The sequence below is a fragment of the Patagioenas fasciata genome, chromosome 19 (assembly GCF_037038585.1).
Source record: "Patagioenas fasciata isolate bPatFas1 chromosome 19, bPatFas1.hap1, whole genome shotgun sequence".
Classification (NCBI taxonomy): domain Eukaryota; kingdom Metazoa; phylum Chordata; class Aves; order Columbiformes; family Columbidae; genus Patagioenas; species Patagioenas fasciata.
This window is the reverse complement of record NC_092538.1, coordinates 11,104,370-11,174,254: the sequence shown is the minus strand read 5'-3', so window position 1 is coordinate 11,174,254 and position 69,885 is coordinate 11,104,370. Positions and strand designations below refer to the sequence as shown.

Below are 69,885 nucleotides of genomic sequence, written 5' to 3'. Positions count from 1 at the left end.
CTCGCTTTTGCAGGGTTGTAATAAACCGGGGAGATCCCTCTTGCTGCTTTATTGCCGTGCTTAACACCCGCAAAGATGCTGCTGTGCCTGCCTTCCCCTGACCTCCTTATTTGGGGGCAGATCGTGCAAATGGCATAAACAAAAAAAGAATCTCCCTCTGGCATCCATCGGCATTCCTTCCTCACGGTGAAATATATTTTTGGGGTTGTTTTCGGGAGAATAGGGATTTTCTGGGGGAGGTAGCTAAACGCACGTAACATGGACCACGAGGCTGACGGCAGCTGCGGGTTGTGCTCTCTCGCCCACTCAGACCATCCTGAACTCCATGCACAAGTACCAGCCCAGGTTCCACATAGTCCGGGCCAACGACATCCTCAAGCTGCCCTACAGCACCTTCCGCACCTACGTGTTCCCCGAGACCGACTTCATCGCCGTCACTGCCTACCAGAACGACAAGGTACGGCCGGGCAGCCCCTGCCCATTCTCTGTCCCATCCCTTACCTCTTATTAGGATGTATTTGTGTACGTGCATGTCTGTTAGGATGTTTTTGGGGAGAGTGGCCAAAGGGAATAACAGTAGAAAGGTTAAACCCCAAGCCCTCAGAGCAGGAGGTGCCCTTCATACTATTATTATTGCTATTGCTAATACTAAATCTATTGCTATTATTAATATTTCTATTATTGCTATTAATAATTTCCTCCTGGACTTCGCTGCATCTCTTCTGGGCCGCGGGAGCCTTTGCCGCAGGCCCAGCTCACAGGGAAAAGCTCTGCGGCCTGGGCAACCTCATGGAGAAGGTGCCCTGGGCTCAGGAGGAGCCAAAAAAATAGAGCCAGATAAGCTAATTTTAGTTGCTTTCGTGATTTAGCAAGTGTTACCCTGTGAGCAGCAGAGCCAGGAGAGCCTGGTGGGGAGCGGAGAGCCTCTGCCAGCCCCCTCCAAGGGTTGTGTGTGTGTGTGTTTTAACCCAAAAGTTGACCCCCACCTCCACCCCTGGCTGCTGATGCTAATTGACAGCTCTGTCTGAGGGTCCTGGTGGGCTTGTTTCCCTCGTAAAGTTTATGGCGAAGAGTCACAATCGATTAAAGAGCACTTTGTCTGCTCGCCCGCCGCAAGCGGCGCGGGGCAGCCACCGGCCGGTGGGCCCCGTCGGGTCGGGCGGCAGCAGGCGGAGGATGCGGCGGGGCCGGGGCGGCCGGGCGGGGGTTGCAGCGAAGCCGGGTAGCCCTGGCTTTTTCCAGCGCCCCTCTCGGGGCCGTGTTTCAGAGCCATGCATTATTGAGCGCCCTAATGTCGTCGGCCCCAGAAGCCCGTGGCGGGGAGGGATAAGAATAGCTTTTAACCAGCGCCGCGCGGCTCAGTCGCCATCTTCTCTCCGGGGGGCCGTGAAAAATAACTTCCTATCATTAAGACTCTATTAATAATTTAAGCCCAAACCTCAGCATCATTTTTAATAAAGCATGCGGTGTGTTAAAGCGGGGCCGCACTGCGTTTCGCAGCCTGGGCGGCGCACCCTGTGCTCCGCGACGGCGGCGAGTTGGGGGGAGCGGGCAAGGGCTTCACGCCTCCTTTCTTCTCCGTCTCCCCACAACAGATCACCCAGCTGAAAATCGATAACAACCCATTCGCCAAGGGCTTTCGGGACACGGGCAATGGCCGGCGGGAGAAAAGGTAAGGGGTGTCCGTGTGTCCCCCCCTGCTCCGCGCCCGCGGAGGGCCGGGCCGTGCCCGACGCTGCCTCTCTCCCCGTAGGAAGCAGCTGTCGCTGCCGTCCCTGCGGATGTACGAGGAGCCCTGCAAGCCCGACCGCGACGGCGGCGAGTCGGACGCCTCCTCCTGCGAGCCCTCGGCGGTGCGCGACGCCCTCCACTCCCCCGTGGGCCCCCTCCCCAGCCCCCTGCGCCTCAAGGGCAGCGGCAGAGGTAAGAGGGCGACCCCCGGCTCGACTCCCATCCTCCTCTGTCTTTTCTGGGGTCCGGGGAATAAATGGGAGGAGGCTGGAAAGAGACGCGATTCCCAAATTTGCCTAAACGTCGGGTTTCTGCTCACTCGGGGCCGGTGGGTGCCGGGTTCTGTGGGGAAGAGAGGTCAAACCAGCAGAGAAAAAAGATGGGGATGGGCACGAAGGAGCCCAAGGGTTGAAAGGGCAAGAACAGAGCAAACGCGAATGGCATTCGCGGGTTTGCAACGTTTTCCTGTTTATACGTTAGTGTAAACAAGATGAAATGGCAAAGCAGCCCGTGTGCTAGACGTGTTTGCCCGTTTCCCTGCTGGTGCCTGCCCTGCCTTTCATGGCCAGCTCAGAGTCCCCTGGAAAAAAAACATTAATACATCTGAAAGGGGAAAAAATGTTGTAACTCCAGGGCTTCAAGCTGGTAAATGAACATAAACTAGCAGTTCCCACGCTGCAGTTTTTAGATGCTGGGTTTTGTCTTGCCGCACTATCAATCTGCTGCTCTTTAAACTTTCCACCAGCCCGATTCCCTGCAAACCTTCATCAAAATTGCAACCCCCTCCTCCCCGAGCTGGTGGGAGGGTTTATTACACCCCTCTCCTCTTTCAAAGGCTTCCCCGAATATTCGCCCCAGCCTGCAGAGCTTCACCTAACCCGCACCAAAATGTTGTTTTCGTTTAGCGGGAGCCGGGCGGGCAGGGGCTCTGCTGCCCTCGCCTTCGCCATCCCCTTCCCTCTCACCCCCTTCCTCCTCTGAAAGCTCAGTGGGTGTTTTAAATCGAAGCCCGTTTTAGGAAAGTCTGTACCATATCTCTTGCCTTAAGACTGCCTCTTTAACCTGCGTCAACCTGCATATTTGAAATAAATCCACTGTGTGCTGTTGATCAGCTCCATGTAATTAAATATATACAGGACCATTTCCTCCAGCGCTGTCCACCCAGCCGTGCTCTCTTCATCCCCCGCTCCACAGCCCGCTTTGAGTTTGCAGCTAACGAGAGCGATGCCGTAATACGTTTTGGTTCTCCATCAAACATGTTTTTCCTGTTTGGCAAAGCAACAAGCCTGCTGTTGTTAATCCCCTTTCCCCAGAGCAACCATGGTGTGAGGGCCCATTGCTGACCCCAAAATGAGTCTCTCCCATTAAGAACGATCAGGACTTTGCCACCACAATCTCTCCCCGACGCCAGGGCCCTCACAAGCGATGCGCTACTCACCTCCCCTGGGTGTTTCTGCTCTGACCCTGTGCCCCTCCATCCCCTTGTAGAGGAAAAGCCGGGGGCCGACAGTGATGCGGAAGTGGAGAAGGCGCCCGAGGAGCGGCCGACAGCAGCGATCAGCCCCGGTGGGGAGGACACGACGCCCCGTGGCAGCCCCCGCTGCCCAGAGGAGCGGAGCAAGGAGAGGCGCAGCCCGGAGAAGGTCAAGGATGGCGTGTCCCCCCGGGAGGGTCCTGGTGAGGGTCTGTTCGGCACGCGGGGCCTGGAGAAGGACAAGATGGAAGGACGGAGGAAAGAGCCAGACCCGGGCAAGAAGGATGCAGAAGGTGGTGGGTTAGGCAAGGAGGCCTTCGCCCCACTGATGGTGCACACGGACAGCCCCCCACACCTGAGCGCTGGTCACCTGCAGAGCCTGACACTCTCTGGCCTCCATGGGCAGCAGTTCTTCAGCCCCCTGGGCGCTGGGCAGCCCCTCTTCATCCACCCGGGACAGTTTGCCATGGCCCCCGGCGCCTTCTCCGCCATGGGAATGGGACACTTGCTGGCCTCGGTGGCTGGCGGGGGCAGCCTGGAGAACGGAGCCCTCTCATCTGCCCCAGGTGCAGCAGGGACAGCCACCCCCTTCCCTTTCCACCTCTCCCAGCACATGCTGGCCTCTCAGGTAAGCCCCCGTGCCCACTCTGTGTCCCTGTCCCCCTCCCACTATCCATCCAGGCCCTGGGCTCTCCTCTCCATGTCATTCCTCAAAGCTCCCAAATTGAGCAGAGCACTTCAGGGGCACAGGGCAGACTAGGACGGCATCACCCCCAGTGCGGGGACACAAAGGTGGACCAGTGCCAGTCAGGAGATGTTGATGCCCCCAGCCTCCTCCATTCCCCCTGCAGCCCATGGCACCAAGGGGCTGATGTTCCCCCAGGCCCCTGACATGCTCCCTGGTGTGGCACAGGCAGGACATGGGGGACATATTGACCTCGGGACTGATTTGAGAAGGAATCTTCCTCTTTTTTATATTTTTTGCAACTGTATGGTTCCCCATAGGCAGGGGCAGAGTCAGGAGCCATGGCCCTGCCTGACCTGACCGTCCCCATCTCCCTGTCAGCCCCAAAGCAGCTTCTGCACTCATGTTGCTTTTGCCAGACCCTATGATGAAACGCATAAAGATGTCTTTGAACTACCCTAATTTATCGAACATACTTAACAATGTGTTTTAATGTGGTTAAAGGTCTGTGATGCTGCACAGATGGGGACATGCAGTGTGCGAGGAGGTGCAGGGGCAGGGATAGGGCAGGCTGAGGAGGGGGTTTTGGGCCCAGGTCGGTTTGGGTTGGATGGGGCTCCCCAGCTGTATGCCCTCCCTCAGCCTGTCCTACAGGAATATCCCTACGCTGCGTTTTTATTATACCAGGGTGTCTGCTTTTCTCAAGGGAACACTGGCTTGGGGACAGGCAGGAGGGAGGATGCAGTGGCACACTGGCACATCTCTCACCCCTCTCTTTTTCTCTCCGCAGGGAATCCCGATGCCCACCTTCGGCGGACTCTTCCCCTACCCCTACACCTACATGGCGGCGGCTGCGGCGGCCGCCTCGGCCATGCCGGCTACCAGCGCGGCAGCTGCTGGGCCGCTCTCCCGCAACCCCTTCTTGGGCAGCAGCCGCCCTCGCCTGCGCTTCAGCCCCTACCAGCTCCCGGTCACCATCCCTCCCAGCACCAACCTGCTGACCACCGGCCTGCCCTCCAGCCTCAACCCCGGCTCCGAGGGCTCCAAGGCCGGCAGCAGCCGGGAATCCAGCCCCCTCCCCGAGGTGCCCCTGCACAAGGGGGGCAGCCAGCGCCCCACCGCCTCCCCCAAGGGCTCCCTTAAGGAGTCCCTCAATGAACTGCAAAACATCCAGAGACTGGTGAGCGGGCTGGAGAGCCAGCGGGAGCTGTCACCCGGCAGGGAGTCCCCCAAGTGACCGGTGGGGTGGGCAGCGAGCCCTCCTGGTGGGGTGGAGAAGCACTGGTATTTTGTACAGCACAGTATAAATATTTATTGCGGAGAGAGGGCTGGGGGCAGATGGAGTCTGGAGCAGAGGGATGGAGCCCCACCGAGCAAGTGCATCCACCACCCCACAGCCAGGAGCGAGAGGTGGGAGCACAAGGCTCAACCGCCCCCGGGCTGTGGGGCTGGGAGCGGCTTCCCCCCAATCCAGCACAGCCGCGGAGCCCCCCGGCCCCTCCGCTCCCCTGCTCCGGGCACCGGGCGGCTCTGGGGGGGTCAACAAGCTGGCGCTGAGGCACCGATGGATGGGGCGGCCCCGGCCCCAGTACCGGGGAGGCGAACGGGGTTGAAACCTCAACTGTGCAAGGGGCGAGGGAGGAAAAAATGATTAAAAGAAAAAAGAAATAAGAAAGGAAACACGGCAAATAAATCGCCTCGGCAACCGCCGCCGCGCAGAGCTGGTACGGCGGGGGGAGCCCTGCGGGTACCCGGCAGATATTTATGAAATAAATGGTAATTTGTGTAAATAAGCTATAAGGATCCCAGAATATGCAAATTGGTATTAATTTATTCAGAGTTGTACATTGGTGTGTACATAATATTTAGAGTTTAACTCATCGCATTTAAGTTTTGTTTTGTTTTTATTTTTTTTTTCATTTTACATGAGCATATATATTGTAAATGAAAACTATTTAGCTCTTTGTGATTGAAGGAGATATCGGTTTCTTTAACTGTGTTTTAAAATATTGTTCATCCCGCCTGTTCTCTAGGACAATCATGTACCACCAGTAAAACAAATTTGTGGAGTAATTGAAACTAAGATTTCAATTCTCTAATGGACTTTTGCAAGGAAAAAAAAAGCAAACATGAATCCAAAACGTAACTAAAATATCGCTACAGTGCGGGGTATAGAGAATGCAGGAATAAACCTCAGGTTTTTATTTTTCACTCCAGAACATTAAAAAAAAAAAGTATAATAAATTTAAATATCACAGGACTGTGCTCTATATTTGTTTTAAAATAAAAAGATACATGATTTGCAATGTGCTGGTTACTCGGATATCTGTCTGTCCAGTTTTGATGAATTCTCACATCTTTCAATAAAAAAACTACTCGGAGAAGTCCTGCCGGCTCCCGCTTGTTTCATTCCCGCCGCCTTCCCGGAGCCGCTCGCCCCGACGGGGCCGCCGCTCCTTCGCAGGTGCGCAGCGTTGAGCGGGCAGCCCGGCCCACGCCGGAGCTCGTTTCCAGCAGCGGCGGAAGGGGCCGCGCATCCTCGGCAGCTTCCCGGCCACAGTGCGGGCTACCGGGCACCGCGTTAGATGGGGAAAGATGAAAATCCCCCGAGGTGCGCGCCCGCCCTCCCCGGTGCAGCGCTCCGCGGGGGCTCCGCGGACGGGGAACATCCAGCGGCTCAGCCCGGTGCGGGTTTTCTGCGCTCAGGGCCTTTGCCCGCCCCACAAGCCGCCCCGCCGCAGGGGGGACCCGGCAGGTGCGCAGGGTGGAGCGCAGAGGCGTTAGCGGGTGCGTTAGCGGGTGCGCACGGGGATGTCCCGGGTGTATCGGGGGAGGATGCGGCGCCGGGACCCCCGCGCGGGTGCGGATCTACCCCTATCGTCCTCGGAGTGCAGCGGGACTGCCCGGGGGTGCGCACTGGTGCCGCCCCGGGAGGGCAAGGCCCAGGCATGCCGGTACCGTCCCGCCGTGCTGCGGGGATGCGCACCGGGACCGGCGGCAACGGGAAGCGCTCAGGTACACCGGTACCGGCGGGGATCGGGGTGCTCTAGTCACGTCGGCACCGGCGGGGAAGGGATGACCCGGGCACGGCGGTACCGTCGGGGATGTGACTGCCCCGTGGCGGGCGCTGTGGGTCCCCACATCTGCCCCCACGTTCGGAGCCGCTCGGGGCGTTGCGGGGCGCGGCCGAGAAGGACGCAAACAGCCCTTTTCCTCACCAATTACCGTTCTCCCGTTCCGGGGAAGATTTATGAACCCAATCGCGGGTGGGGGCGGGGGCGCGTCCCCCGCGGGCGCGGAGGCGCAGCGCCGGGCGCAGGGCGCCCTCTGCTGGAACCGCCGTGCACCTGCCGCCGCTCAGCCCCGACGGGGAGGGTCGTGCGCGGCCGCGGCTCCTCCCCGGGCTCCCCCGGATCCCCACCTCAGCACTCCGGGGGTGGCTGCAGGCAGGGAACGGGCTGTGGAACCCCCACCCCGTCGTGGTAGCACCTGAGGGGAGATGCTAGGGCTGTGCTCCTCGACGGCGGGAGCAGAGCTACTATGGCTCCCCCAGAGGAGCAGAGCCATTTCTGTCAGTGCAGGATGGGGGGCTGTCAGGCTGGGAACTGCTTAAACAGAAGGAGGGAAGTGTGGTTACTGAAATTAAGCTTGTAGGATCATTTCTGAATAAACATCACTCAGATGAGTAACAATTTAACAGGCTCTACTTTCAGCAAGGGGGCACAGCATGTGCCAGTGTGAGGGCTCACCAACCCTTGCCACCACCTTCCTGGCCATGCTGGGTTTAGACTAAGCTGGCTAGAGCAAGCACAGCGGGGAGAAGGTGCCTGTGCTGCTGAACAGAGCCAGCACTGGCAGAGCCTCATGCCAGGTTCCTGCTGTCCTGGCACATTGCAGACAGCCACGCTGTCCAGCCTGGTCCAAGGGACAATGAAGGTTTAAATGTTGCTTCCTCCTCAAGGGCCAAATACTGGGGCTGACAGGGCATCCCAACCTGCCTATTGAGCACAAAGCTTCTCTTCACTAGAGATGGGAAAGTGCTCCCTGCAGAGTGTGGGTTCATGATGGTGACCTCGAGGGACGGTTCTGGAAGGCAGGGAGCAGGGCCTGGCTACCCCCGGGCATGGGGCGTGGGCAGTGGGGCGTTTCAGCAGGAGCTGAGCTGCTCCAGGCCTGCCGTGGCCAAACCCAGGCTCTGAGAAACCCTATTCAAACAGTGTGACGAGCAGCTACTGATTAGTCATGCACTGCGCTGGGATTATTTTCCTCGGCTATGAAAAGGCACTGGGAGGCCCTGCGAGGGCACACCCAGCACAGCACCCCAAATGGCTCTGCTGCTCTGCACCCTGAAATGCACCCGACAAAACCTGGCTTGACCATGCCGTGTGCTGTGGTCACTGTCAAGTCCCCAAAATAAAGCACTGGGTGCTCCGGTGATCCCTGTCTGGCAGAAGGTGGTGGTGTTTAACCAACAGGTAACAGTGGTGCTGCCTCACCAACATGCTGAGAACACCAAATAATGAGGATTTCACCAGTGTTAGTGGCAGCTTTTGAGTTTCTTTGGCTAAATGCACAAGGTGCTTGGCTAGGCACTAAAAATAGCATTCCTACCGTCAGGGTTTTGTGGGCCCTGTGGACAAACCCCAGCTAACTTAGCCACCAAGCCACTGTGCAGCACAACAGCGCTGCTGGAACAGCTCCACGGGCGGGTGTTTGTAAACAGGAACACCGGCCAGCGCATCTCACAGGCCCATGCAGGGAAACACTGCCACTGCTCTCATCCCTGCACAGGACCAGCTGTGGTTTCGCAGGCCAAGCCGGGCCCTCGCCAGGGCTGCAGGGTTGTGCTGCTGGCGCTGTGCCTGTGCGTATCCCTGAGCATGTTGCGTCAGGTCACTGGTGCATGGCAGAAAGTGACAGCGAGATGGTGACACCTTGTTGGGTGTGCTCAGGCCCTGATTGTTAGTCAGGGTGGGAAAATATGGCTTTTTGCCTCTGTGGTGTGGGGTTTACAGGAGCCAACCACTGCACACCTCAAAGGAAATGCAGGCAGGGTGGCGTGTCAGGAGCGATGCCATGAAGCAGGACACAATGTGGTGCGAGGCTCCTGCCCTGTGCCAGGAGCTCCCTCAGATGTGGGGGGCTCTCAGGGCCCATCAGTGCCACAGGCAGGTTCAGATCCCTCATTGGAACATTTCAACGTACATTTGAGCCCCTCCGCCAGCCTCTACTTTGCGAACACGGGGCGCGGCCGTCGGAGAAGGTATGCCCCGGCCCGGCGGCAGCGGGGCGGGCAGCTCTTTGTGCCGGGCTGGCGCCTGCCTGCCGCCGCGCTGCCTCCCCGGCCGGGACAAAGCGGAGCAGGCCGAGCCCCCGGCTGCGGCTCCCAATTAGGGCCCCGCCGGCGCTGCCCCCCGCGGCGCGCAGGGGCGGGGAGGGGGGAGGCGAGCGCGGTCACGGCCTTGGAGCCCCAATTACCCGCGGGGCCGCCGCTCTGTCTGCCGCCCCCGATCGCGGATCAATAGACAAAGGGCAGCACCGGGGGCCTCCGCGGAGCGCTGCCTCCCCCGGCCGGGTATCTCTTAGCGCTGCGCACCCGCGGACCCGGCCGCGCAGGACACCTGTGTACCCCGCCGCACCTGTGCGCTCGGGGCGGGATGCGCAGCCGGGGTAGCGACTCCGCACCTGCGGCCGGACGTGATTTATAGGGCTGCTCGGTGCGCGTTCTTATTTTGTGCTGCTGCCGCTAGTTCGAGCAAGGTCGGTGGGTCGCTGGGGGGCTGCTGTAGTTCCCCTCTTCCATCCCGCCCCCTGGGGATAGGGGCCTGAACCCCGATGGGGCGTCCTCGGAGCCCTGGTGTGGAGGACAGCTTGTCTCTTCAGCAGCGTGCTCGGGTGAGGCCCCCCCCCCTCCCGCCTGCTCCACGGCTTTTCCGTCCCGGAATCTCTGTCCTCGTTCTTTCTATGGGCGCTGGCGTCCCAAAGGCCTCTTTGCCTCCCTCAGTCGGTTCTGGCCCGTTAACTCCCCGGGGGTACAGTCCTTGCTCCGGGCCGGGCACGGTCTGGGGCTGCGGGAAGGATGAAGCAGCTGTTTAGGTTGTTCCCAGAGCTGCTTTGATCTGCGCGTGTGTTTGTGGGGGTTACAAATATTATCAGGGAAAAAGTAACTGTTTATTTTGATGCAAAGCTGGTTCTTAGCCGCAGGCACCGTTTGCTTCGTCTTTGCTCTAAGGCAGGGTGGGAAAGGGGAAAGGGGAGGCTCTTGGTTTATTCCGGTTGTTTATAGCCGCGGGTGATGGCGAGGGAGAACCGGGCCCGTCGCCCCGCGACGCCTGCCCGGGCCTCTTCCCAGACCTTTCCCGGAGCCGCATCGGGAAGGGAGGAGGCGCGGCCGCGCCCCGGTGGGTGTCTGCTCGGGACATCCGACGAGACGGAAGCACCCGGGGGGGCTTCCAACTGCCCTCTTCGCTACTCTCCTTTTCAGCTTTGCGCTGGGGTCGGGGGGGGGGGGGGGGAAACAAAACAAAACACAAAACCAAGAAGGTGTGTTTTCTTCCTCGGGATGTGCCCCAGGCTCCAAAACGTTCCGCCAGGCCCGGGCGGCCGCCCCGTCCAGGCTGTGCCCGTTGCTGCCCCAAGCTCGGCCGCCAGGTGGCGCAGTCTCCCCGCGGGGGCGGCCCGATGCGGGGAAACGGTGACGGGGCCTCTCGGGGGGTTCCCGGGGGGCGGCCCCGGGAGGTGGAGGCCGGACCGGGGCTCCTCGGGGGATCCCCTAGCGGGTGGCTGTGCAGCGACCCGTACTGGTGGCATCCGCTGGTGATCCCCGGGGTTTGGCGGGGGGTCTGCAGTAGTGGCCACCCCAAGTATCCCCGTCGTGTCCATCCTCTCTGGTCCGTCTGTTTCTTGCTGTCACAGCCTGTCCTTGCTACCTGCACCACCGTGGTTCCCCTTGCTAAGGGCTGTTGTGTGTGTATACGTTCGCTTTTTCTATACACGTGTCCTGTGTGCATGCACAAATACGTATGAGCAGCCATCCTGCAGATCGATGAGGGCTTTGTGCTACTCCCCAGCTTTGTGTGTTCTGCCAAAAATGTGCATGTGACACCTATAGACCCCCTCAAAAAGCTGCGAGTACTTGCTCTGAGGCATCTAAGCATGAACAAGCAGTCAGAAGTGGTGATGGTCTGTCTTCTGCATGCTGGGGTTTATTTTGCCTAAAGAATTAATGGGTGAAATCATGTGAGAAAGGCTGCTGCTTTCCCTCGTCAAGTTGGCATTGCTGTAATTGGTGACATAAGCACAGGTACATCTGTCCTTTGCCTCCCATTGATTTCTGTAAATGGTCCTTGCCTTCAGCCTTGGGCCTGGCTTGCTCGGTAATTCTTTGGAAATAAAATCTAATTAAAATGAGACAGCGCTGTCGAGGGACTACCTAATTGTCTTTGCAAAATGACCTTGTGGAGATCTTGGCTTGGTTCCCAGCAGAAAGGTGTTGTCAGTGCAAAATCCTGTGCAGCTGGGGAGAATTGTTTAAAGACTTTTGGGAAATAATTCCCCAGGCTGGGAAATAATGACCTGGTGGAGACACTGCGATGCCGTTGTCCCTGTGCTGCTCCAGCTTGAGAGCTGTCCTCCCTGCCCAGGCTATGTTTGGGCTCAGGGACACCCTCAAAATGGCTTTAAAAGAGATAAACAGGGGTTCAGGCAATGTAAATCCCAGCAGGTATTCCCAGTGGTACCCTCTGTTCCTCCACATGCTAAACACATGCGCTTTCTCCCCATGGCAACAAGAGGGGAAGGTGGTTTGGCTGCTAAAGCCTCAAAAGTGTCTGAAATCCAAGAGTGATGGATGCGGCCATGCAGCCAGCCCCGAGCTCCCCCATCCCAAACGCGCTTTGGGGGGATGCTGGGCAGCGAGGCCTTGGCTCTTGGGGGGATGCTGGGTGGTGCTGCAAGGGGAGCGTGTCAGCAGCTCCCACGGACCCTGCAGAGCCCCTCATCTGCATTCTGGGGTGGGACTTCTGGTCTCTCAGACAGAGACGGAGAGCCAGCCTCCACGAGAGGGAGCGTTTGCAGGGATTTTTATCCCAGCTGGACTGTGGTGTGTATTGTGGTGGGTTTTTTTATTTTTTTTCTTTTCCCAATTGTTTTCAAGCAGAGGTGCATCCCTCCTGGTCGGTGACAGCCTCAGCTGACAGATCAGGCAGCTGGAGCCCTTCACCTGCACTAAAAGCCCATTTTCCTGGGGTGGGGGGAGAACTGGGCAGAAATCTCAGCTTTCCTGAGAGAGCTGTCACGCTGTTACACTGCTACTTGCTGTGCTTTGGTGACAGGAGGGGAAATCCCGATCTTCCCTGTGACCTGGGGTAGTTTGCTGGGACACCATTTCAGGACTGGGGGGTGGGTCCCACTGTCCCACGTCTCCTTGCTGTTCCTCTCTGTACAGACACTTGGAGACCCCACTTTGAGGCCCATGATGCCTGCAAAAAGGGAAAGGGCTATTTGTGATTTCCTAAGTGACTGCCACAAATCCAAGACCAAAACTCCCACTTCAGGGGGCACAGGATCAGGCCTGGGTGCCTTGGTGGCCACGTGTGCTGTGGATGGTTTGAAAAAAGATGCACAAACAGCCTGAGCCGTCCAAGGGGACCTGGGTCCTGTCTCCCCCTGCCCTCCCTACATGTCCCTGGAGCCTGTGAGCACTCAGACTACCCTATCTGCAAACTGCAGAGCAGATTATCAACGAGCGTGTCTGCGATTAGAGCCCCATATTTATGTCTGCTTCCCCCAGAGCTGGGGAGGCCAGAGCTGAATTTGGTGCAGACTCCTTGGCACCACGGAGCTGATTACTGGGGTAACCTTTTCCTTTGCTGGGAGCATCATGAGGAGGGCTCAGAAGATTTTCAATTAAGGAAACTTAAAAAAAAAAAAAGAGAAAAGGCAACACACAACAACAACAACTTCCTCTATCAAGGTGGTGAGAGGAAAGTCAGGCTCATCTCTGAGATGTCGCTGGTTTGTGCAAACTGTGACCCATGGGATGAAAAGTAAGTTACTACAGAGGTTTGACCCTGTGTGCTTCTTCAGCTGCCCTTTGGGGAGGTAAATTCTTGATTGAGAACCCAATGAGAAGGCCGGAGATGGTGGGTTTGCAGCTGTGGGATGTGGAAAAGCCCCAAAGCTGCTCCTGCTTTGCTGTCCCAGCTGCGTGTGCCCCACAGAGTGTGTGTGGGTGCAACAGTTGCTTTTGCTGGGTCGCGGAGCCTGGTGCTATGCAGAAATGGCATCCTCATTAAACTGCAGTGGGATATTTGTTTTGTTCTGAGGGCTCTGGTTAGGAGCAATAGGAAAGATTTTGCTCGGTGTCCTGTGTTCTCCTAGCAAACCTCTGACTTTGGATGGTGTGCAGCCCAGCAACAGCGTTGCCGGGCCAGTCTGCTGCTGTGGCCGGCAGGAGCAGATAGCTGTGTCCAACCAGAATGGCTTAACAGGCTTAGCACGGCATTGTTCTTATAAACAATCACATGAATTAGTACAAATCTCATTAGATCCGTGCTTCTCCCAGCCTCCTGCGTTCCTAATGCCAGGAGCAGCCCCTTGCAGGAGTCTGGTGTTGTCTCCTAGTGAAGAAACTCCAACGAGCTCCGAGCTGCTGCTGTGGGTGCTCAGCCCTCACGGCTGCGTCCCTGCAGAGCCCTGGCATTTCAGGTTTGCTTTTTCTCAGAACCATTTCCATTAAGCTTAATGGGGAGGGAGAGAAGAAATCTAATAGCTAAAAAGCCACTCAAGGTACTCGGCTATTTTAAACCTGATTTAAAGCTTTGGCCACTGTTAGCGCAGTGATTCATCTGATGTCGCCCAGGGGTGCTCCTCGCGTCTCCCCGCGTTGAGCGGTGGGTGCGCAGTGATGTGCTCCGCACCGGCCCCGTGTGCTCGTCCCCGGCAGCTCTGCTCTCTGTCGGCTCTTGCTCTCAGCTGGCCAGTGGCCTGTTGCTGTGAGAGGTGGGGCTGTCTGGACAGGGTTTTATAGCGTGTTCAGTTAAGAGTTTAGCAGCAGAGGTGGTCAGTGCCCAGAAAATGTGGGAACCGCAGGTTTAGCCTGGAGCACTCTGAGGCAGGGAATGGTTTTCCTCCTGTCGTTGCCATTCTGTGCACGCCTGCCGAATGCCGCTGGCTCCCAGGCAGCAACAGGCCTCCGTGTCTCCCATTTCTCTGCCCAAATCACTCCAAGAAGTGATACAGGAGGCTCCCTTGTTCCAGAACCACAGCTGCTCCTGCGGCAAAGCACCTCGCCTGGTGCTTCAGAGCCTGGTGTGGGCTCCTGGGGGTCAGGGCAGGAAACTCCATGGGAATTTAATGACAAAAATGTTTTTTACATCTCTGCTGCTTCACCTCTTGGCAGAGGAGGGATGGGAGCAGTGAAGGACTGGGGCAGGCAGCAGAGCTTGAGAAAGCTGCTCCCTGGGGACCCAGGCTCCGGCAGAGCAGCCCAGGATAAGCGAGCATGAGAAAAGCAGGCTTAGCCCTCCAGTCACCCGTTAGATGTGTTTCCGGCTGCTTTTCATCTCACTCCGAGTTTAAAAGCCATCTTATTCCGGCACTGCCGCAGCTGCCAGCCCCGGCACGGCTTCAAAGCGGGGCTGCCTTGGGACGGCCCGGAGGGAGAGGTGCGGACAGGACGGGGGGGTTGTGACCCAGCAGCACCTGCCAGCCCCACGGGAGCCACATCCCCTTGAACTGGGAGGCTCTGGCCTCCAGCAACCCCCCTGTGCTCCAGGATCTGCGCCCACAATCAGTCTATGGCTTTCCAGTAAAGGGTGATGGCGCAGGGCTGCCCATGGGGACACACTTAAGGCATGTCACTTGTCCCACTGTCCTTAGCCCCAGAGACTGGCCGCAAATACCGCCAGGGTTGCTCTTTCTCCAGACCCTTTTTGACCCATTAACGCAAAGCTCAGCCTTGCAGCAGGGACTTGAATCACCTCTAAGACAGGGACCAGTGACCTCTTGGAGTTTTGCATCCCCTTTTTACATTCGCTTACCTAAATTTCATCATCTTCTCCCCTGTAGTGTTCTGTAGTATGCCTGGGGGCACTTGCCGTCACGTACCCAATTCTGGGAGGATACCAGGGATCCCACAGCACTACAGAGCGTCCTTGTGGTGCTGGACATTTAGACCATCTGGAAACGAGAGGATGGTGAGTAAGTCAGTGCCTAGCAGAGCTGTGAAGATGTTGGCCATCAGGGTGATTATTTTGCATGTCACAGCTTGGGTGATGCTGGTGGATCCTCACTGTTACAGAGGGACTAGTGCCCAAAGCTGGGGCTTTCCTACATTCCCAGGAAAGGCTGGGGATGGGGTCTGCTCCATCATGGGTCCTTTTTGACTCTTCCTCGAGCAAGAAATACCAGATATGCAACACACTCTGGTACACTGTCTGGCTCACTGGAATAAGCTCCCCAAAAGCCAAATACCCTTCTGGGCACTGGGGGGTGTCTTCACTGCCCTGAAAGGAGCAGCATGGACAGCGCTGGGGTGGCGGATGGGAGTGGAGGGGCTGAGTCGGAAAACCAGGCTGCCTAAGGATGGATGCACTATTTTCCCCCACCCCCAAGTGAAAAGGTAGAGGAAGAGCAGCAAACCTCCCCGGGTGGAAATGTGCTGCCCAGACTTCTCTTCTTGGCCTTTATTTGTTTGTCAAGCACCCAGATGTGATTCTCCAGTTTTTCCAAGAGCTCTTGCTTCAGCAAATCTGTCGGGAGAGGTGCACTTACTGCTCGGTGACAAAACGCGTTCTTGAGATGGAAAAAGCTCTTTTCAAGGAAAACATGACATTTCAGTGGAAAAGTAACTTTGCATGCTGTTTCTAATTTTAAAGCTCTGCCTTGGAATGCTCCCATGGACTTTGAAATCAGAGCTGGCTCTTATACTTTCCAGGTTTTATCCACCTTTCCCATATAATTTCAAATTGCTCCCTTTATTAACAAGACAATATTAATTCTGCCTTGGTGGATTTTGCATAGATCAATTCCAAAGTGCAGTTTCCCTTATCCCATTCCTTTTTTTCTGATGTGTAGTTGTGCAGCTATTTTTTTCCCTCTCCAGCTCTAGGCTATAAATACCTTTAGGCCAAACTCTGGGAACTGATCTAAGCCCTGTACCTGGCTGATACCTCCTGAATGAATGGATGGATGAATGTGCTTCCCGGTATCGCTCCACACTAAGATTAACTCTTTACAGCCACGTGCTTCAAGTTAATGCATCTGCTCACTTGTAAAGCATTTCATCTCCATCAAACATGCTAGCATTAATTTCCCTCTGTTAATCTGACCTGTGTCATGAGGGAGAAACGCTGACGGGTTTTTCACCCTGTATTTTGCACAGTCCCGGTTTGGCCTCACTGTGCTGAACTCTTTTAAAGCAGGGCAGCAAACCTGGGCGAGAGCCAAGTGCTGCAGCTGCCCGGAGCCAGCAGAGGGGAGGCGAGAGCAGAGATTCTGCTTTTCCTCACTTTGCAATGAATTTCAAAAAAGAGGAAAAATGGCTAACGGCGTGTTATTATTTCCCAAAATAAGAGCGGTCTGATCAAGCTGATAACAGCAGTGGTGTCCGTGGCAATCAATCTAACAGCGATCTGGCGGTGTCAGATGAAGCAGCGGGCAGGCAGAGGCTGGAGGGCTCTCCCCATCCCTCATCCTCCTGATTTGGGGGTCAGCTGCAGGGTTTGAGCTCTGCCGAGAGCTGCGTTTCTCCTACAACACTCTGTGTCATCCCAACTGTGGTACCTGAACCCCACGCCCACAGCCACATCCTCCCCATCCCCGAACCACCAGCCCAGGCACCTTCTTGGCAGAGCTTCTGCTGGGGCTCTGGGAGACCAGGGGAATATTTACATGGGAACATGGTACCATGGTGCTGCTGGAGCTGTCCTTCGAGGTGAAGGACAAACAGGTTCGTTTGAACAAGGTCATCCCTTTCACAACTCTGAGTTTGACTGTAAAATGAATTTATTTCAACAAACCCTTTTTTGATAAATGAAAGCAGCACCACTCTGTGTATAATTTCTATAAACAATCTTCCCTAATGTTTACCTAACCTGGCCATGCAGAAACTCTCACACATTAAATATTAGATGAAAAGGAGCTATGAAAGCTTTATTTTTTAAGCAAGAAACCCTGCATGCCATGGGAAAATGCCTTGGAACTGGGGCTCTCCAGGCTCCAGCTGGAGGTGAAGGTGCTGCCATGGCTTTGTGTTGGGGTTTTTTATTTCCAGGGCTTTAGCAGAGCTGTAGCGTGGGGTTTGCTGGGTGCATAAGTCCTGGGTGCCAGCACATCCCTGTGTAGCTGGAGGTTGGGGGTGCAATGGTTTATCTCCTCCTGTGTCACATTTGTGCCTATGAAACAGTTTCCCATAGTCTGATCTGATGAGTGGGATGAGCCTGCAACGAGCTGATGCGTTTCTTCAGGGCTTTGTGGATACTGAGATTGTGGGATCTGTCTAAAGTGTGTGTTAAAACTCAGCTTATAGTCCAAATAAACTCTCAGAAATTCCAGTATCTCTAAGACGTGCTTGGAAGTGTTTTATACTTTTTGCTTTTCGTGTTTCCCTGATGCTTTTCAGCATTATTTTTAATGACACGGTGTTACCGGAGATCACTTTAGGTGGATAATGCAGTATTTATGGAGAAACCAACAGCTAAATCTGGTTATCATTGACGTTGCTTATAAAATACACATAACAATCAAGATACTGACCATGGCAGTAAATTGAAAATATATTGAAAACATAAAGCATTTTTTTCAGTTTATTAGTAATATAAAAAATATTTGGGATTGTTTCCCGCCCTTGTTAAGAAGAAAGGTATAGAAGCTGTTGTAAGGAAATCTGTAGTAGTGTTGGTCCAAATGCTGGTGTGGTGCGGAGGGTGAGCAGCGTGCTGGGTTCTGTGGGTTTCAGATAGCAAACAGTCTGTTCTGGACACGCTATGAGCACCTGGAGCGTGTTCTCCTCTGCCAAAGGGCTCATGGAGGGAGCCCAGCCTGGAGCAGATGCTGACTCAGCATTAACACCAACTGATGGGGCTCCGAGAGGTGCTGGGAGCAGGTTTGGGAGCTACTGGAAGGCTGGTGGCTTTGCAGCGGTGGCATTAAAATATGTGACGTCCCCCCACACTGGCTGCAGTTCCCTGTGCTGGGTCAGGTCACCCCCCCTGCCCACATAGCACAATTTGGGCACATTGTTGAAGAGTTTACCTGGCAACCACTGGGTAAGTGTAAAAATATTAATAAGGCTGCTGCAGGTCACCCTGAAATGGGAATTTACGGTGGTAGTCAGAGCTAATGTTTTGGATCAATGCAACATCCCTTCTCAGAATGAAAAAATAAATTAAACAGACTGTCATACGGAGGGTATGTAACCAAATCAATAATATTTATTGCATTTAATCAAAAATAGATTCAGGTAAATGCATTCCATATGATAGCCATGCACTTCGTGTGATGCACACCTCGCCGAGGGTGCTGGTGAGGCTCAGTGAGCTGCACACCGCTTGCTGGAGTGAGGGCTCAAGCCCCCTGTCATTACACATTAATAAGATTAGGGGTATTCATTTGTGTATGATGCTCCGAGCAACAGATAGGGTGTGTATGTACCCAGGGAAATTATCACAGGGCCTTTATTGTGGATAAATAATATGTATTTAGGAACCAAAAATCATTCCTGCTTCCTCTGTGCTGCCCAGTTTGCTGGCTGCATCTAGAGGGCAAGATGAGATGCTGCTATACACCATGTTGACCTCACATCGATCAGCCACTCAATGCATGTTGATACCTCCCAATGCGGCCTTGTGGGTGGGTGTGATGGGGACAACTGGATCCCCCGTCCGGGCCAGAGGTGTCTGTACCTTCAGGAAGGCTCTTGCCACCATCCTGGAGGAGCAGGTCCCTGGGAATGGGGGGGTGCTTACACCTCCCCTGTTCCCCTGTGCTCATCGGGTGCTGTTTTCTCATCCTGAAAGGAGGATTTGATCACCAAAACCTTCCTTCTACTCCTGGAAGTTAAATATTAGAATTCTTCCTAGCTGCATACATAATTCACTACACTAATCTTCCCTTAAAACATACTCTTTCCACAAAGCCCCTCTGTATTGATCCAACAAAGACAATTATATATTATGGGGGTGGGGGGGAAAACAGCTGAAATATTTGAGATTGGCTCTTTGGTGGGATTTATTACGTGTCTGAACTATAGTGTCTGCCTATTTTTTATTCTAAGCCTCTATGACAGGGGTCATGTCTTCCTCCATATACTGTACAGCGCTGTGCACTCTGATGGGGCTATATTAAATACTCAGGATGATTGATCACACTGTATAAATAACACACTCCTGTTGTGTTTGCAGGCATGCACGTGGGTACATCAGTGGTACTTCTATTCTGCGCAGCCCCAGCGCCAGCGACAGGTACTGCTGCCCCATGCACAAGGCAGTTGTACTGTCCTGAGGATCATGCTCTGACCCTGAATTTGGTCCTTCTGGAGAGCCCCAAGGTCCTTTCCAACCTAGATTTCTTCTGGTTTGCTGTTTTTCCCAACTCAGTATGTTGCAACAACCTTCCTGAGCGGGATGCTGTCCCAGGGTGTCTCCTAAAGGTGATGCAGTGCAGAAGCCCAGAGGTTTTTGGGTACCCTGCATCTGCGTGGGAACCCATCACACTCTTGCCTTGGCCTTGGGGTGCAGGGTTGATGCCCTTTAGGAGAGGGATCATGTACTATCTCCATCCATACCCCAAAATAAGGAGGCAAAGCAGACAAACTGAGAGTGTCTGAGAGCCTGACTGTGTAGGCAATGAGAAAATAATGAATTACCAGGATCGACTGTTTGTAAATGCACGTGAGATTAATGAGCAAAGGCTTCTCCATAACACAGAAGGCATGAAATCAATCCCGTGCTCTGAGAATAATGAGGGAATCAATAGGATTACGAGGTTAAGGCCGGAGTAAACCTGAATGACAGCTGCAAAATAAATTTTATTTGGAGGACGTGGCTGGGGTTAAATGAAACATAATAAATAATGTAAAGCATTTAAGGGGTGGGGAAATGGTCCAGAGATGTAAGGAAGAACAGAAGGCCCCACAGTCGCTAAATCTGTCCAGTTTATATCCACAGTGTGTTTTTGCAGGCGTGTGATGTATGTGACATATACCATGCCTATGGCTGGGCTAGTGGCACTGCGAGGTGTTCTCCTCTCCCCTCCAGGACAGGGACAGGAGTGGCGTGCATTTGGGGGGGGCATCGCATATGAGCTGCAGGCTCATGCATCCCTTTCTCCCTGTGTTTCTCTTTTGGTATCCGATTAAAAAGGCCAACATTGCCGCTATCCCACTGTAGCAGTTGCACTGATTTTTCTGACATAATTAACTCCCGGTTCAGCTCCTCCCTGCTAGGAGCATTCAGGGAATGAGATCCGGAGTTCCTGGGATGTGCCAGATGCTTTATAGGCAGACCCCAGCCCAGAGAGATGTCATCTGCTTTTGCCCCCCAGGAAGCACATTTCCCACTCCAGGAGGATCAGCTCTGAGTGGGAATGGGATAGCAGAGATTTTGCTCCTGAATCTCCATGTAAAAACCCCTTTCACTTCCTTTGGGGTTGGTCCCAGGGGATGCCATGGGACACTGTCCCAGATGCTCTTCCATCAGGTTACCCCGCGCCGCTTGTCCTCGTGGAGCGGACCGTGCGTGTGCGGCTCAGCCCTGCTAATAACAGCTGCGTGTGTTTTTCCAGTCATTAAGCGTATGACTAATAGAGCTGTCCTGGCTGCATAATGCACGCTGACAACAAGGAGCCTCAGGGGAGGGGAACAGAAATAGAGGGATATGAAGAAAATGGCTTAAGTTTATCCTCCAGTCAGTAGATGTGCTTTCCCTGTGGGTGTTACATTCCCTCCTGTGTTGGGGCAGGAGGCTGGAGAGCCGAGAGTTGCCTTCTGCCACGCTTCCTGCTGTAGCTGCCTGGGGCCCTGGGTGTCCGTCTGTCTGTCTGTCCCAGGCCACTCGATGCAGCACCATGGTGCTCTGTGCTGTGACCTGCCCCTGTGCAGGGGATGCTGTGGGTTCATCCTCGTGCGTGATACCCGCGTGTGTTCTGACCCCACCACGTGTTCACCTCAGCTCTGGTGTCACCAGCACAGGCTGATGGTGGCAATGCTGGCTCTTGGTAGTTTATCCCACTGCCATGTGCTGAGTGTGCGCGATGAAGGGTTTGCAACCTCCTGTGTGCACAGGCAGGTCCCTGCTGCCTGAGCGTCACTGCCTGTCCCCGCACACGTGCAGCACCTCCCCACCGAGGTCCTGCAGAGCCACCTGCCTCCCACATGAGACGTCTCTGCAACAGGATGCGGAAAAATGCCTTTAAGTTTCCTTTTAATAGCTCCTGTAAATCTTATTTTATGCTAAAGCTAAAGACGCATTTATTATTGTCATAAAGGAGGAAGAACTGGTGAGTCCCTGGCTGGCCCCAGACCAGGTGACCTGGGCAGAGCAGAGGCAACAGGTCAAGGGCCAGGGTTATTCCTCACCTTTTGGCACATTCGGGGACACATTGATAAAAACCTTGGGCTGCTTATGGGGTGCAGTCCCCCATGGCCAGGAAGGATGAGAGGAGCCCTGAGTCCAGCACACGGAGCTGTGGGCCAGGGCTCGGGGAACAGACTGGGGATGAACACGTCCGAGTGCCTGAGCACTGGTTTTCCTCCAGCACCTCCTCTGCCATAGGAAACCATGCAGGATGTATTTTTTTTTTATGTTTTTATTTTATATTTTTAAACCATTGCACAGGCAATCTCTATCCCAAATCCCAGCCCAGAGGTCAGTGGAGAATTGGCCCTGCACCTGCAACCTGAAACCAGCTCTGCCTGGCTGGCGAGCCTCACACTGCGCTGCTAATTGGGAGGTGCGGGGGGGTTGTTTTTCTTTTCTGTTTTATTTTGAGATGCTGTTTTGAAGAGCATGGCCAAGAATGGGAATTTCATACAATAAACAGAAAAGCTGTTTTGAAGTTATTTATTGGTTCTGTTTTCCAGCACGTGGACTAGTATTGATTTATTTTGCAGCGTCTCCAGAGGCTTCTTCAAGGTTAAAATGTAGACATCGCATGTTAGGCTGGACGAAATACTGGCAGGAAAATGCATTTGGCTCTTTTAATTGGAAAAACATACTCCTTTTTTCACCCTGAGGCCAAGACTCTACCACAGCAGCACAGCGCAGCACAGGGAGGGCAGGCAATGTGTACAAGCGGGAGATGCTCTGGTTCACACTTGCTCAGGGGGTTTGGTGGGAGCACAGAGGCCCCCACAACTGCAACCAGCTCTGAGATCCCACTGGACCCCAAGAGCAATTCCCCGGGGGACAATGGGGGCCAGCGGCCGTCCTGGGTGGGGAGGCTGGGTGTGAACATCCTGCTGAGCAAACCTGCCTGGGGTTTAGGAGCCGCCATGGCCAAGCTTGGTCCCAGCTCCATTTTTGCCTCTCTGAACTCATCCCTGTTGGCATCAGGGCCTGATCAACCTCCCGCAGCCCAGCAGAGATGGCTTAGTGCTGGTCCCAACTGGTTCATGACAAGGTCTCATCCAAAGTGGAGATGCTCTGCATCAAGAGCAGGAGACACCCATAGGTACCCACCTCAGACCCCATTACCCTCTGTTTTCAGTCAATGCAGTTGCAACCATTATTCCACTGGAGAAGACGATGGGAAGAGAATTCTTCATCCCTAAATAGCACTTGGCAGCCACTCACACCCTCAAAGTGCTTTCCAGCCCCTGCGCTGCTTCAGTACCACTTGTGCCCCTTTCTTTGGGGCCTCGAAGGAGGCAGTGTCAGAGACAGGGTGGCTGCTGCTGCCACAGGTCCCCCTTCTCCATCACTCCTGAGCTGGCGGTGAGCACATGCGGTTGGGGCGGACGCGGGGAGCTCTGCTGGGAAGGTACAGGCTGAGGTTTAGAAATCATGATGTGTGAATTGAAATGGGAAGCAACGGATCTCAGGAATCACCGCAACTGCTACAAGGTGTTCCTGAAGCTGTCAGCAAGCCATCTGCCCGCTCACCCTAGGTAAACACCGCGCCGCGGCCGCCGTGGCCAGCCCTCCCTGGGAAGCCGTGGAGCAGAGGGGTCCCATGGGGTGATCCCTCTGGGACGGTAGCGTGGTCCCAGGTGGAGATGGGAGGAAAAGGGCTTTGGAGTGCGTGTGCATGGAGGGAGCTGTGCCGCCTCGCTCGTGTAGGGGCTCTGGAGCGAAGCCCTGGCTGCAGCGCTCGCTCCTCGTAACTCATCCCAGGGACACCCGTTGTGGGGAGGCAGCAGGCGACCACGCAAAAGCCGCTGGCCCCGGTGCACAATTTATAGCTATTGGGGAAAAATAGCAGCTGGTTTGGGAGTAGATCAGCGTGCAGGAGGAGCGTGCCCAGGGTCAGGCTGCCACCCGGTTTCTCTCACTCAGAGCTCGTTATTCAAGTGTTGACTGTGCGTGTTGCTCCCCTGCACACGCCACAGCCACCCCGGCTGCGCGGTGGGTGCGGTGGGGATGGCGAGGAGCATGCGTGCAGCAGGGCATGGCTCAGGGCACTGGGTGGAAAGCCTGCCATGCTCCAGTCCCGCTGCACATCACACTCCCAGGACGACTTGGGCAGTGGGGATGTCACTCCCTGCCATAGGGACATCTGGGTCCATGATTCCCTTGGACATCAGGCACCAGTGCTCGGGGACCACGTGGAGCAGCAAAATGGCCACAGGCTGGCCCCATCTGCGGCCCCGACAGGGTGAGGCAGGCAGGCAGCCTTGAAACGGCTGATTAAAAAAATCTGGGTGACCTGGGATGACACTGGTGGCTGGTGAATCAGGATGGCCCAGAAACGCATCCGATGGGTCAGGACTGCAGCATCTTCACCAGCCCCAAGGGTGGGAGTGGGATGAAGGGCCCGTGGCTGAGACAAACCCAGTGCAGGAGGACCTAGGGGGCTGCTTGTGTATCCCTGCAGGTTTGGGATACAGCCCCAGACAGTGTCCCCCACGCCTGCTACTTGTCTGAACCATTAGTCACACTGTGCCTCAGTTTCCCCTCTGCGCAGGGGACAGTGGCGCCCCTGTCCCTGTGTGCCTAGGGTGGTGCGCTGAGCTTTGGTAAATTCTGGTGTTGAGTGAGCTGAAGAAAGGCAAAATTGGGAAAGAATGAGTCTTTTTAGCAAAACCGGGCAGGCGGGTGCCAAGGTCCACCTGTGCCTGGTGCACGTGGGCAGGGAGGAGTGCAGAGGGTTGTGATTTCAGGGCTGAGCCCCCTTACTAAAGACATCAGTGTCTGCGTTAGCCTGGGGCTCCCCGTGGTGCCAGCCAGCACTCTCAGTCCTCCTGTTCACTCACAATTCAAAATAAATATAGGGGGTGAACATGACCTCGAGTGTATAGTTTAAAGCTTTTAAAACTCTCCTCTAATTCTTTTAACTTCCCGCATATCTATCCTCTGCACCAGCCTCCTCATTTCTCTTTCTCTACAGTAAACTTATACCCTTTCTGAAGTGCCCAGAGAAGACGCCATAGATGAAATGTTGCTTTAGCTTAATTTCCTATTCCTAACATATGCTTTAATTAATGTCATTTCCTTTGATTTGCTGCCAGCATGCCAGTGCAGCACTTCCTTCGTTTCCCAACCTTTACCGTAACCTTGTGGGAATGAGTATCAGGTGTTCCCTGTTGATTTAATCTGTTTCAGGGCATTTATCTTGAGCTCTCTGGCTTTCCTGGGCTGCTTTGGTGGCACCAGCATAGAGGTGAAACTGTAGTATCTTCCTTTGCTGGAAGTGCTAACGATGTGTGGTACACAGAGAAGGATGCTTGCATGTAAAGTATTGACCAACATTTCTTATCCGTGTTTGTTTGTTTTATACTTTCTAGGGCTGAAGGTTTAATCCAGAGCAGTGAGGAACATGGCACATGAGAGGAGAGGAAGGATGAGACTCCCAGCTCCTGGTTTCTATGTGTCAGGATCAGAGAGGTGTCCCTGCTGCCAGTCTGGGCATATGCTTGTGGTGATGGAGGGGTGGTTGGGGGCCAGCGCAGAGCCCCCTTCACCCCCTCCTGGAGCTGGCTCCCAGGTAAGTGCAGGGAACAGTGGAGAAGAAGCCCCTGGTCTCTCTCTGTAGCAGCGGTTGTGCTGAAGCTCAGTGGTGCAAACTTTCTCCATCCTGCTGCATTGAGCACCAGGGCTCTGTGGGTGAGACCAGCATCTCTGCTGTGCCCACTGCTCCTGCTTCTCCCCAGATTTCATTCTGTTGGCTTATGGCAGGTGCAGATTGACCAAGAAGTCCCTTTTCCATCTCTCTCTGCTGCATGGTGAGATGTATGTTCCCCCATCATTCAGCACAGCTGTGGACATGCAATGCCCTCCCTCCAGCTGGAGCTGTTTTGGCCTCACTGCACCAACAGGTCAGTGCCCTGGGCTGCTGTGTGAGGGGGGGAAAACCACTAATTTGGGGTCTCTTTTTCCTTTCATTATCCTGATGGACCCAGCTTGGTCTCCTGTCCCAGGCAGAAAAGCACCATTAAGTTCCCCATGACTTTCTCTAACTGGTACAACTGAGAGCTGCTCCTGCGCAGTGGAGCCTAGAGGAATGTTTAGTGATTGTCTATTCTGGCCCCAAATCACTGGCACTTGCATAAAGCAGGCCTGAAATGGCCCCTTTCCCAGACAGCTCCTTAAGCAAGGTTTTCCTGTCTCTTTATTTAATGAATCTCAGCCATCCTTTCTCCCCTTGCTGGAGCCAGGGGCAGATGCAGGGGAGGGAGCACACTCTGCTCCAGCATTTCATCTCTCCCCTCCCTCCAGTTTCTCTCTATCTGTAGCATTTGGGGTTCCACAGCAAGTCATGCCCCATGAGGAGGAAATTCCCACCTTCTGGGCCTCATCCCAGTTGACCGTCTTTTCTATTCCCATTTGCTTTTGTTGAGAACACCCCCCCAGGAATGGGAGTGTGATGCCTTTTTGCAGCTCTTTCACCCTGAAGGCTGAGCCTTGCTTTCAGAGTAACCCTGCTTGTTGGGTGGGGAGGAAAATACCCAAAATGGAGAAGGGCATTTGTCCCAGGCCCTGCCCCACTGCAGCCCGAGGAATGTGTTTCATTGCAGTGTCCTGGGAGTGGGACCAAAGCGTGGGAGGGATGTGACTGAACCGCCACATCCCAGAGGCTGGCTGGTGATATGGGGGGGCTTACTGGTGAGCAGAGTTACTGGGAACTGAACGCAGCCCGAGGGCTTCCCTCTTCATGGGAAATCCTATCCCAGTGTGTTCTGATAGCAGAGGGATGCAGCGGTGAATTTTGATGGGCTTTGCCAACTTGCTTCCTAGGAAGGACCTTTGATTCCTGCTTCCCTCCCTCCCACCACCAGCTCCCTAGCAGCTCTGGAGCCTCTCAGTGATGGGGCTGGCCCCACTGCTGCTCCCCACTCATCTGTGGGGCAGAAATCCGAGGCCATCGCACTGTCCTGCCAAGCAAAACCCCTCCCCGAGGTGGCCCCTTCCCGCCGCAGCCTCCTGCTCCCCAGACCCCCTTCCTCCCCGCTCTCATCTGCCTCTCACCTCACCTTCCTCCATCCCATCTGGCCGCCTCCTCGCCGGCAGCTCCACATCCGGATGCGTGTTTGTGCCTCTCTGCTCCGGCCCATGAGCCCTTATGCTCGGAGGCTGACTGCTTCCACCCTTTAAAATCAAAACCGCCGTCCTGCACCCTGAAAGCCTCATGCCCATTAAATCTGCCCTGGGTGATTTATCAAGAACCTGGGACCAGACTGACCTCCAGGAGCATGATACATGACTATTGTAGGCATCTGTCAAGTGTTTAAATCCCCAGGGTCCCTGTTTGCTCCTGGCAAAGGAGCCCAAGCTCCAAGCCTGGCCTCAACTCACTGCCATGCTGCAGGGTCTGGCCCCAGCCCAAGGGGAAAGGACTGGCCAAGAAGAGCCGTGGGCTCTGGCAGGGAGGGAAAGCTTGTGTGCACCAGCCTGGGAGGTGGTGGCTTTGCCAATGGCTGAGATGATGCTTTTGCCTAAGTAGCATCTGGAATACGAAGGTAATCAGTGGGAGCGTGGGCTGCAGCCTCTGGCCCAAAGTGCAGCAGTGCTCACCAACCAGTATCAGCACACACTCCTGCGTTCTTGTGTTGCCTTGCTCGGGTTGTTGGTCAGTGGGGTCTGTCCTAGAGGTGAGGGTCCATGTTGGGCTGTAAAATTCAAACGTGGCTGTTTGCCCCAACCAGCCATGGCAGAGCAGCAGGTGGTGCCATGTTGGGGGTTCGGACAGGGACTGTACCCAGCTCCAGGGCAGAGACAGAGCTGGCAGCTGTCTGCCTTCATCCCTCCTGCTGGCAACTTCACACCCAAACCACCATTTTTCTCTTTCCCTGGAAAACAGTGATTTTTTTTTTTTTCCCATAGCAATAACCTCATCCTCATCCCCAGCACAAATTGAATAATCACTTTGGGCAGGGCTCGTTCAGAGCCTCTCATCCCCTGTGCAGCAATGGGTGGATGATGCCAAGTCCGCCGTGCAGAACCACAACACGTTGCTCTCAGAGTGCGCTGGTCTGGTTTTGCAATACCTTGAGGCAGTTTCTTGCTCTGATGCAAGGTTCCTGACACAAGCCTCTCCTCTTTTCTTCCTGCCTGGTGAGAAGTGACTTGCAGTGTTGTCGCTTGCTGGATTTAAGTGCATTTCAGTTTTTCCTCATAGCCTATGTGCTCCAGAGCAGCTAACCTAGGAGGTTTGGTGCATCCTGCTCTGCCAAGGTCCCCACAGGCCTCTGAGCCGCCCTGGGGCTGCTCTCCCCTTGCTGTGCACACATGGACGTGCCCTGACCTGCTTTGCTGCACAATCCCTCCTCTCCTGCGTTGTTCTGAAGGTCTTGGCCAAGGTTTTCCAGCGGTACCAGTGACCATGGCACGTCTACTGGGGGCTTGTGTGCCCGGAGGCACCGTCCCGCTGTACTCAGCGACTGCCGCATGCGGAGCAGCGATGGCGGGGCCTGCGGGACCCTGTCCCCACAGCACCATTTTGGCTCAGTGCAGGGAGCAGAACTGCGGCTGTTGTTGCCTTACAGTCAGACTGTGAAAAATCACAATGGCCGGAGCGCTGGGTATTGTTCTGCTCTAATTTTTTAAACCATTATTTCCATTTTGGCATGGCCCCATTTGCCTGCTCTCATGCTCCAGGATGCTGTAGCTTTCGGGCTCTTTTCATTAAAAAACAAACAAAAAAAATTTGCAAAGCAGACAGGCCCATTTTTAAATTTTTTTTTCTCCAATATGTTGAAATTAAATCAGACCTTTGGTTCTGAAACACCATTGGGGACCATTGGGGACTATCTCGGTCTGATGTTTGCCAGGACAGTGATCTCTGGACTATTCGTTCTTATACAGGGTGTTGCTGAGCTTACGGTAAAGTGTCTTCCATCTAAAATGTGCAATGGACTTGAAATGTTGTTTTTCTATATGCTACTTTAAAAAATAGTAAGAGAGTATACTCAAAAATTAAAATCCAGAGCCTTTAGACAAAAATAGAGTAAGTTTTAAAAATTAAAACAATTCCACAATTCTTAGCTTTAATTTGTAAAATACTTCAGCTTTTGAAAAATGTATAGATACATGAATATTCGTTCATAGTTTAATTAGTACTGGTTACATAATGAACTTTGCCGGTTTGCACCCTACATAGCTTTGCTTGAAATTACAAAGGCTAAGTACACTTCGTACACTGGGACAAAACTATAAAATATCCCCTAAATATTTAAAACCAAATCGAAATATGGTTGTTCGTTTTATTTCCCCAGTTTCAGTGGAGCTTGGTGCAAGACTAAGCAACAGATTAGTTTACCACGTTTTAAAACATTCGTTAAAATATTTACTTAGTGGTCTAAAACAAAACCTTAGAAGCCTACAAACGTGTCAAGATCAGGCAAATACGCGAGGATAATTCAGCTGAACGATTTAGAAGCAGAGAATCACTCGCATTTAAAATCGTGCATATTTTCAATACCCCTTTAGTGCCTCTATTTTAGGCAGATGCTTAAGATTAAAGGGCCGCATGTCAGCCTGTATCTTACCCATGCTTCCTGTCATCGTTTCTTTGCGATTTAATTTTGTGTTTTCCTTTCAGCCTAGAAGTGTTTGGTACCAGTCTCTTGGCAAGCGATCCTGAGGAATGGAAGGATAAAGAAATATGACCCAGCTGCTATGCACAATGAGGTTTGTAAGTCCTTGTATGGTATAAATAAGCATATTACACAGTTATTAGAAAATTGGCACTGTCCCTGTTTAGAAGCTCGAGTCTGATGCTGTGTAATTCCTCCCGAGTACATGCATAATTCAGTATTAGCACTCCATTCTTCCAGCCTTATTACTGGCCAAATTCGGCAACTTTCTCTTAGTCCTCATCCATTCAAACCCTCCTCGGCAGTGTAAACCGGTGAGTTTCCGCTCAGGCCAATAAATCTATGCCAACCCATGCGGCCGAGGCTCGGTCCAGACTTCACGGGAGCCGGGGCCGGACCCTGCGGCTTCCCCCGCCGCCTCGCACGGGGACTCGGAGCCGCGGCCGCCGTCGGTACCGTCGGGTGCAGGCTCGGGGTTCGCTTCTCCCCTCGTCTCCGTCGTGACTGACAGGTTTTCTTTGGGGGAAGAGAAGCAGTTTTTCTTGAGGGGGAAGAGGATCGAATGAAAGGGAGCAGCGCTGGCCACCGCGGCTGGAGAAGCGGTGGAGCATCCCCGCAGATCAGAGCCCGCTCGGTGTTTCCCGGCCCGCAGATTGAGTGTAATTATTGGAGAAAAGCGACTGTAAACTTTTATTAATCGCCGGTGTTTAGGGCCAAGGCATGAGCGAGCTCGGTGACAGTGATGAGTGGTTTGGAGCGCCGGTCCCTGAAAGCGGGGCTTATCCTCCCCCTGCCTGCTCCTTTGACTCGGCGATGATGAGCCGTGAATAGGAGCCACCCTGCCGTCGGGGATCCGGCCGTTTATCTGCCGGGTGATGACAGTCGGGCTGGTTTCGAGCCTCGCCGTGAATTGCCGGAGCCTCCGAGAAACGCACGGCGCTGCCGCAGCCCGTGGGCTCCGTCCGGCGGGGACGCTTCGCCCCTCGGCGCCCGCCCCGTCCCCCTGGTCCGGAGCTAGTGAAACCGGCCTCAGCTTCCCTCAGCCCCGGCCGCCCCCACCGGCACCGACCCCACCGTGGGTGGATGCTGCCCGGGCTCACGGCTCGGGGGAGCCGAGCTCGGACCCCCTCAGCCGGGGCCGAACGGAACGGGGCCGCCGCCACCACTGCTCCAGCATCCCCGTCTGCACAGACAGCGAGGCCCAGGGGTTGGCGGGAGGAGGAGAAGGCGTCGGCTTTGTTTTAATTAAATTCTCCCTACCTGGGAATCACCGCCTCTACCTTTTATTTTATTCAGGTGTGTGCGTAGTGGAAATGCGTTTAACGTAAAGAAGTGTAGGTAGAGCCCGTGATTCCCGCTGTCCCAGTCCAAGGCTGCGGGAGATAAGGGTGGAGGGAGGCTCACCCAAACAAAGCTGGGAGAACGGCACCAACCGCAGAATAAAAACAAAATTTCACCTTTCCGTGGAGCTCGGGCCTCGGCAGCCGCCCCGGGGCCCCGCAACCTGCGAGGAGAGCCCGGCCCGCAGGTGGGAACCGGCGGCGGGATACAGCGGTCCAAGCAGGGGGGCGGCTGCGGTGTCCGGCTGCGCGCATCCTCTGCGGCTCTGCGCGGGTTCTGCTCTCCCGCGGCCGTGGGGCTGGGGTACGATCTGTGGCTCAGAGGCAGCTACGTCCCGCGGAAATCACCGCGGCTCCTCTCGGCCTCGCAGGCGCACGTCGGAGCTGCTGCCGGCCTGGTCTCACCTGCCGCCGATCCCGGCCCGCCGGCTCCTGCGGGAATTGCTCGCCGCTCCCTCGCTCGCATCCCCCGGCCCCCCCTTTTTATTTTTTTTTTTCTCGTAGGAGTGGGAAAAAAGTTCATTAAAAGGTTGACCCCAGTTTATTTTTTATTCTGCTCCTGTTCCCAATTTCGGCACCACGTGACGGTGGGAGTGAGTTTGGGTTTAAATTCACTTTCAAGAAAACCCCGATAAAAATCCTGTCCTGTGAAGCCCCGCCGACTCATGGCGGTGTCCCTGTGAGCCCGGGGCTGCAGGAGGCGACCGGCACCTCGGTGCCCGCTCGGGACTGGCCGGCTCGGGTAAGCAACTCCTGCCTGCCGCCCTCCCGGTGGGCGCGGAGCGGGTGCGCAGGGGTGCGCGGGGGGCGCGATGCGGAGCAGAGTGAGGCCGGCCTGTCGTGATACGTGTGCAGCGGTGAGGCTGTCACGATATGCGTAGCTAAAGGTGGTAGCGCGGGAGCCTTGGGAGCGTTTCGGTCGCGAGTGGATGCGAGAGACCGCTCAGCACAGGACGGGCAGCCCCGACAGCAGCGCTGTGGAAGGATGGTAGCGTGTGTGTTTTGGTAATCGCGACAGCAGAGCTGAAGTGGCCCGTTCAGTTGCGACAGCACTCGGGGATTATCCGCCTGGTTTGGGTGTTTGGCTTGGCGCTGGGAGCCTCGAGCAGGCGGTGCCCGTGGCTGGAGAGTTCGGGGGCTCCAGGTTGGGGGTGCGCAGAGCCAGAGCAAAGCTCGGGGGTCTCTGTCGCAATCAAGGGAGGACGGGGAGCCTTGTACCCCACTTCCCGGGCTCTTGGGAAGACACACACCCGATGACGGGCCGCAAATTGGAAGGAGAGGGGCAGTTTGGCTGCCGATGCAGCAAGGCCGGGGAAGCTGCCGAAGGCTGCCGACCTGCGTGAAGCGTGACCCCCACCCGGAGCTGACTTTTCCCCATCACCTCTCCCGGGCAGTCGCGGCTCCTGCCGCAGAGTCCCACAGTCCCGTACCCACCCGGCCCACCGAGCCAAGCTCGCTTCCAGCGTGGCCTGTGCCCACCGCGGCCCTCCTGCCCTCACTGCAGCCCCCGGCCCAACTCCCTGGCAGGCACTGGGGAGCGCCGGGACCATTGGGGCTGGGAGGAGGCGGCGAGGCTGGGGGTATCCACCCCTCTGCGATTCCCCCCGAGCAGCGAGCGGCCCTGCATGCCGCCAGGCCCGGCGCAGCGCCGAGGCAGGCCGGGCAGGCTGGGGAAGGCCGCACCGGGCTCTTCGTGCGGGGTCGGGCGGCCGATGTCCCCGGCTGGTCTCCCCGATGCGGACCGTCGGGTGGGCGCGGGGCCGCGGCCAGGACGAGCGGGTCGGGCCGGGCGGAGCGGGCCAGAGCCGGTCTGTGGGGACGTGATTGACAGCGGCAACGTCAGCAACAGGAGGGGAAGGGAAAAGGGAGGGGGGAGACAAAGAGGGAGGGAGTCGAAAGGCCCCAAACTGGATCTTTATGGAACATTTTCCGTCAAGATCAAGGGAAAGTGAATCCGCGCAGCGGGGGATGCCCCGCACGCCGCTGCCATCAGGGGCCGCGGAGCCTCGCCCGGCCTGAGTGCCCCACGCAGCCGCCGCGCTGCCCCGTGGATGCGCTTCATGCCGCAGCCGCCCCCAGGCGAAGCCCGGAGCCCCTCGCTGAGCCTCCTGTACCCCGGCCGGCCGTGTGAGTTCCTGGGGTGCGGAGGGAAGGAAGGGAGGGAGCGGCAGGTCCACGGGTGTGGGGTTCTTGCAGCCTGCCGAGCCCCCAGCTTTTGCCAGGGCAGCCGCAAGCAGCCTGCCCCGCTGCTGCCCTGGCCTGCCACCCGGCTCTGTCTCCGGGAGCACCAAGGTCCCCGTCCGGCGGGCAGTAGCCGGGCTTTTGGGGGGCCTCCGCCGCCATCTCCCACCTGTGGTTCCCCAGGTCAGTAGGCCCCGCGGTGCGACTTGGCTGCCGGGAGTATTCTCACCTTGCCTGGGCTCGAGCCGCCCCGTTCCGTTCTCCCGAGCAGGACGGGGGAACCGGTGTTGCCCTTGGGGCACCGGGTGAGCCGCTGCGGCCGGGGGCTGCCGGGCGCTCCGTGCCCGGGGGCTACGGCACTTACGGTGCCACTGTGCATGGGACCGTGTGTGTGCCCACTCGCACGGAGCCGGCCCGGCTGTCCGTCTCCTTGGCTGGAGCTCTCCCTAGAGCTCTGCTGTAGCTGGAACTGGCTGTATCAGGCCCGCTCTCTCCCTTGGCGGAGCAGGGCAGGGGACCGGGGGAGAGGAGCGCTCCGTCGGGGGCCGTCAGGCTTTCATCTTGGGAAGTGCTGGTTTCGGTCCCCGGGGCCAGGACTCCGCAGCCTCCTCTGTCCGTCCACCCGTCGAGCAGGGAGCGGGGCGGGCAGCGGCGTCCCTCTGCGCTGTAAAAGTCGGGGTTGATGTGCGGCAGCCCCGGCGGAGCTGTCAGGCCTTATCTTTATTGGCTTTTCCCAGTCTCCGTCCAAGTTTAAGAGGGGCCCTTTTATCTCGGAGCTCAGCACTCTGCCTGTTTACGCTGCCCGGCTCCGCCGCGGCCCCTGGAGTCCCTGCAGCTTCGACGGGACGGGGCAGAGCGACCGGCCGGGCCGTGCTGCCCTCTCCGACGGGTACCGGCCCCTCACGGTAGCAAAAAGCGGGGGGAAGAGAAGGAAGCATCGGGGCTTCGGCCACATCTGAGATGAGCTGTCCGGGCCTCAAGCAGCAGCTCAGTCACGCGTGGGCGGCTCCCCCGCGGGGACAGGCTGTTCCGGCCCTGCTTTCCCCCGGGGCCGGGAGTGTCGCGTCCTAGTCTCGCCGAGTGTTGCCGCCTGAGGAAAGATCGCGGGCCGGGCCGGGAGGGCCTGACCCCGCAGGTGGCTGTGCTGGGGGGCGGGCAGGGGCTGGACGTGCCCCCCGGTGCTGCTAGCTAACGGTGCCACTCTCTCCTCTCCAAGGAAATGCTCCAGGAGAAAAGCCTGTCTGAAACCGAGGAAGGGTTTCCAACAGCCCCCGCGGCCGGCCATGCGGACTCCTCCGCCGGCTCCCCCGTCCTCGGCGTAGCCGGGGGGAGCAACACGCCGCTAAGCAGCCCGCAGCTCCCCGACCCCGAGCAGGTACGCACCGCCCGGCCCCGCGTCCTGCCCGACGGCTTAGCTCCTCACTCTACGCGCCACCCCGACCGGGGGGGAATTGTGAGGAAATCGCATTTTTTTCATTTCACTTTAGTGTTTTTCCCCCGTGCAAAGCAGGCTGCCCTGCGCCCACCATCGGGTGCGGCAGGTCGGGAAGGGCGAGCCCGAGTGCCACAGACCCGCGGTCATCGGGACCCGTCGGGTCGCCGAGCTGCGGCCGTTCCTCCCGAGCAGGATCCGGCCTGGCGGTGGATTTCGTTGTTTTTTTTGCCCCGTAATTATAACGCCGGGTCCGACCACAGCCTCTCGGCCCATGGTGGTTTCTCTGCCTTCGACCTCCGTGCCCACCCGGCGCCTCCGCGTTGCCCTCGGCATCCCGCGGAAAGGAACGGTTCCGCGCAGAAATCGCGGCCCTGGACGCGCATATTGCTCAGCGAGTCCGGGTGTCCCTGCGGATGCTCCCGGCCCCGGCTTTTGTGAGCCACAGGGCGACAGTGAGGTCTGTCCGCGCCATCGGGGCACGGAAACCCCTACGAGAAAGAAAAAAGAAAAAGACAAAAAAAAAAAAAGGGAAAAAAAAATCCCTTTCACGGCAGTTTCCCGCCTGGATGCGAAAGTCTGCAATTAAAACCGGCCTCAGTTTGTTTCTCTTATTTCTGGCAAAGAGCAGTGGCATTTTTGGGACTCCATCCTCTTCCCGCACAGGCAGGACCGGCGCTGGGGTGGCTTTGTCCGGCGCCTCGGCTGCGGTGCTGGGCCTGGATGCGCAGCCACCCTGCCCCGTGGCCCTTCCCAGCTCCTCTACTGGGTTTTCTCAGTCATTCCTTGCTGTTCTCATTATCTTTATTTTTTCCAGACAATAGAAAATATCAAAGTCTATCTCCATGAGAAGGAGCTATGGAAGAAATTTCATGAAGCTGGCACCGAAATGATAATAACCAAAGCAGGCAGGTTAGTGAAAATTCCCCGTGAATATGTATTGCTTGTGATCCATATGAAATATTATATTTGTCAAGACTGGGTTTTGCAGGACAGCTACAATCAGTGACATTAAAAAAGATATATTACTGTGGTTGTAATTTCAGTAAGATCATTTTTTTCTGGTGTAAACTGTGCATGTGTTTGTGGCAATGAGGCTGTGGATGCAAGAAAGAGTTGTGGAGTCATTTGCTATATTTAGTCCCAATTCTCTTTGGTAATTTTTTAATTAACATTAGCATGATTGTGGCTCTCCTTTTTTATTTTTTTTTTTGTTTTGTTTTTCTCCCACAAAGGAAACCCCACTCCTCTCTTCCTTTCAGTGCAGTAAGACTTGTGCTGGAACACTTTGCACCAAAGTTTCAGCAATATGAAGGCTTAGGTTATGCTTTGTATCTCAAAACTGAAAGAGAGACAGGTACGACTTTTATCTTGGTAGGTGTGTGGAAAAAAATTCCGCCTTGTCTTGCAAACAATGATTTTTAGTAAATCTGAACCCCCTCAGTGTGCACAGCCAGGCCTGGGCAGAGAAAGCCCAACAGCTTGCAGGAGCTTTGCTTCCCCGGGAACACGTCCCTGTGCCTCCTCAGGGCTCTGTTCCCACCCGGGCTGCTCAGGTGATGGCACAATTAATATCAGAAAATTAACCGCCAGAATTAGACCTCAGACCATCACCAGCTCGGGAGCCAGGCGGTTCCCAACAAAACCAACCAGCTCCCGTTGTGGGCACTGAAATATCTGCCCTTGGGTTCTGCGGCAGCGGGCTTGCATCGCTGCTGCTGGAGAAGAAAAATTGCCAGACTCAGGTATTAAGATCCGTTTAGTTCTAACACAGCCGTGTGGCTCTGCCATGCCCTGCAATTGCTGATTTTATAAATGCATCGTCCTAGAGAGCCGTGGCGGGGGGACACTCAAATAATGGGGAGAAGGCAGGACAAAAAAAATCCACAATCAGTATCTCTGCAGTCCTTTTTCCCTGTGGCCCCTGATCGTTGGTGCGGGGCAGCCTGGGGGGCTCGGGTGTGCGTTTGTGGATCTTTTTTCCACTCTTTGCTGCTCACACTGCGAGACCCAGATCACAACCCTCGGCTTTGGATTTGGGGACTGATGAGAGGTTTCCCTCTCCTTTCCCTGTCCCCAGCAGCTGGCCAGTGTAGGAAAGCTTTAATAACTAAGATATCCCTGTTAGTCCCCCTGGAGAGGGGGTGTATGTCCCAGGGATCTTCAATTTGTTTGCTATTTAGCCTATTTATGAAACTCTGTCCTTATCACACTACATTTTGGTGTATAAAATCTTAGGGCTCGTTCTGCAGCATCTACTGATGTGAAGAGCCGCATTCATTTTGATAGGTCTGCTACCTAAGTCAGCTAAGACTAGGGGATCAAGACCTCAAATATTTCACCCTTAATTTATAGTATCTGAGTGTGTCTGTGCGGGTCGTGTAATATCTTTACCAAATTCTAGACCCTAAGCATCCCAAATGTGCATGTTATCTCTTTGTAAGTCTTAACGTGGATTGTTTAAACAAATCCATATGTATAGGGCTCAGTCCCACATTCTTTGTCCGGTGGAGCTGGCAGTGCACACGTAGTCACCTTTCAGGAGCATGTGGATGGGACTGAGGGGGATTGACTCCAGGATGTACTAAACTTTGGTTTTTAAGTTATCAAGCTAAGTTCTCCGTTTGTAAAAATGAATACAGCACCATCGAGCTAACAGCATTTTATTTATATATATGTGTATATATATTTTTTTAATGGCTGAAATGCTGATGAAGCACAATAGTTACTTCGTTTCTTTTCTCCGTGTCCAGCTGCAAATGGTTTCGAGATAAAGGGCAGTATTTTTATCCGTGTTAGCACTGAATCCAAAGACTCCCCAGCCCTGGAGCCCGTTCGGCGGGACCGCAGCCGGGACCCGCTGTCCTGGGCCGGGCTCTCCAGCAGCCCCAAAAGCAAAAGTGCACTAAATAATTAGCATGAGAACGGCAGGAAAAAAAAAGAAATCGAACGATTTAAATCCTGCGATCGCTTAAATCTCTTCGTTCACACCGAGTGCCAGGCTGAGCCACTCGCGTCCGTGCTGAGACCAGGGCAGCCCGAAAGCGGGACTGTGCCCTTCATTGTAATGCAAATGACGAAATTAGGATTATTACTTCGTGCAGGTTTTATTTTACCCAAGCTATTTAAATAAAGAGTAGCAATAATAAACCTCCTCTTCACCCAATTAAAAACTGATGGTTAATGGAGATCTGTATGCACTTGCATTCAGCATTGGGGGGGGGGAAGGGAAAACGGCTAATTGCGGGCACTAATTAGGACTCTAATCCCCCTCCCAGCAGGCACAGAGATGCCCCTGAATGCAGTTAGTTGAAATCACTTAAATGTTGGTCTGTCTGACCTCAAGGGGCACAAACGAAAAGAAATTGAAGCCCGATTTTTAAATTTCAAACAACAACAACAACAAGTTACTTTAATGACAAGTTCACTCAATGGAGAGGAAATGTAAAGCTCAGCGGAAGCGTTAATTCCATGGCAATGGTGTAAAATAGCCTTTTTGTATAAACAAGGCAAATATTGATAACTTAGTTGGGGGGAAGAGGGGGAGTCATTTGTTTCATTCTTTGTAGAACTCCACAGAACGAGCCAACTATAAATTATCGAGAATTTAGGGTTGAGAATTACTTTGGGGGATTATTACTCCCTCTTAGGACTGATCTGTAGGAGACATTAGGAGAACACAGCAAACTCAGCATTGAAATAGAAATCGTGTTGTTGCCAAGAAAGCTTGATTTATAAAGTGGAAACATCTTTAAAATGCACTCGCTATCTTTTTAATGTTCGACTGTTTCGTTGTGGGAGGGAAAAAAAAGATATTATTTTATATTAAAAGGATCATCAAAAGATAAAAAGTTTATGTTAGTAAAGTTCCCTGAACTTTGCATAAAACCACTCGCCTCCTTCAGACATAAAATCCTGCCCATCGCAGCGCCCATAGGATGGCACGCTGGGCCCCATAAATCAGAACTTTTGCTTGTTTCTCCCGTGTGAGGTTTGTTCTAATTACTGGTTTCTACCTCAGAGGAGTTCTTGTTGCTGGGTTTTAAAGGCTGAGTTCTGTATAGTGTAAAATTCGCTCCGTCTTTGCGGGTACCCGGGGCTGCCTAAACCGGACGGGGGGCGAGAAGGAAACCGGTCACCCGTGATTTCTATGAGCGCTAAGCACCGCCAAGGGCATTTTGCAGAGCGGCTTTTCCGGAGGGCAGCGTTTGCAGAGAAAACCCCGCTGCTCGGGAGGCTCCGGTCCGGATCGCTCCCCGGGCAGCCGCATCCCGCTGAGCCCCGGCCGCTCCCGGTTCCCGTTCCCGGTTCCCGGTCCCAGCGCAGCCGAGTCGCCTTCCCGGGCAGGGTGAACGAGCCCAGCGCCCACACCGAGCCGTGCACGCCTGTGTTTATCAAGAAGGCTATAATCGTTCACAAATTCTCCCATTTACTTAAAGAAACACAAACAACAAAAGACATTTTCCAGGCGGTGAGGTGCTATTGAATCGAATTAATAAAAGCAATTTGGATGGTAATAAAGGGGACAGGGTGTACTGGAGATGCAGGTGTACGTCTGCATTCCTCCCGTGGCTCTGGATGTGCTGGTCGGGCTTTGCGCAGCCTGTCCTAGCAAGGCTCAAACCTTTCCCGCGGGGTTCAGGGGTTCCGTGCTCATGAAGTCGTGTGAGGGGTGGGTAAAGCAGAAAGCAAACGAGAGAATTCATTATAAATCTTGCTCCCCAACGTCATACTTTTGCTCTTATGTGCTATTATTTAACCAAAAAAATGATACGTGTGTATATGTATTTTTTTTACCTTGCGGCAAACCATACTTTTTCGCTCATCATTCTTCGTGAAATCTCATCTTCCAAACCTTATTTCTGCAGGAAGTTAATCTTTGCATACACAGTCTTCCTAGCTTAGGATTTCGTTCTTTCTGTTGGTTTTTATTTAGCTCTAGCTGTTCCCTGGTTTTTCCAAGGTGCCAGTCTCTGCAGCATTGCAGTTTCTCTGCAGATACTGCCAGAAACAAACCATTTGATGCAGCTCATGGCTAATCAGTTAAAAACACCAGGTCACAGGATGTTTGGTCACATTTTCGTGAACAGTTACTGAAGAGCAAATACTATGTGATTCTTCTGTGGTAGAACAACCACCCCAGTGATGCGAACGGGAGGCTTGGGATACTGAAACTGAGTTTTGGCTGGAATGCAGGATGTGCACAGGTACAAAGACAGCTTCAGTCTTTATGGTAGCAGGTTTTAAGAAGTATAGGTAGGAAAATACTGTGCAGGAAAAAAACCTCACAACAATAAAGCAGCTTGCATATGTGGAAAAGATGCAAACCTCCTTTAGATGTTCAAGTTTCATTTTAAAAGTGGCTTATTTCAGTTTTAAAAAAAAATCTGTTCCTAATCAACTTTAGTAAACCAAAATAAAACTAGTTTTTAGGACATCAAGGTCTGAAGAAGTATAAACGCTTTGGCTAAGCTGCTGCAGCTTTCCTCTGTGAATAATCTTTTAAAAGTTAAATTTTCCATGGCTCTGCGGGGCATATGGATGCCCAGTTCTCATTACAATTAAAGGGAAATATTTGTCCAGAATCTTTTGAGGCAGCTACAAGAATCTCTGCTAAAGGGTTTTGATCCAAAAGCAAACCTTAATATCTGAGATCAGCAATGGAATGTGAGCCATCAGTTTAAAACTTGGAAAGTAAAGTAGATATTTAAGGAATGTTTGATCTGCTTAGTCCTAAAATCAGGGTCCTGGAATTACCCTGTTGGGGCAAACTCCTACTTTGGGAGCAAGGAGCAGGAGCAGACTCCAATGGCTCTTGGCCGTGCTGCTAAGGATGTCGACAGCTTTGGCAAGGAAGAAGGAGCTTGTGCTCACCGAGTAGGGCAGGGATGGGATTTGAGTTTTTAATACGCTTCTCTCTTCAAACAGCAATCCTTGCTTTTGGTTTTTAAAGACACGGGATGCTCGTGGTTAAGGATGTTCCCAAACTTTGACCGCTCATCCTTAAGCTGCAGCTGGCCAGGGTTGCAGGGAAGGGTTTGATCAAGCCCAGACCAGCTGGGAAAGATCTCCCACCATTGCTTGGGCTCTAAGTTGAAGGCTCCCGGGCACAGGGGCTGTGGATCATCTCCTGCTCTGCACTGATGAGCTGGTGCATGGCCTGGCACCTGTGGCAGTGCTGCTGGTGTCCCCAGAGGCTGATGGCACTCGCCTCTCCTGTCCTCCAGCTTGTTGGGGCCTTTGCGCTCAGCTTCACTGATGGCAAAATGAAAGCACGGCGGCAAGAAGCCTGCCTGTGTTTCAAGTTACCATGGGGCAAAGAGAGGAAGTGTTTCTAGACCATGAAAGCAGCCATCCAGCTCACCAAGTTCTCAAGTATGTGAGAAGCAATGTTTTATTTAAAAACGAGATGCGCTAGCCAGAAGAAAAAAAGACAACCTCACCATTCCAAAATATAAAAATCCCTTAACTGTCTGACCTTCTCATCGCTAGGTCATGGTCTTGCCACCAGATAAATCTCTCCTATCTGTCCATAGACTGAGAGTTCAATGTTGCTTGTGTTAGTGACAGTGAATTTGGGGCTGAAAAATGAACTACTGATGAGAACTCCTGTTGAACCTGTATTGTTTGTTATTCTGAGGCAAGGATCTGGCATGGGCTAATCCAGCACTTCAAAGTTAACTGCTCTTACTTTGTATACAGAGCGTCATAGTGGAGTGGCGTGGGTGATAAGAGAAATAAGGGACCGAGGGTTAGGATACACTGGGAAAATGGGACCCTGTTGAAAAACTCTTTGATCTCTTTAAAGTATTTTCTGAAAGCAGAATCTATCAAAAAGGAAATGCCATTTAAAAGGCTAAAAGAAACAGCTGACATCTCCAAATTTGTTTTAATCTGCCCCAGATAATATTATTTTTAAAGATGCGTTAAGTCAGTGGAAGAAATACTTGTCAAAAGAAGGGAAATTAGAAAAAAGAACAAGGGTCATCAGAATGGAAACGTGGTTCCTGAAGCCTCTGCACACCATTCCTTTCCCTGCTAACAATGGAGATGAGGCGAAGGATCCTTAAGCAGCCATGACCAATTCTCAAGAAGAATTTGGGACCACATCAGTCATTATCAGGGATGTAGGCATGTTGTCTGCCTCGGTGCTTTGAAACCATCACTGGAGGCATCTCTGCATGCCCAACAGCTTCTGAGGAGGTGCTCTTTCAGCCATTATATGGCTTGTTAGCCAAGATGTTGAGTGATTTCTTGCTTTTTTTCTGATCCATTCACAACCTGATATGCTCTAAGCATCTCCTTTTCTGATAGCGCCACACAGGAGCTTCTGAAAATCCAGTTGTCTCTTGATTTGACCACCCCAAAACCAAGGATTGTGAAATCACTGTCTGTTGTTGGAAATCTTTTGTCTTATCAAAACTCCTTTTGAAATTAGGACTTCAGCTGCTGAGGTGCTGAAGGGCTGTGGGACATTTTGACTCCTTGAAAGGACAGGAGTGGTCAGTGGTATCTGAACCACCTTCCACACCACAGGGACATGCGGTGAGCATCAGTCCATGCATTCCTGCAGGTTCAGAGAGCACTGACAGCCTTTGATGAGGACATGGCTTGGGTTGCCCCAATGGGATATGTGTGTCTTGCTTCCATGCAGTTTTCTCTGTGGAAATACCAGGTGGGTTCCCTGTGATTTCCCTGCGTGCCGACCAGAGCAACCCCTTCCCAGCTAACGCATCAGGAGGAACATGAGAAAGGAACTGTGCATCTGAGCAAGGAAGGTCAGATCAAATCCTTGTGATCAGGAGGGTGTTGAGGACCGAGAGGTTTGCAGAGGCCACCTCATCAGCCAGTGGTACCACGGCATGAGCCAGCTTCCCCACGACACACAGGTTCCAGCTGCAGCGTGACATGGGGCGTTGGTGCTCAGATGAGTGCTTTGATCAGCTCTGATGTTCTTGGCTTTTCTGGCTGCACTGAATTGCTGTCCCCTGCCCCAAAAATAACACTTTATTGGCTCTGGGAACCTTGCAGTCGCCCGTCTCTCCAGGACCAACCAGGGCTGCTCACACGGGGATAAAAACACAAGTAAGATGCCCAGAAGTGGCCAAGCCTGGAGAGCCCAAAAGGCTGGGAACTGCTGCCCCAAATGAAAGCAAAGCTTTCCTCTTATCACTCGCTTCCAAATCCAACCAACCAATTACACATTAATTAAACTTTGTTTGAACATAATAGAAACTTTGGCTCCATGTCAGTAACTGCTCCATGGTTAAGGGGATTCGATGGTAATAGAATAAATAAATAAACAAGAGATGCTTATTCTAACAGTTCATTTTAAAACAATTTGTGAATATCATGTAGAGATAAAATGTGCCTAGCATAAACTTAGCTAAGCAATGACTGCTTCATTATCAGAACAAATAATTCACTCGCACATCATCTTTGAAGCTTGGGAGGGCTACAGAATTGTGCTGCTTGTTTATTTTCCTGACTTTTACTGTTTTTGCTACATTTCATCTGCACAGCGCTGTGGGGAAGGGTTTAGCTGGGGCTGTGGCAATGCTGTGCCCCGGCCCGGTGACGCCAGCCCTGCTCCTGCCACCCTGGTCCCCAGTGCCGGGCTCAGCCCCTCTGCCCTCCCCAGGGATCACCCTGCGCTTCAGCCCCCCGGTGCCAGGCTGTGCTATTTTAATGCCGTATCAGATGTCTCGCTTGCATAGGAGTGAGGCACAAGGTCCTTTCTCTTGCGATCGCTTTTTGAGGGCAGCTTTCTCAGGTGAATGTAAAACCTTGTATAAATTTTCCCTTCTGAAGGGCAGTGGGAGGTGCTGCCATTCCACAGCAGCATCGTGGCCGTGCTGTGTGGGCAGAGAACTGGAAACGTGCATGCCAGAGCCACTAAACCCAGCTTTGAGGAGCATAGGAGACCAGCAGGATGGTGCTGAGGAGTCTGGATGGTCCCTTGGTCACTGGCTTGAGTTGGAGGGAGCAGTGGGGTTTGAACGTGGCCAAAATTGGGGTCTCCTGACTTGCTGGTTTGCAGAATGGGCTGTCGGGGCTGATGTTTGACTGCTTGTGCTGTGTCCCCTGCGCATCAGAGGGGAGATGTGGGGCTGCCCCATGTTGTTGCAGCTGTTGCACTGAGAGTGGCTTGAAAAAAAATGAGTATAAAGGGGAAGAAATTGGTCTGGTCCTGGACTCCCCCACCCCAGGCTGTGGCTTTTGCATGTTCAGGGTGTTTGCTGCTGTGTCTGACTGAGCTTTGGGTCTGAACAAAAGATGATGAGGCTGGGAATTGCTGCTTTTAATCTCCCAATTACTGGTGGCTTAAACTTTGCCTAATAGTTGGTTTATCCTGTGCTGCGCATGTACCCAGTGCTTAACCTGGCTGAGCCTTCCCGGTTGCGCAGCCACAGCAGCTGCCCTGGGCACAGGAGCTGTCACTGAGAATCCAATGCTGCCTGCTTGGACGTGCTCTCCGGGAAGCCCCAAATTCCCAGTCTTTATAACCAGTTTCCCGCAGCAAAGCTCCCACTCGTTTTGGAGCTGTGCGCGGTGGTGGGAAGGAGGGTGGGTAAAACGCAGGTCTGCCCAGATCTTGCTTCAGACCTCCCACCAGAGCCAGGCTGAGCTTTCCCAGAGCTTGACAAGACGTTGGCAAATTTTTAATTGCAGTGCTGGGTTATTTTTCTGCCGCTGCTGGTCCCCGAGCAATAGATGATGAAGCAAACTATTGTCAGGGAAAGCTGGCCGAAGCGAAGCATCCTCTGCGGAGCCGCCCATCCGCCCCAGCGCTCCCGCCTGCAGAGATTTGGCAGAGTTATGCAAAGCTACTACTGAGCGGAGCGCCCGTGGCTGTGAGGAGGTTCATTGACCTGTAGTAAATTTGGGGAAGCAGGCAGGTTTTTGGCCCCTTCCCAGGGCTGCCGGGGAGCTGTATAGACCCACTGTAGGCACGGCCCCGCTCCCGGGCAGTGCTGGTGCAGCCCTGCGCCTCCACCCTGGTTTTCTGCTCCCCTCTTTCAAACGGGACATTTAATAAGGGCCAGGACATGATATTAGGTGCTTTCTTTTGCCTTTTTTTTTTTTTTTGGTTTTAATTGAAAGTCTATGACTGCATTTTCTTGGAGCCGGCTTTTCCATTTGTCATCCCTTCCCACCAGAAACGCGCAACCCGTGTTTGTATCGTATTGCAACGAGATATTTACTAAACGAGCATCTGCCAAGGAGTTTGGAAATATGTTTTCATTAAGAAAATTAAACTGACAAGTCCCTGGACAGCACATTAGTTGCATATTCTCTTTTTTTTTTTAAGACCAAAATGTGGCAGCTAATAATAATGATGAAATGTCTCTGCGCAGCCAAATTACTAAAATCTACCCCATGTATTTCTGGAAAAGAATGCGGAGAGTTGGCAAACTTGGTTGTAGCTGGGTCTACCGACCGCGGAGCACAACGCTACCACTGCGAGATACCGAGCGGGTTGCAAGTTAAGCAACACCTTCAATCAGATGCGAGCCCCCATTTGTTATCCTTAAAGAATTTCGACTGTATATGTTATGGTAGTACTTTGGCTCTTTGTATTTATTTTAGAGGGCTATACTAAAGAACATTATAAACTCAGGCATGTCCATGCTATATGAACTCCATATGCTGAAGCTTAATTTTAAACGCCATTAAAAAAGCACTTAACATTTACAATATATCAGTCGGGCTACTTTAGCAGCTTGGATGTGCTACAGTAAATGAAATGATTGAGGAAAAAATGAAATTCAGAAGCTAGATGTTATAAAAGTCCCTGATGCGGAACGTTTGCTTGGTACGGCACAGTAACTGTCAAACAGTATCCATCTCATTTCTGGTTTTTAATCAATTCCTCCTCTTTTTTTGTTTCATTTTTGAATGTAATTTTAAGGCCTAATTTAAAAAAGAAAAAAAAGTCTTGGCGTTCAGATCAGATTCCTTATGCAATTTTTTTCAATGTGTGAATTGGGCTGTGTATTCGCAAATTGAAATGTCCTACTGTATTTATCCAGGTGCTTACCTGTAGGAGGACAAGGTTAAGAGGCGTGCAGAGTTTATGAATGAAAATCAAATACGGACATTGGTAAACCACCCCTTTTTAGTCCCGGCTAATTACATGGTAAACATCTGGAATTTATGCAGGGCGGTTAAAAGAGTCAATTGAAATGATTTCGAACAGGGCCCATTTTGTTGCCTTCTCCCCACGCAGCGACAAAATGGTGCTGCAGATCTGGGCTAACGCAGCCGGACGCGGCGGCAACGCGTGGGGAGAGGAGGGATACAGCGGGGGAGCGAGGTGGCCTCGATGTCCGATAGAGAAACGACATTAGAATTTGGGCCTCTATTAATTAGTGTAATTAGAATGGGTCCAGGATGTAGCAATTCTCATCCTCCGTCCCCTTATGCTGGTGGAAAGGAAAATTTTCTGCTCTGGCTGGTTGCTGGAAGGCTGTGGTGAGCTGATTTGCTCAACTGACTTATTATTTTTACTGCATTGAGGAGGAGGTTGGGAAGATGGAGCCAAGAAAATAGTTGCTCAGAGGATGTGAAGTGCCTGATCCTGCAAATCCCGGCTCCAAGGCTCGGGAAGCCATGGCAGTGCCATACCCACCAGGGCCACCTCCCTTGGACTGTGAGACCAGACGGTGATGGTATATACTAGCTCCATGGCCATAGCTTTACTAACATTATTCTTTGATATTTCAAAGATTCTTTAGTTATGTAGAGACATAAAAGTATTCTTTCATGATGAATGGGTTTATGTGACATTCCCTGTTTGGTGTTGGGTGCTAAGTCGATGGTGAATCAGGGCGATGGGCATATTTTCGGTGCAGAGCTCTGCGGTGCTCCTGGCTCAAACAAGTTTAACTTCAAGGGTGTGCTGTGAATTTGGGAAGATCAGGAAGGCCAGAGGAGCAGTGGCTGTCCACACCATGGCAGGATTTAACTCTTAGTCTGCCCCGCGGGCTTTACTAACCCTGAGTTTTCAGTCTGTTGAAGGGAATGCAGGTTGATGACGCGGTGGAACGCGGTGTTGCGGACATTTGGAATGTGTGAAAGGGGGAATTGCGTGTACTTAGTTTCTTCTGGAGTGTAGTAAGATGTCATGACTTTTCATGCACACTCATGGCAACAAGAAACCTGCATTTTTGAGGCTGCCATAAGCCTCCTGGAGCAGTGAGGGCTCCCTGTCCGAGCCTCTCGTAAGGAGGGATGTGTTGACCCCCCCAATATCCCTCTCTACACCCAGCTTTTCCTGGTATTGTCCCATACCCCCACCCTCTATGTCCTTGGCCATATTTGTGCTCAATTTTCACACTAGCCTTGTGCAGCCCATGCTCTGGAAAGGGTGCATTTAATTCAGGTGACGTATATATTTGTCCTAGCGTGAATTCAGCACATGGTGGATCTGCCTTTTGGGGCGCTGCTCCAAGTTTCCATCAGTTCCAGCACTTCTCCAGGTCTCTCACTAACATGTTAACCCTTTGCTTTTCCTAAGGAGGATGTTTCCTAGTTACAAGGTTAAAGTGACCGGAATGAACCCCAAGACCAAGTACATCTTGTTGATTGATATCGTCCCAGCTGATGACCACCGGTATAAATTCTGTGACAATAAATGGTAAGAGAACATTTCTATTTGCCTTTTTATTAATTTTTCTGTAAGAGAATTGCAATCAGATCGACTGTTTGCTGTGCAAACTCAGAAACCAACATACATATCTTCCCATGGAAGGGATGCCAACATCCCAGAGCTCTCTTTCATGGAGCAGAGATGGGTACAAGAGCCAACGGCTGGAAGTTAAAACCAGACAAATAGAAAATAAAATATTCTTAAAAAGCTGGGTGATTAAGTGCTGGATCCAACTGCTAACAGAGGTGCTGGACTGTTCATTTCCAAAGTGCACAAGGCTGAATGTCCTCTCAGAGGAGATGCCTAGTTTGTCTGGCCATGTGCGGATGTAGGAGGGTAAAGCCACAGTCTGTGTTATGCTAGAGGCTGGACCAGATGATCTAATAATCCATTTTGGCTGTAAAAATTAGGTTTCTATGTGAGTCAAGAAAAGCTTTACATTCTTTTCTTCTATAGTAATATTTTGCTTTTAGGAGATGAGCTCTAAAGCAAAACGTGGGGTGGTTTGCTCAAAGCCCTGGCTCTGCCACGCTGGTCCTGCAGATGAAGGGAGCAGTGATGCCCCCATCACAGTCCAGTGCCAGATGCAACTCAGAGGGTTTTTTCTTGCATTCTTCCTCCAGAGTTCTCTTCTCTTATTCCTCCCTGTGCCTTTGATAGTGAAGTTAGTTACCCGAGAGACAGCTATGATTTTTGCTTTCTGACAAAGGAAGCATCTTGTTTTCTCTTCTGGTTTTTACTCCAAATATGCCCAGCAGCCTCTCTCACCACAACCATTCCCTGTGCTTTTCCCAAACCCTTCCACCAACTGCTGCCTGGCAAAAAGACAAGCAATGGAAAACTTCACAGTCATCTTAACGGGAATGAGCCTGGTGACATCCTATAAAACTGTAATAATTTACTTGCACATTAGGGCTGCTCTAGTTTTAAAAAATCCCTTTTCTACTCGCTTTTGTCCTGCGGTGCCGCTGGGTGAGAGCGGACTGAGGGCTCCACAGCACGGCGGCCACTTTGTGTTTTAACCATTAAGCCCGAGATGATGAATAGTTGTTAAGTCTGTTTAATTTAGCTTTTGCCAGCCCTAGAGCTGTTTCCTCTTTTCATTTTATTGCTGCTGGAAAGTCTCTGTTGTTTTTGATAATATTGCTTTTATTTTCTTTTTCTAAGAGGGGAACAATGCTCAGTAATGGGGGAGTTGCAATTAAGTGGGTCCATGAGGGCTGGTGTTGGAGGGGCACCCTCGGTGGGGGGCAGCAGCCCCTTGCCCCTGAGCTGCTGCCGGCCGGGGCTGCCAGAGCCCCACATGGCTGCAGAGGGGACACCCACACCTGTGTTCGCTCCTGCGCCAGGCACCTTCTCCTGGGAAACTGTGTGAGCCTGTTTCCCCTTACAGAATGGCTTTTGAAGCCTTCATGCAAAAACCCAGAGGAGATTTCCACCTTGAGCGATGCCAACGCAGTTGTGTGTAGAGTTCTCCAAGGAGCAGAGCTGGGGTCGCTCTGCTGGCCTGCGATGCTGAAACCGGGAGCCCCAAAACCTCACGAGCCTCTCTAGACCCGGTGGGAGAGTTGTTGGGTTGAGTTCATGGACAAACCCCTGTCCTACGTCTGGGCTGGTGACGGCTGCCGAGTGACAGGGTCTGTAACCGCTGTGTTTGCAGGATGGTGGCTGGGAAGGCAGAGCCGGCCATGCCGGGGCGGCTGTACGTGCACCCCGACTCGCCGGCCACCGGAGCGCACTGGATGCGGCAGCTGGTGTCCTTTCAGAAGCTGAAGCTCACCAACAACCACCTGGATCCCTTTGGACACGTAAGAGAGACGTTCTGCGAGGGTTTTGGTCAGAGGTGGGCCCGTGATGCCGCATTTGTGTCTGGACCGGGATGCTGTTTGGGACGTTGCAGTTAATTTAATGATGAGGAGCAACTGTGGCCAGCGCAGCCGGGTGGGGAGTGTTGGATGCTGAGGGAGGGGGGGCTGCCGCTGTTGCCTGCGTGCTTCCCTGCTCTTGGAAACACAACCTCCGACTTGCTCAGTCATCGCTTATTGGATGCCACCAACCTTTTATTTTCTGCCCTGGAACTTTCCAGGCAGCGCAGTGGGATTTTCAGCCCGGCTGTTGCTGCGCACAGTACATACAACTCACAGAAACAGGCTGCATAAACTCGCTATTTTCCAAGCTGGCTTTGGCAGCCCTGTAAAAAATGCAATATTTTATTTGGAAAATCTTAATTCATGTGTATTGAAAGTGCAGAAAGTGGGCAGTGCACAGTTATCTACCATAGTGTGTTTAATAACTCAGGACAAGGGCCCCCCCAGCCTGCCAGGCGAACGAGTGCTTAGATAATGGATATAAAAATACTGTCCAAGCTGAAAGTCACGTTCAAATAAATAAACCTCGCTGCTGGAGGAAGGGAAGATAGAGGTTAAAATCTTTTAAGGTTTAGTGCCATCGACTCCTCCTAGAACCACAGGTAAGAGAATCTACTTTGTATGCCAAATGTGGTTTTTAACCCGCCTGTCTTTTAAGCAGCAGTAGTTTGGGGGGTGAGGGAAGCTGTGAAAAGGTCCTGAAGAAGGGTGTAGTGTGAGAGGGGGTGTATCTGTCTTGGTCAAAATGATCATGCATCAAACCTCCAAAGAGCAGGTTTTCCTTTGGAATCCATGGTTCTAATGCCACTTAAAGCCATACAGGATGTGCGATTCTGACACAGCCAAATCAGGTGGAGCTTCATGGGGTTGACTCCAGAGGCAGCTTCAAACACGGCTAAAAGTCCAGAATTTTTGCTGCTTTCAGGATTTTCTGCAAATTTTGAACTTTAAAAAGCAAGCGCGCAGTGCGGTGGCAGAGCTGGGCTCTGGGAACGTGACACGGTGATAACCCAGCCCTGCGCAAAGCCCTCGGCAGAACTGACCCTCGTCCCCAGCCTACTGACCCCAGAGGAACACGTGTGAACTTCAAAGGCTAATCTGGACCATTTAATGCTGATGTTATTAATCACAGGCGATCTTGCCCCTTCACTCTGCTTTAAGGGGGAAAACACCACGGAAACGAAAGCAAAACAACTGCGTTAGGGGCTGCACAGTGAAAAATACATAAAGCCCACAAATGCCGATGTTTTGGTGTCAGCAGCTGGACAGACCTGCTTGCTTTTTTTTACTCCTGTGTTTTTCTCTTGGTTAACTGTGTAGCTTAATATATGACTGTTTATGTTGTAAAATGTAAACCGTAAAACATACAGGATGTTCGATGTGGCTGTAAAACAAACAGGATGTGCAGTGTTGGTTTTGCAACTTTAAATGTTTGCTTTTCCTGACTTTGTCGTTTTTTAACTGCGATTTTAACACTGCATTTTAATGGGGAAGATTTTTTCTCCCCCCACCTTTTAATAAACAGCCTGTTTGTCCTCCCACAAAGCTTCCCTAGTGACACAGAGGGGGCTCTGGTTTGTGTTTTGGGGCGATACCTGCAGGACGATGCTCCGGATGAGCCGGGCTCAGCCCCCTGTGCCACGTGAGCCGTCCTGTCCCGTGCGCAGCCCAGCACGTTCTGTCCCACGCCGCTGGGAAAAAATGCCTGAAATAACCTGTTTTAAGCACCCAGGTCGCTGTGCGGTTCAGGCACTGACAACCTGGCTAAATGGGATTCCTCAGACAGTTCCTCGTTAGGCTTCTAAATGAATTACCTGCTTTAGAGAAGCGGTACTGCACATGGAGGAGAGTTGGTCTCTGCTCCAGGTGAGTGTGGATTTGAGCCGGTGTCCCTGGGACAGGCAGCGCCTGCGCGGTGGCTGCCGGCACAGCGCAGCTCTCCAACGAAGGCAGCACATTATGAGTAACAGCAGCTTCTCATTTCTAGGAATTCATTCCCAGCAATTGCAAACGCTCTCCTAAAGCTCCCTAAGAACAACAAGTCAGAAAACCCACAGGGTTTGTTTGCTTTCTCGTGCTCCAGCGAAGCCTGCCTGCCGTTTCCTTTTGTCTATGATTTCCTCCAAACCTCAAAACCACGCGGAGTGGTGATTTCTGCAGGCTGCCGCTGGTGCTTTTTTTGGTGCGTGGGCAGCTGCCCAGGCAGATCTGCACCAGCTCGCCCTCCCTGGCACCCTCCACAGCACCCAAGGGTGTCACGGTGTTGGGCTCCCTACCTGAGTCCCACTGTCCCGAGCTTCGTCTCCTGCTGATATCCCAAAACCCCGGCTGTGCCCGCATCCCTTTGCTGTGTGTGAGCGATCCCCTCCGGCCCCTGCTGTGCTCTGGTGCCGACAGAAATCGCTTGCTGGTCAGGGGCAGGAGGGGCGAGGAGGCGGGGGAGAGGCACATGGCAAAATATCTTTGCGCTAAATGTTCCTTTTCTGGATTAACCGCTTTTTCAGGAGACACTTATTTAGAGGAAAAAATGAAAGGGGCTCTTCCAGCTCCCCTGCCTATTAATCTATTTGTTACTGCTGGGCATGCGTGGTGTTATGCGGGTCTCACAAGAAGGATTTTAATAATAATAACAGTGGACTTTATGGGCTCGCAGACGCAGCTGGATCACAACAGGCTGCTGGGGTCCGTCCCTGTGCACAGCCCCTTTGCATGGCGTGGATGCAGGCTTGAAGGGCAAAGGCATCACGGCGTGGGGCACAGTTCCTCCGAACCTGGCTCCTGGGCACATGGGTTCTCACCTGAAGAACAGGCAGAAATTTTGCATTTGTTGATAAACGAATCCATGCCCTGCGCACTGTGATAGCTGCTGGACATCAGCAGCCCCGCAGAGTTCGTAAAGAGAAGTGTAGGTACATTTGAGGCTTAAAATAAGTAAGTTAAACAGCTTAATTAATAAGCCGTGGAGCTGAAGCCCTTGCTGCAATCCCTGGAATTAGAGGGAATATTATTTACTGATGGGAGGGGATGCCTCGCAGGCGGCGCTGGAAAATCTCGCGTTCTGACACCCAGCCCAGAAACCTCCTCAGCCTCCAAAACCTCACTCCTACTTCTTGCACTGGCCAGTTATCCATTGTGGTAAATCATTATTTACAGTCGGAGGCATGGGAGGCATTTTTCAATGCGGACACATGCAGGTTTTAAATAAGAAGAAGTTCAGAGCTCTGTAATCTGCCCACAAACCCCTCAGGTTGAGCAGGTTTTGTGGCAGGTAAGCCTGTGCCCAGCTCCCGCACCATGGTCTGAAAATGTGGGCTGTATATTTTCCTCTTGGGGGATTTTTTTGACCATGAAAGGCTGCTTTCACCCCAGGCTTAACAACTGAGAAATGCTCGTGTTGAGAATGGATTAAGAAATCAGCAGCCGCTGTAATGTTTAGCTCCAGTGAGGTCTGTCTGATCCTAAAGAAAGCATTGTAAGCCACCTATGCTTAGAGTAAAATCTTAATTTATGTATTTCCAAATCTTTACATGCAGAGATAATCAGCCTGATAGAGCCTCTGATTTATGTGGGACTGGTGAGAGACAGAGTTAGCGATTCTGGCAGAGCTGACGCTTTATTCTTTAATGCCACATGAATGAGAGGCAGTTGCATATGTTCCATCTTCAGAGACAAAGATACTCTCTTAAGTGCCAGCAGGCTGTGCAAGGTTGGCACATTCCTTGCCCATTCCCAGTGCATTCTGCATGGGAAGCACCCAGCTGTGTTTTCCAGGAGAAAAATGGGAATGTCTCCTTCATCATGAACCAGGTTATGTCATTGCAAGTGCTAACAGATCAGTCAGCTAATACCAGCCATAGATGATGCCCAAAAATAACCTCTCTGTTGGAAAGGGTAACATAATACCCAGATATCTTTCAGAAGGTTAGCTCGGGGCACATGGGGAAATATTGAGCGAGTCCTGACAAGTATCTCTGTAGTGATAAATGCTCATGGGTGGAATTCCACTTTCTTCAGAGGTTTAAGGTATGTAAACAGCAGGGTGGAGGGCGCTCGTGAGATGGTCCTTATGGCCAGGAGCTGCGGGTGATGGATGCTCTGGGTGGGTGTGGAGGGGCACGGGGGGGTTTGCTAAGGGGCTTTGCTTTGGACCCGCAGTGTGGTGGTTCTCCTGTGCAACTCGTTTCAGTTCATCAGGCTTTATTGTTATTTTGCTGTTTGGACTTGGCTTCATCTCCTGGCTCAAGGTGTTTAAGCTGCTGAGACTGGCAGATCTTTGAAGCAAAAGTCATCTATTTATTTCCAGCTTGCAGCACTGGGTATGGGGTTTTCAGTATCTAGAGGAGTTAACGATGAGCTGGATGGCAGCCCCTCTCACCAGGTGCAATATATCTAGAAGAAACCCCTATTTTACTCTCTCGGGCCCCCTCTTCCCCTGATTTTAGGCAGGTTGTGAACACACAGAGCCAGGTAAGGCTGGTGTTTGTGTGGAGTAACACCAGGGAACGGCAGAGGGGCCAGCACATCGCATCAGGGGGTTCTGCCCTTGTTGTTGTATCTGTTCTTAAATGTCTCCACTGAAATGAAGCCTCTGCCAGAGGAATCAGCTTTTCTCATGGGCTCCTGCAGCCAGGCCAGCTTGGAAAGGGCGAGAGCATCACATCGGTATTTCTGGCAGGCTTCAGCTGGGACCACATCAGTTGGAAATTGTTTTCTTTTCTACAGAATATAGAAAGATATTCTGGGGGGGTAGGAGGGAAGACAAGTAATAAATTAGGATTAGAAGTGGAGGTTGTGACAAATAACAGTACAGATTTAGATTAATTCCCCCAACACGATATTGCTGAGCTTGGTTATGTTACATACCCTGTATCTACCTCACTCCTTGGCTGCTGATGGTGCCTTTTAATTGCCAGAATTGACTTTATCTGCTTTTAAAGTGTGATGTTCTTTTAGCTTCTGAGATGTAACCTACTGAGATTTAAACCTACAGGATATTATAGATGGTCTGTCACTTGTGGTGACATTTGAAGTGATATTCCTGGTTTTCCTCACCCAAACCTGTGATTTGCTGGTTTTGCTCTTTAATGCTGATGAGTTTATTTCTCTCCAGATTTATTATTTGCACACTTGGTTTTATTTGATTATCACTGAAAGACCCCTAGTCTTGGTGTTTCCCTCTTATTTTGCTATTAATTCGACTTTAGCATTTTTCTGTCTTTGCTCGTCAGGGGCACTCAGGCAATTTAATTAGGTTAACGTCCTAGTGATCTCATGAAACCCTACATTTTATTTAGATTTTTGTTTTTATTTGTTTGCTTTATGACTTGCGGCCGAGTCGTTTCCTCGCCGGGTGCTGGGTTGAGGTTTATGTGCCGCCTGCGGCCGAAGGGCCGGGGCTGCAGCAGATCCTGGGCAAAGTCCTGTTTGGGGGACGAGACGCGGTTGTACCACCCGTGTCCCCATTAGAGCAGCGCTGCAGCGGCTCTGGAGCGAGAGAGCAGGTTCACATCCTTATTCTCAGCTATAGATTTCTTATACGTATATATAATAAGATTTCTTTATATAGAGAGAGATATGGTTTCTTTTATTATATATATGTGTATATATATATATATATGAAGAAATACACAAGAACTTCACATATATATATATATGAAGAAATACACAAGAACTTCATATATATACATATATGAAGAAATACACAAGAACTTCATATATATATATGAAGAAATACACAAGAACTTCATATATATATATATGAAGAAATACACAAGTACTTCATATATATATATGTATATATATATGAAGAAATACACAAGAACTTCATATATATATATATGAAGAAATACGCAAGAACTTCATATATATATATGTATATATATGAAGAAATACACAAGAACTTCATATATATGTATATAAGGAAATATACAAGAGCTTCATATATATATATATATATAAAGAAATATACAAGAACTTCATAAGAACTTTATATATATATATATATATATATATATATACATCTCCCATTACTACACTTTTTTTTCTCAGTCCATTTAAGACCCTTTGTCCAATTCTAAATTTGAAGGCAATATATTGGGGGGCATCACTAAGTCTTCTGATGCAAGAATATCTGCCAAAATGTGATTTTCGTTCTTTTTATTCTTGGATTTTGTTTTTAACCATCCATTTTAGGAAATGTCTTACAGCCGATCTGCAAAATAGTGGTGCCCAAAATAATCATAAAGCTGTGTGTGAAGTTTTACATTGTCTGCTTTGTTCCTGCGAAAGAAAAAGGAGCGGGGTTTGTGCCGCTGGGGACAGCGTGTGTTTTGCAGGGATGGATAGATCCGCACGTGCAATTTAAATAGTTGGGTAAGGAGCGACCAGTGGAGCTCTTGGTTGAAAAGAAGATTTCCTTCTCTTGTGTTCAATCTTTTTGTTGTTACATTGCTGGTTTATATGAGGCAAATGCAGCGGCTTTTAGTGAAGTTCAACTAGAATCAGACCTTGAAATCGTCTTCCAGCCTTGGGAGAGCAGCAGGGTGCTGAGGAGGTCACAGCTTTCCAATGGCCTGTGGCAGCACCGTGGGGGTGCGGGGGACACGGGTGGGTGTCCTGGGACCGCAGCCCCAGGTTTGCCCTGTCCCAGCCAGTCACAAACAAACGCTCATCAGCTGTGGTGCTGAGTTCTCCTCCACACCAGGGCTGCAGCGCGAGGCCAGGAAACACTGCTGTGAATTTCAGCTGCCATTAGATAAAAAAAGGACCGAGGGGAAAGAAAACAAACCCAGCTTTGGCCTTTTTGTAAGGAACAATTCGTCTGAGCTCATGTTGAATCTTTTCCCAGGATTTTCCATCCTTTTGGGTTTTTTTTTCCCCGTCGTGCAGGTTGCCAGGACAAACGTGTGGGTTTGGGAGGCTCCTCGGGTGGGATCAGCCCCGGGGGGACCAGACGTCCCCTCCGTGGGTCGGGTGCTGCAGAGCGAGACCAATAGCTCCCTTGAGGTGATTGAAAATAACTTGGATGAGGTTTAGGTAACTTTAGAGCTAGCTTTTTAGCTGCTGTAGAGGTTGCCTGAATATAGTGTTTTATTTGGTTGAACTCGAGGGTGCTGAAGGTGTTTTTCCAACCTAAATGGGTTCTAGGATTTGAACTGCGTGCTGTGGGGTGATGCAGCTCCCATCATGGGTCCCCAGCGCTGTCCCGTTCATCCTGGGCAGCCCAGCTGTGACGATTCCTGTACTGATGCTGCGTGGCATCTCTGAAACGTTTACACGTAAAGAAAAGTTAGGTTTGGGATGGCATATACCATTAAATGCTCGAAATATTGAGATGAACTGCAGCAGTGGTTGTGATTCTGGAAGAGCCTCGATGATTAACATGTACTCTTATCCACATGGAGATAGAATTGGGGTTTTCTTCTGGTCCTTCGTGCCCCAGCTCAATGTTCTGGTGTGGGACGAGGGCCAGGCTCAGCTTAAAGGCTTTTTCACTTCAGAAAGAATAGAAGGAAGGAAGAAAGAAGCAGAAAATATATTAAAATGAGAGATTTTATATTAGTTATGCAATCCCCCGGGAGCAACCATAAAATTATGTGGCTTTTTCGTAGCCATTTACTATTCAATATAAAAAGGCTCGTTGCCATAGCAACCACTGCATCATACGACATTTGATACCTTGGAGAAACAGGGAGCGCTCTTAAATCAACTCCCCAAATTTCATATGAAAGTAAATACATTTTACTGGTGATTTCAAGGCAAGTTCGCTTTGTGACGAGCAACGCGGTGCTATTACCCTTCTAAGCTTCTGGCCTCTGGGCCTGATCCTGCAAACTGGCAAATGTCTTGAAGGCCTGAAGCCGACATTACTCAGCAGTGTGCGAGATTAGATGCTGAAGGCGTATGTTTTCCTAAGTAAAATTAAATGGAAGGAGCAAATGACACCATTTTTTTTTTGACATTTGTTGCTGACTGGGGAATGCCAAAAAAATAAAGAAGTTGAACTATATAAGGGTTTAAGTTCCAGCTGCCAACTATGTGATCAGCACAAAGTGGGGCGACGGGGGGGTGGGTAAATAGAAGAAAAGATGTTTGTGTTAGCTCATGTTTGACTTTGGAGCTCGTCTCTCGCAATCTGGTCCGCACGTGCGATGTGGAGAAGTGACATCACCCCAGAGATCCGCTCCAGCTCCTCTCTGGCCAGCAATGAGGGGGTGACGCGGGCGGGGGGGACGCCCTCCTGCTTCCCAGTGACAACGGCATTGGGTCACCAGAGCTCTGACAAGTGTCTCAAGTGCTTGAGGAGCTGCTTGGGTCCCCGCAGCCGCACGGGTGGTTTGTTGCAGTGTTCTGGTGCCATCCGCGCTGATGCTCTTGGCAAAGGTTGCCGGTACCCAGATGGGTATTTCTTTAACAGCCGTTTTGTTTCTTGAAAACACGTATTTTCCAGAAAGAGAGAGTGGTGGTGATGGGAGGTGGAATCCTCATGGGGGCTTGTGTTGGGATGTTGAGCCAATATCCACTTTGTAAATTTGGGGTTGTCCATCTCATTTGAGGATTCTGGTAGTGGTTTGGTTTTGGTGTTGTTTTTAGTTTTGGTTGGTTGGGCTTTTTGTTTGTTTGGGTTTTTTTAATACAAAAAAAAAAGTATATTTACTAAGCACCTAAATATACCCCCATCTCATGTAAGCTGAGCTGTTTCTTTCATAGACAGAGACTTGGTCCTGAGGTGCAGAGAGGCTTTCAGTCACTAAACCAGTGTCTTCCAGTGCTGCTTAAGAAACTCCCTTTTCCCGTTTCCCTCACTAATTTTGTATCCCTGTTCTTTATCACCTTAAAATTTCCCTCTATCCAATGCATCTGTAACTGTTGTCAGCAGCAAGACAAGGCAAACACTGTTTCTTTTTTAGTGGTTAGCCTATTTCAAACTACCTACATTTTGTACTGGAAACAATTTAAAGCTGTTTGTGACAGTGTCTGACTCTGACTTAACCTCCTTGTGCCCACACAATGAAAAACACAAGTGCAGGTAAATATAGAATTATTGGTTTAGCATCATATTTGAGGCTGAGAGCTCCTACATCACCTTCTGCAGCAGCAGCCGTGCTCTGCCCCATCGGTTAAAATACTTCTCATTTTTGACACAATTCTTTAAGTTGATCTTTCCACTGCTGTTCGTCATCAGGGTGGAATTTACATTTGTTTTGTGTATTTTTAGCCAGTGACCAATTTTCCGCAGCAGCCTTGAAAACTATTTAGCCTGAATTGTTGGCATTTCACTGTGCGCTGGTTTGCAGGTGAGAGCTGGGAGGCTTTTTGGAACGATTTGCAGAATATCTGAACGCACAAGGCTTACAGCAAGCATGAGTAAGAAGGATGCGTGTGCATGGTATGAGAATGGTGTATTTTGATGGGGCTTTGCTTTGCTGGAAGCTGTTCCACATCCATGGACACGGACTCAGTGACATTAACCTGAGCACTCTGCGGTTCTCATGTCTATTAATCATGTTTTATGCTCACTGGTGGCTGTTCGGCTTTGATCTGGCACATCTCAACGGGCTCTCCTTTCCTCGTCCCTGCTCTCGAAGAAATTTAGCACTTTCCAACAGGGACAAATAGCTTGGTGCAAGGGACAGAAATGCTCAACATTGTAAATGCATTGGGCTAAATTAAGCCATTTAGAGTTCCCTCCCCCAATGCCCTGCAAATATGGAGCAGTTCACGAGGAACCTCCAGGCAGGTTTGCAGCCACAACCGTAACCTTGAGCATCTGTCCAAAATCCTTTAGTGAACATTTCTAGCAGTCTTGTTCATTTTGGAAATTGTTTGGACTCCTGGGGTATAAAGAAGTTAAAAAAAGAAAAATAGAAAAATATTTTTAAAGGGGTCATTATAGTGCAGTGGATGCTACTTTGGAGGGAGAACGCTGAGTATTCATCCAGAGTGTATCCAAACTTGGGATCCTGATTTTCCTCTTGCAAATCTCAGTTTAAGATTGTTTTCTTTGTCCTGCTGTTGACTTGCTCAGACTTTGGGTACAAGTCACCCCCCCTTGCTAGACCTGAATAGTTTGGGACAGGCGGTGAGGAAAGCTCAGCACTCTCCAGCTTCTGCTCCAGACAATCGTTATTTATCAGCTTGGCTCAACTCTTAATTATCGAAAATTAAAATGCCCCTTCTTATGAAAGTCTTGGCCTTCTGGTGTTACTCATCTTGGCTTTGTTTTATGAGTGGCTGATACATGAAAGCAGAGAAAAAGCTCCAAACCCAAACCTGAGCTGACCCTCCCAGGTCTACACCCCGCACATCAGCAGCCACAAAGTGGTTAAGAGACTTGATGCAAAGCTGATAAAATGCCAAAAATTCCTCATTCTCTCTCTTGGGGAGCAGGGAGGGTTGTCTGGAAAATGTCAACAATAAAAATTGCATTTAAGTGGTATATAACGCAGCCAGCTACTGTGGGCAGAGTTACGTGCAGCCAGATGAAGGGGTTTAAAGAGCACAAGTTCCTCGCTGCCTCCCGTCCCGACTGGAGCACAGAGTTCTCCCCCATGCGGATGGGCATGAAATACAAAGGGTTCCTGAGCACAAAAGCCGATCATGAAACAAACACCTTCTGTTTCTTAGTAATTCTCATTTAAAATTGGCTAGATCCACAATTAGTGTAAACTGATGCTGCTCTGCTGCGTTGTGTCCATCCATCTGTCTGTCCACCCATCCATTTATCTCCCACCAGTTGAAGGCACCACCCATCGCAGTCCTCCCCACTTGTCCCTGTCAGGGACGGCCATGTCATTGCCACTGCTTTGGGGACCACAGGACAGGGAGGGGTGTCAGCTTGGCTGGAGAGTGAAGAAGAGCTTGTAAAGGGCCATGCCAAGAAAACCAGAAGAAAGCAGTATTTCTACTTTGCCCAGTAAAAGGAATAATGGCTCTTCTTAAAAACCATTCAATTTCTTAAAACAGATTCCATTTCTTGAAACCATTTTGTTCTGTAGCATCTGGGCACATCCCTTCTTTGTGGCAGAACAATGCTGGGGAGCCGGGATTGAGCAGCCCCGCTCACCCCTGATGCCCCATCAGACCATCCCGGTGCTGGGCTCAGCTTTATTTATATTCCACCCCCCTCCCTGTGATTTCTCTGATTTCTTTTTTTTTCACTCTGCTAAACTGTGTATTTTTCAGCTCAGTAAAGTATTTATTAGAAATCTTTATGGACCAGTCTGCTGGTGAATTATAGATATTGTACAGCTTCAGCGTGAGCTGGGAAAAAAATTTACGACTCTTTTTTCCACTCAGACCGACTCTGTCCAATAGCAATAAGAAAATGAGGATTTACTAGGAAAGCTTTAAGTTCAGTCCTGCTTACCAGAGCAGCAGATACCCTTTCAGTCTCGGTTCATGTGCATTTATACAATGTCATTTTCCCCTCTAATTTGAAAGCAAAGCTAAAGCTGAGCTGTAGTGGGCTTTTGTGTCTTGCTGGTAAAGTCTGGCCAATAGCTATGGCTTGTCTTTTATTTTTCTTAATTGGATTTCTCAATTTAGCACCAATTGTTTTTCAGATCATTCTTAATTCAATGCATAAATACCAACCGCGGCTGCATATCGTGAAGGCGGATGAGAACAACGCTTTCGGGTCGAAGAACACAGCCTTCTGCACCCACGTTTTCCCAGAGACGTCCTTTATATCGGTGACCTCCTACCAGAATCACAAGGTAGGGTGCTTTTCTGCCTAAGGGTGCTTTATTTCTGTTTGCAGACTTTCGCAGCCCTCTGCTACCGACAGCTGCAAAATGATCTTCCAGATTGCAGCGGCACGGTGATTCCTCTGCTGTGCAGGATCTGTTTGCTCGAAGGGAGGGGAAAAGCCTATTATGCTGCTATTGTGCAGCGGAAAAATTCTGCTTTAAAAGACCAGTTTCCATCCCAGTAAACATTAAGCAAGAGTGAGGACCCAAAGGATGCAGCAGAAACATGGCTGGGCAACAATATCTTGGCAAACCCTGCGAGCCCAGACACCGAAGACTCGGTGTGCTCGTAAGCGCTAAGATGTCATTCAAAACAGCAAGCAGATCTAATAACGACTGGTAAAGCTTGCTCATAAATCTACAGTGAAAAGTAATTATAGTATGTGTACTTAGTGAGACAGAGGAGGAATGTAACCGTAAAACCCCAGCTAAGCACAGCTCTGCGGTCAGCACATGGAGGCAGGAGGGGGTTTGGGGTTGTTTTGGGGGGGTATATGGGATGAAAGGCTTCGGTCTCTACTTTGGGTGTAAACTGTATGGTTTTGGCTTCTCTGGTTCTTTTATGGTAGTGGTGGCAGTGGGTAGTGATCCTGTCTGAGGGTTTTACCAACCTGGGTTACCAGCAGGACGGATGACACTGTGACAGTCAATTGTCACCTTTCTGTGACAGTGGGTGCAGAGTCGCCAGGGCAGGGAGAGGAGAGGACACTGGGCAGGGGGTGACAAAGCTCCGTTTCCAATAATGCTACTGATTTATCCACCTTTGCACAAGCTCCTTCTCCCCTGCAGATTAACTAATGGTGAAGTTTGACTGCAGGGTTGTATGAGGATTAATTGGAGTTTTTAAAGTACTTTGGGATTCATAAATAAAGATGCAGAGTGAAGTAGCACCTGAATGTGACATCTGCTGTGTGTTACTGTATCAGGTCCTTTTCTACACATTCACAGGAAAATTACTACAAGAACAGGAACGTGTGTGAAATTCTTCCTCCCCCATAATCTGACCAGACCTTTTCCTCCCAAGCAGGCTGCCCTTTGATGCTTGAAGCATAGAGTCCTTGCAAGATTTTGCAATTAGTGAGCCAGTTAAAAGACTCAGAGCAGAAACATGGATGTGTGTGTTATGGTAAGACAGGGGAGGAAAAAAAAGTCCCTATTTGGACACTGAAGTGAATCCTGTTTGAAAAGTTGTAACTGTTGGTGTAAAATGACCAGTTGTCCAAACATGGTTAACCAAAAAGGCTCAAAAGAGCTTATTTAATACCTACTTAAAATGTCTCTCATGTCAATAGTGCCTTTCATCCCTAAGGTTCCCGAAGTGCTTCATAAACTTAATACTTCCACTGTCATTGCTGTACGAGCACTGCTGGGGGGAGGCTGGTAGCTGAGCGACAACACAGAGCGGACCTGACAGATTTGGGGAAAATGCCCCAGATGAGCCCAAATTTTATTGCAAAGATCCTGTGAGGAGCTGCCCCGGTGCTGCCCCATTCTTGCTCTGAATGCAGAATGCAAGGATTTATGAAATTGTTACGGAAACAAGGGAGAGCCACACAGTAAGGAACAGGGGTCTCTAACATAGGAAATCTCTTAAATCAGACAAATATATTCTCACTAACAAGAGCCCAGAATAAGAACACAGGACCCAAACTTAAGGAAATTCATGTTCCTCTCCTCATTCATAATTAGCGATTTTGTGAGCTTTAAAAGCTGCTTCTGCGAGATCTGCCACCAAACTTCAGAGCTCGGTTTCTCTCAGTGCTGAAAGCAGGGACACTGTCTCTGCCACCACATCTTGAGATGCTGAAGCCCCCGCGGACTCTGCATTTCAGGGGCATCACGTAGGATGCGGCCCCTAGAGACCTCCAGCCTCAGACCCGCTGCGACACGTCCAGCGCTGAGCCCTTTTCAAACGCTTTACGCTTGTTTTCGTTCTTTTAAAGATAACCCAGCTGAAAATCGAAAACAACCCCTTCGCCAAGGGATTCAGGGGCAGCGACGACAGCGACCTGCGCGTGGCACGGCTGCAAAGGTACGGCCGGGGGCAACCAGGGGGTCGGGAGCTGCTGGGGGTCCACACGTGTGTTCACGCGTGTGTGTGTGTGCACACTGAACCCAGGCAGCATGTGTGGGCTGGTGGTGTCCGACACACCGCCAGCCAGCGCATCCTTCAGACCTTGTGCCCAAATACAGCCCTACTGCTGGGTTTAGCCTCATGCTGCTCCTGCTGCTCTGCACCTCTTTGGGCAAGTTGTTAAAAGGTGTCTGTGCCATGGGGACATCCCATTTGCTTGTGCTTGAGGGCATTAGGGCTTTTAATGCCATTTATACCCCTGAAAAGCTCTTCCTGTAATTCAGTGACACACTGTGTGATAATTAATGTATCTTAACACCTGCCCACACCCAACAGAGTGTGATGGCTCTGAGTTCATGGTATTTGGCAGAGGGTGGTGTAGTCACTGGATGGAGATGCTCCAGGGAAGCCAAACTAATATTTCATCTTTTTGTTAATACTGATTGCTAACAGGTAATAATTTTTCTCTCCTCTTTTAGCAAAGAATATCCAGTGATTTCCAAAAGCATCATGAGGCAGAGGTTGGTGTCCAGTCATGGCCAGCTTTCAACAAAGCCCGATGTTAACCCACTTCACGGGAATCACCAGACCCTTCAACATTATCAGTATGAGAACGGTGCTCACATGCAATTTGCAGCTTCGGATGCTCAAGATCTGCCACTCAACACCTTCACAGCACAGAGGGATTCAGGGCTCTTCTATCATTGCCTAAAAAGAAGAGGTAACTCATGTTTACAGCTAGAAAGATATTCCAGCATGAGCCAATTTACCACTAATTCCATTTCACTTTGGATCAGCCTGTTAGGCCTCGATCTTCAAAGATACTGGTGGGATTGAAGTGTTTTGGGGGATCAGGACCCAAGAGCTGGGTTTTGGGGCAGTTATTAGTGGTTTTGTCACACATACAGCGTATTTAGAGCCTGAGTCAAAGCCGAAAAAAAATAATCCGAATGCAAAACTCAAATGACATGAAGCTACATTGGAAAATTATCCATTGTTAGAATCAGCTGAATTAATAGTTGTTTTGAGGAGGCCTTATCTGTCCTGAGATGTTCAGACAGTGTCATTAACATTAATGAAATTATACACATTGAGTACTTCTCCAGGATGAAGCCTTGAGCGATTCTCTTGGTATCTGCAGGTTAGTGGGGCTGTGGTTGCTGGGTGTAAATATCCCTTGCTTCCCATCCACTAGTCCTCAAGTTTAAATGAACTGTAACTACTTTCTCTTAATTTGAATCCATAATCAGATGAGATCATGGCATGTTTTAACTTAAATGGAAAAATTTTGCACCGAAAAAAAGCCTTGTATTTGCATCTCGTTGGCCGCTAATTCATTTAAGCTGTGAGGATCCTCTGATCATGGGCAAATGGGGAATCTAACAACACCAGTAATGAGGACTGCAAGACAAATATGTAACTTCAGCAGATGTTTCATCTGCAGATGAATTCACTAATTCACCCAGAGAATACTCCTAATGACTAACAGGATGCTGCTGGCAAACATGGCCACAGTCACTGTGATTTGTAGGAGGGGGGCTCCAGCTTTTCAGCGTAAGGTTGAGGGAAGGGCTGATGACTGGGAAAGGGCTCCTTTATCTGGAAATATTCCTACAGCTTTTGACACGAATATCTGGGAAATGTATAGTCATTTTTTGTAATGACAGGAAGGCAGGCTGCGATAAGACCCTTTAAGAGACTTCTTGAATTTGTCAGGAATAACACTGCGAGAGCGTTGGGGACCTCTGTTATCTGGATGGATGCGAAGTAATCTCTGATGTGAGAGCAGTAGCCCAAGTCACTCACTTAACCTGATAAATGTCACCAGAATGCTTTGAGGCTGAGGGGATTAGCCTGACATTTGCAACACGATGTCTTTTTGATGTTGTACATTGTCTTTCCAAACTGAAATGGTTTAACTGGATTAGTCTGGAAAAGAGCACTGGTTGTTTAGCGAAATAATCACGGATCGCACGCTCGGCTTCTAAGGGGACTTCACAAAGTCACCACAGGCTCTTAGCAGGTTGCTGTTAAATGCCGTCGCTCCGGGAGCTGCTCTAAAACACGCTTGATGTCTCTGTTTGCAGAAAGCGCTCGGCACCTGGACCTGCCCTGCAAACGCTCCTACCTGGAAGCCTCCTCTTCTGTAGGAGACGATCACTATTTCCGTTCCCCGCCGCCATACGACCAGCAGATGCTGAGCCCTTCCTACTGCAGCGAGGTGGCCCCGCGGGAAGCCTGCATGTACTCTGGTTCTGGGCCCGACATCGCTGGCGTCTCGGCGGTCGACGACTTGCCGCCTCCGCCTCCCCCCTTGAGCTGCAATATGTGGACTTCTGTCGCACCTTACACCAGCTACAGCGTTCAGACAATGGAAACTGTCCCTTACCAGCCTTTCCCTGCTCATTTTACCGCCACCACCATGATGCCGCGGCTCCCGTCCATCGCGGGCCAGGGCTCGCAGCCGCCAGGTAACAGCCACTTCAGCGTCTACAACCAGCTGTCCCAGTCTCAGGTCCGGGAGCGCGTTCCTCCTTCGTCGTTCCCGAGGGAAAGGGTGCACCCGTCGGTGTGCGAGAGAAAACCCCCCTCTCCGCACCTAAACGCAGCGAACGAATTCCTGTACTCGCAAAGCTTCTCCTTGGCGAGGGAGTCGTCGCTGCCGTATCATTCAGGGATGGGGACTGTGGAGAACTGGACTGATGGGTGACGCTGACGGCTGAGCGATGCCACAGCCAACGTTACTGCTCCGGGACAGTGTTTGATCGGTGTTGATACCTGTGGGTAACTTGCACTTCGGTGAGACAAAATGTGCATTTCCAGAGGGGTCTGTGTGGGTGAAGAGCTTGTATCTTCAGACACACAGAGAATTACATCTCCTGACTTGGTGGGCTCGATTCATCAGCCTCTTGCTGACTCCCGAATAAATCAATTCTCACGTCTTCATTACTGATCCAGTAGGAACCGTTTTCATGACTAACAAGTGAAGTAGCTAGGCATTTTCTTTTGCTTGTAATACTAAACATCCATGAGCAGATTTTAGCTATTTGGGAAAAAATTATAGCGCTTGGTTGGTGAAGTCACGGCATCCCAAAACTCAACCTGTTGGGTTGCGTAGCTCAAGGACTGCTGTAGCAGCACTTCTTTGGCTCTTTTTGACTGTAGAAATCCCTTCTTCCTCTGGAAGTGACGGAGCCGTGGGAGCGCGGGGCCGGCGGGGATGCTTGGCGCGGGGTCAGGAGCTGCGGTGCCGCTGCGGTGCCGCCCGGCACGGCGCAGGGTTCGTGCCGTGGCGCTGAGAGGAGAAGGCACCGATGCACAGATGTCTCTTCTTCCCCCCACCCCACCATCATTCGTGGCTGTGGGAACCTAAGAAGTGAAGCGTTACACCCGAGGCCAAACAGCAAATTAATTGCAGCATTAGGAACAGACCCAATGTCTTCAGATTCTCATCTGTTGATTGAATCCCACTAGCTTATTGCAATATTTGTTTAAGTTTAAGCTTCAAAGTTGCTAATACTTTCCAGAAATGATTGCTATACTTGCTGGTCCTTGATTTCTTTCATATTCAGCTGAAACGCGCCTTTTGTGCTATACTTTTTTTCTTTTGCAGCTAACGCGGAAAGAATTGTTTTCAGCATAAAGGAGGCATAGAGAAAGATTTTCTTAATTGTGGGGTGGGAAGAGTTCCCATTACCTGTGAGGCTTTACGGTGTACAAATATTTGTAGAGCAGGTAAAAATCTGTAGCCAGTGCATACATCGCTAGCGTTGTTTACTGTGGAAGTACCTTGAACTGACTCCTCCAGCGCTGGGTTTGCCATCCACAAAACGGCCTCGTGGGAGAGCGAACTGTGCTCTTTCTGGAGCCAAATTCCTCTGATCTTTGCCCAAAAGTGTCCCGAGCAGGGCTGTGTCCTCTTCCGATCTGTGGTGTGTCCATGTCGGCGATGCTGACCCAAGGGACGGCCACACAGAGGTGACGCTGGGAGTCTGGTTCCACTAAAAAGCCCAATATTTCAGCTTTAGTCACGCACAGCAAGGTGTTTGGTTTTCCGCCCCCTTGCTTCCCAAACTGGCAGAGGTAAAAAGCTGAAATACGAATTTGGAAGTCGGGAGGTGCTTCTGTATTTTGGTGAATCCCTTCCAAGGAAGAGAGGCTGATGGAGGAGGGCGCGGAGGCCGCGTTTCAACCAGGACGGTCTCGTACGCCCACTCAGCAGACGATGTGTGTGACCGGTGTGGATTTTGTAATCAGATTTTTGGAAATCACTACAGTTTTTGCATGCTGAATAGCTATTTATATACATATATATTTTATATATATATATAAAAATATATATATATCACAAATGCAGGCCACGTGTCCAATTCAGCTTTGCTTTTTACGAATGAAATACTTAATAAAAATGAATGTTGCAAGGTTTTTTTTGGAAAGACATCTATTTAAGATTTTTTTTTTTTATTACACACCTTTGATGTAAAAACTAAGAACCGGTTAGATAAAAAACATATATACTACAGATGAATCTTTATTAGAAACCACATTAGCTACAGGTGGTATGGAATTTAAAAATGTTACATAGCATGGACATTTTATTTTACATATCAGAACATAAAGTCATTTTACTACTATAAGCTGTCTCTGGGTGCATTTCAATAATTAGTATAAAAGTGTTCTGTGGTGAATTACTGGTTGCCTCGTCTCTCTTGTGTCTCCTCCTATACCAATATCTCACATTTCCCAAGATGCACACTTGACTCCTTTTTCTTTTCCACCATCTCATGGCTACACCATCAAAATTTACCCGCCCACAGACCAAGGGGTTTTGATTTATTTGTGATATCTCATTTTTCTTTCTTGTTTTAGAAGAACACACATTGATCTGAATACACTGAGCACTACCAGGCTGAGCTAAAAGCGGTTGCTGGCATGGTAGCAAAATCAACAAAATGATGCTTCTGTACTTGTGTGCAGATCCGATACAAGGACAGCAGTGCAGGATCGAGGGGCTGAGGTGGGGAAGGGGTCTGAGGGTGCCACCAACCATCGTTTGAAATGCTCAGTCGGTTTCTCACAGTGACACTGAATCAACACTGAATGACGCAAATGCTGCCACTATAACCTACAAAATAACGGGGCCAGCAGCCCAGGGTCCGAATCACAAGCTGGGCTGGATCTTTGGCCTGTTTTACACATATGATGAACAGAAAAATGATGTAGTTTTTAATGACTACTCATTGCTTCTATCTTGAACCATTTTTCATATACCTTCTGCTCATCAATGCAATAATTATTGATATAACGCAGTTTAAGAAAAGTAACTCCTATAAGAATTAATTGTTCCAGCAGCTTTCAGTGAATGCAGGGGATGTAGAGGAGGCTCGAACATGTAATTAATCCGAGTTTGAACTTGCAGGCGCTGCCTTTATCCGGGCACAGCTGAGGCTCAGGCTCAAACCGGCCACTGGAGCTGAGCAAGTGCCCTGTGAATGCTGTAGCAAATCAAAAGCTTTTAGCTATAAAAATAGCACGCGATATTTGCGAGTACAGGGCCCGATAGTAAAAAGGCTGAGTTAGCACATAAAAGTGCAAAATTTATGCTAATCTGGTCATCTGGGCTCCTTTTATAGGCAATGGAGAGAGATCAGACATTCAGATTAAAAGGGGATGAATCATTCTCCAGTGAGCATCTTTTTCCACTCAGAGAGGAATCGAGCGCAGCCACTTAGACGAGATTTCCCGTTCCTAAATGGCTCAGGTTCAGTTAGTGGGATCCCTCTCCGATGCGACCTTGAGAAAAGCATTCAATTATTCATTAATTAAATAGCAGCGAGCTTACAAATCACATTTGACCTGAACCCGGACCCATAGTGAGCATATATATATATATATATATAAAAAATATATACATATATATAATCTCTATATATGTATATTTTTATATATATATATGTGTGTGTGTGTGTGTATACACACACACCTATATATATATATATACATACATATATACATATATGTACACACACACACACACACACATATATATATATCTATACACACACATACACACACATATATGTATATCTATACACACACATACACACACACACACACACACACATATATATATATATTTAATAGAATGGAAAAGTACTGGGTTTGTTGTTGTTGTTGTGTAATTTTTTTTGGTGTGTTTTCTTCTGTGTGTTTTAATTTGGGGTTTTTTTGGGGGTGTGTTGGTGGTTTTTTAATGGTTTCTCTTTTGGCCAGTTGGGGTCTTTTGTTTGGTTTTGTTTGCTTGTTTTGGGGTATTTGGTTGGTTGGTTGGTTTTTTTGTTTGGGGTTTTTCGTTTGGTTGGTTTTGTGTTTTTTTATTTTTTAAAAAATTATTATTATTATTATTAATTATTTTCCCGTGACTCCCGGCCTGCCCAGCTGTGCCCATTCAGAACCAGCACAGCACCATCGCCACATCCTTGAGGATTTGGGACTGGCTCCTTTTGGAGGCAGGACATTAACGGGCTCTCTGTTTTTCAAATCAGAAACACCAAACTTCATTAAAATAAAACAATCCCAACAACCTGCACAGCATTATCGAGTACGCTCACTGCGTCAGGGCTTGATTTACGACAGTTGAAACAGATTTATTTCTCAAGAATGTGGAGAACTTCGAGTGTGTGGAGGGTGTTTCAGCCCCAGCTCTGCTCAGACGGCTCATTGCATCGGAACAGAGACCGGCAATCCAAGTGCAGAGAAAGTAGAGCCTTTTCAAATCAGATTAAGGCAAAAATCAGCAAGCGAGGAAAAACCTGGATGCGCACATGGTCTGTTTTCCGTTGGTGTTTTCTAATCTGTACCTAAAACACTAGGGGATTTTTCTTTTTAAATCCTGTTTTTCTTCAAGGTACATGTCCAAATTTAATATTGGCACAAGCGAGCTCAGGCCCACAGAGCCCAACAGCACTTATGGCAGCGCCGAGTTTGGACTTCACGCTAAATAGAGCAAATATTTGTATCGGTTTGCTGAGTATGTGAGTAATAGGAATATTTGCCAAAATTTAAACAAGCTAAACTTAAACCATGCCAAAAGCCCCACCGTTCAATTTGGCATCCTTGGCAGCTCGCAAGCTCAAAGAGGCCTAAGTCTGGAAGAGCCCGGGTGTTTTTTGGCAAACACTGATTTTTTTTTTTCTCTCCACATTTTGGAAAATTTTTGTCTCTCTCTATTAATTTATGATGTCATTAAATAATTCTTTTTGCAGTTTGTATAGAAAGAATGTTTCTTTTGAAGATGAGAACTCCCCTGAGGATGGTTATAGTGGAAAATTCCAGCAGGAGAAAATAATAAAGACCCCAAACCACAACAGCTCCTTGGCCACTCGTATTCCTGCAGTGGCGTTTGAACAGCAAAAAGATTTACAGTATTTTAACGTAAAGATCTGCTCCAAGGAGGTGCCACGGCCTTGACAAGAAGCTGCTTAAATTCTATGTGATTTGAGGGTT

At 50.9% G+C, this 69,885-nt stretch overlaps 2 protein-coding genes and 1 long non-coding RNA gene across 4 annotated transcripts in view; all 3 read left to right on the top strand.

The window, feature by feature from the left end:
* The window catches only part of TBX2 (T-box transcription factor 2), a 9,876-nt gene extending 3,600 nt beyond the window's left edge, over positions 1-6,276 (top strand). Inside the window, exons 3-7 of the mRNA XM_065853133.2 lie at positions 311-457; positions 1,596-1,672; positions 1,754-1,923; positions 3,220-3,833; positions 4,681-6,276. Of these exons, the coding sequence (XP_065709205.1) occupies positions 311-457; positions 1,596-1,672; positions 1,754-1,923; positions 3,220-3,833; positions 4,681-5,127 (1,455 nt within the window). The 3' untranslated portion in view covers positions 5,128-6,276. The remainder of the gene's footprint in view (positions 1-310; positions 458-1,595; positions 1,673-1,753; positions 1,924-3,219; positions 3,834-4,680) is intronic.
* Positions 6,277-25,232: 18,956 nt separating this feature from the next.
* Positions 25,233-30,349, top strand: LOC139829443 (uncharacterized). Its single transcript, XR_011741913.1, has 2 exons — positions 25,233-25,365; positions 29,088-30,349. It is a non-coding gene; the product is annotated as an uncharacterized lncRNA (long non-coding RNA).
* Positions 30,350-31,044: 695 nt separating this feature from the next.
* TBX4 (T-box transcription factor 4) lies at positions 31,045-67,070 on the top strand. 2 transcript variants are annotated; one of them, XM_065853378.2, is made up of 9 exons: positions 31,045-31,164; positions 33,820-33,978; positions 34,853-34,947; positions 46,556-46,675; positions 48,348-48,495; positions 60,120-60,272; positions 62,249-62,337; positions 62,859-63,100; positions 64,467-67,070. In XM_065853378.2, the coding sequence occupies exons 2-9, from the start codon at positions 33,823-33,825 to the stop codon at positions 65,087-65,089; spliced, it is 1,626 nt and encodes a 541-aa protein (XP_065709450.1). In that variant the 5' UTR covers positions 31,045-31,164; positions 33,820-33,822; the 3' UTR covers positions 65,090-67,070. The 2 variants fall into 2 exon arrangements, with proteins under 2 accessions (XP_065709450.1, XP_065709448.1); XM_065853376.2 differs by lacking the exon at positions 31,045-31,164 and adding an exon at positions 32,411-32,549.
* The last annotated feature ends 2,815 nt before the right edge of the window (positions 67,071-69,885 follow it).

What these genes read in the sequence shown, in the direction of transcription:
- TBX4 (XM_065853378.2), top strand. Translation starts at nt 33,823, where the DNA reads ATGCTCCAGGAGAAAAGCCTGTCTGAAACCGAGGAAGGGTTTCCAACA. An exon ending in ACCTGGATCCCTTTGGACAC is followed by an intron (nt 48,496 to 60,119) that starts GTAAGAGAGACG and finishes ATTGTTTTTCAG; the next exon opens with ATCATTCTTAATTCAATGCA. An exon ending in TCATTGCCTAAAAAGAAGAG is followed by an intron (nt 63,101 to 64,466) that starts GTAACTCATGTT and finishes CTCTGTTTGCAG; the next exon opens with AAAGCGCTCGGCACCTGGAC.